The 70,752-nt window shown below is 43.0% G+C and overlaps 3 protein-coding genes and 2 long non-coding RNA genes across 6 annotated transcripts in view; 2 read left to right on the top strand and 3 right to left on the bottom strand.

Annotated features, from left to right (window-relative positions):
• Nucleotides 1–17,696, top strand: part of LOC116674105 (uncharacterized) — an 18,852-nt gene extending 1,156 nt beyond the window's left edge. Inside the window, exons 2-3 of the long non-coding RNA XR_004327977.1 lie at nucleotides 7,011–7,018; nucleotides 17,629–17,696. This is a non-coding gene — a long non-coding RNA (uncharacterized LOC116674105). The remainder of the gene's footprint in view (nucleotides 1–7,010; nucleotides 7,019–17,628) is intronic.
• stk11ip (serine/threonine kinase 11 interacting protein) overlaps nucleotides 1–23,509 on the bottom strand; it is a 29,911-nt gene extending 6,402 nt beyond the window's left edge. Inside the window, exons 1-22 of one of the 2 annotated variants that reach the window (XM_032506603.1) lie at nucleotides 23,291–23,509; nucleotides 22,966–23,033; nucleotides 22,132–22,334; nucleotides 21,609–21,683; nucleotides 21,385–21,480; nucleotides 21,175–21,282; nucleotides 21,006–21,077; nucleotides 20,777–20,906; nucleotides 20,240–20,343; nucleotides 20,047–20,136; nucleotides 19,555–19,596; nucleotides 19,058–19,225; nucleotides 18,793–18,874; nucleotides 18,120–18,632; nucleotides 17,180–17,400; nucleotides 16,318–16,428; nucleotides 15,147–15,384; nucleotides 12,558–12,706; nucleotides 12,187–12,439; nucleotides 10,327–10,436; nucleotides 8,731–8,828; nucleotides 7,761–7,942 (exon numbers count right to left, since the gene is read on the bottom strand). In XM_032506603.1, coding sequence (XP_032362494.1) covers nucleotides 7,761–7,942; nucleotides 8,731–8,828; nucleotides 10,327–10,436; nucleotides 12,187–12,439; nucleotides 12,558–12,706; nucleotides 15,147–15,384; nucleotides 16,318–16,428; nucleotides 17,180–17,400; nucleotides 18,120–18,632; nucleotides 18,793–18,874; nucleotides 19,058–19,225; nucleotides 19,555–19,596; nucleotides 20,047–20,136; nucleotides 20,240–20,343; nucleotides 20,777–20,906; nucleotides 21,006–21,077; nucleotides 21,175–21,282; nucleotides 21,385–21,480; nucleotides 21,609–21,683; nucleotides 22,132–22,334; nucleotides 22,966–23,032 — 3,112 coding nt within the window. In that variant the 5' untranslated portion in view covers nucleotide 23,033; nucleotides 23,291–23,509. The remainder of the gene's footprint in view (nucleotides 1–7,760; nucleotides 7,943–8,730; nucleotides 8,829–10,326; nucleotides 10,437–12,186; nucleotides 12,440–12,557; nucleotides 12,707–15,146; nucleotides 15,385–16,317; nucleotides 16,429–17,179; nucleotides 17,401–18,119; nucleotides 18,633–18,792; nucleotides 18,875–19,057; nucleotides 19,226–19,554; nucleotides 19,597–20,046; nucleotides 20,137–20,239; nucleotides 20,344–20,776; nucleotides 20,907–21,005; nucleotides 21,078–21,174; nucleotides 21,283–21,384; nucleotides 21,481–21,608; nucleotides 21,684–22,131; nucleotides 22,335–22,965; nucleotides 23,034–23,290) is intronic. The other variant, XM_032506604.1, reaches the window with a different exon arrangement.
• A 4,006-nt stretch (nucleotides 23,510–27,515) lies between these two features.
• igfbp2a (insulin-like growth factor binding protein 2a) lies at nucleotides 27,516–43,728 on the top strand. The gene is made up of 4 exons (XM_032506704.1): nucleotides 27,516–28,024; nucleotides 39,740–39,921; nucleotides 41,861–42,001; nucleotides 43,129–43,728. Exons 1-4 carry the CDS (start codon nucleotides 27,625–27,627, stop codon nucleotides 43,285–43,287), a joined length of 882 nt encoding a protein of 293 aa, XP_032362595.1. The 5' UTR covers nucleotides 27,516–27,624; the 3' UTR covers nucleotides 43,288–43,728.
• A 1,378-nt stretch (nucleotides 43,729–45,106) lies between these two features.
• Nucleotides 45,107–66,465, bottom strand: LOC116674167 (uncharacterized). Its single transcript, XR_004327997.1, has 3 exons — nucleotides 66,455–66,465; nucleotides 64,752–64,757; nucleotides 45,107–46,733 (listed from the first exon to the last, which is right to left on the bottom strand). It is a non-coding gene; the product is annotated as an uncharacterized LOC116674167 (long non-coding RNA).
• Nucleotides 45,133–53,629, bottom strand: igfbp5a (insulin-like growth factor binding protein 5a). Its single transcript, XM_032506697.1, has 4 exons — nucleotides 52,855–53,629; nucleotides 47,858–48,069; nucleotides 47,444–47,563; nucleotides 45,133–47,273 (listed from the first exon to the last, which is right to left on the bottom strand). The coding sequence occupies exons 1-4, from the start codon at nucleotides 53,189–53,191 to the stop codon at nucleotides 47,136–47,138; spliced, it is 807 nt and encodes a 268-aa protein (XP_032362588.1). The 5' UTR covers nucleotides 53,192–53,629; the 3' UTR covers nucleotides 45,133–47,135.
• Nucleotides 66,466–70,752: the final 4,287 nt, after the last annotated feature.

Raw genomic sequence — 70,752 nt, 5'->3', positions numbered from 1 at the left:
GTGGACAAACTATGCAACACCAACACTCATAACATGGTTGACCGTCCGTTTTGATTTTCTAAGTATTCATTATTCATTATAAATGATTCTGATGAATCATTTAAATATGATTTTGATGAATAAATATTTTAAAAATATATATTTATTGGCCATTATAAATGCAGATACCAATCGGGAAATGAGTGATATCGGCCCGCCGATATATCGGTCGGGCTCTACTGACAACCATACAGATGTTGGGGGTATGCATCCATCACCCTTAACAAATCTTCCAAAGCAGTTTGAGCAACAACAATGAAAACTGACAAATTCCTCTAAGTGAGAGGAAAAAACCATTTGAATATGGTTGCAGATCCCAGAGTTCTCGTGTTATCTCTCATGTTTCAATGAAGGTTTGTCAGACTCTGTAAGTTTCTGAGCTTCAGAAAACTGTCCCAGTCATAACCATATTCTCTCTTTCTCTTTCTCTCTCTCTCTCTCTGCGAGTCCTCCATCATTCCAGTTGTGGTTTTCATCTTTGTCCACATAACAGGAGCCAGCTTGGACAATAGTCAGAGTTTGTTATGGTTAAGCTTTTCTGTACTTCTTTGGACAGAAAACAGCTGTTTTAGGGTTAATCTGGCATTAGGAAAAGAGAGTTTGCCATCATAAGAACGGACTGATCTTTGTCTTCAAGGATCAAAGCAAACATAAACATCCTATACTTTATGTGTAGGTGGTTGGCATTTAAACATCTTTTTTTAGGATGCATCTGGAAGCAACTTGTCTGCTCTGTCTTGGACAAACGCTGTGGTCTCGCCGAAAGCAATCTGGAATCATTTTCCACCACAAAGAATACAATGAACTAAATGAGCTGTTTATGAATTAATACCGAAAGAAAAAAAGCTCTCAGAGGAAAGAGGGGAAGCAAGAGAAAGAGGGAGAGCGATAAGAAAAAAGAAAAAAAGTTTGTGTAGCAGGAAATGCATCTAAAATGTAACGCTGGTCAGTCAGAGGATCAAATGTGACTTTGGGGCATAAGTTAATGAAAAAAAAGCGGTTGTCTGTCATCATGACAGTTGTCTGGTGTTGGTATTTATTGCTGAGTTACATCAAGAAAAGATTAAACAAATTGAAACTTAAAAAAAAAAAAAATTACTGCACGAGATGGTAGAACAATATGTATGAAACAAGACTTTTTATATACTGCCAAAACTATTCTTGCTTGATTGTGTATGAGTGAAAGCTGGACAGAAACCCCATCAGACAGCAGCTGGAGGCAGAGAGTTGAGGAAAAAGTGGGACTGCTCTTCTAATCAGCATGTCTGTTTGCTCAATTAGATCTTTTGTTGTTGTTGCCTGTAGTATCTTGTACCCTGAAATTGGTAATATAAAACAGTAAGTAGGGGAAAATACCGTTGTACGTCACATTGTCTGTTACAAATTTCCCAAAAATGTAGAATTATGTGTACTGTGCCGCAATGCTTTTCCATAAGATGCTTTCTTGTTTTCTGCGCAGGTTTAGGGGCTGGACATTGTCAAATTCATTTTCCATATTTTTCCAGACATTCCAGGCCCGAGCAGGTGCCCCCGTCTAATAAAAGGTTTTCCTCTCAGCCGCTGGGTCTCCCTTGCAGACACGTTGGTCTGGGCAGGATGTACTCAGTGTGAGTGAACCCGATACCGAGGGGGGGGGGGGGGGCAGACATTTGCGTCACAAAGCACACATATGGTATAATATTAGTTTGTGAGGGGAGTAGGTTGGGTTTCTGTGGCCCAATGCTTGTGAGTGGAACATGCTGTTCTAATACCGGCCTCAGGGATTCAATAGTACTCTACAATTTATTTTTAATCTAAATTAGTGCACGGCTTATTTTGCTGCATCTTCCCTTGGAGCACCCTGAAGAAATTGCTGAAACCAGTAATTAGAGTAAAAGCAGGGTCACTGAGTTTCTCTCCTGGACTATATTCAAAAAATAAAACTTCCTTTTATACGTTTTTTTCCCGTTTTTTTTTTTTACACATAAACCATTTTTCCACTTTGCTTGTAATTGGCAGTGTTCTCATTCATAGCATTCGTTTCGATGTCTCACTATGGGATACGCCTCCCTGCGTATTCCTCAGAAGCATTTATCTCATTACGCCAACTGATTGGCTGGTGATCGAGTGTCCGCGGTCACGTGGGCCATCCCCTTAAATAGCTTACGCTACGACGCGGACACCATTCTAAAACCTCTTCTCGCTTCGAAGCATATTCAGTCGTGCAGGCTAGCTAGCTAAACTGTCACAGACGGAGCCATCCTAGCTAACTTCTCGTCGCCGGGCGCTAGCTGCCTTCGACACGACTCTTCGGTTTCTCACCACAGACTGGAGCGTTATCCGCCTAGCCGTTTCACGGTAAGGCTATTTCTGCGCGTTAGCACACCAGCTACTGCTCAGTATCTTCGCGTTTAGCACTCCTGCTAACGAAGAGTCTTCTGACGTCCCTCACACCAGAGGACACGAAGACTCAGGGGCTCGACTTTGCCATTGTGGTAACAAAATTTCGAGCAGGGACACACACCAGGTCTGCTCTTGTTGCCTCGGGCTGGAACACGCCCGCCTGGCCGTTGAAGCCCTGGTTCGTGCGGGCATGTGCCTGCTTTACCATGAAGAGCCTTCGCCGACGACTAGCGCGCCAAGCTAGCTTGTCGGGAAGGACCCATACCTGCCCAACACCAATTTGCCGGCGGCAATGAGGTGTTGGTGCGGATTGCCGTACCGTGCGCGGTCCCAGCTGGGGCTCACAGCTGGAGCTGGGGCCCGGCGGCCCCCCCTCGCGGAGGACGTACTCGAGCTGGACTACGAGGACGAGGACTCCTCGGAGCTCCTCATATCAGAGGATGACGAGGACGAGTTTGAAATGTTCATCCCCTCCGCCCAGGCTGTCAAGCCTGATGCTGTGTCTGCCTTCGGAGACGAGGACGGAAGTGTACCAGCTTCCCCCGCTCCCAGTATGGACATGCAGGACGTGTGTAAACGCGCTGCGTCCAGGCTGAACATCCCTTGGCCCGCGGTCGTGGTGGAGCCCACCAGATCACGCTATGAGGGGAAGAAATTGCCCCTGACCAAGAGGTCGGCAAAACAGCTACTTCCAGTTTTTCCTGAACTGCTGGAAGAGGTATCCTCTTCGTGGAAACACCTCCCTTTCAGCGGTAAGACCCCGATTCAGGGAGCTTCCTCCCTGGAGTTTGAGGGCATGGAGAAGCTTGGAATGTCCCGCATGCCCCCGATGGAGCCGTGGTTGCAGCCCACCTCCACCCGCGGGTGACTGCGGCAACCTCACGGACCCCCACACTGCCGTCGAAGGCGGACCGTTTCCAGTCTGCCTTGAACGAAGAGGGCGTATAAAGCGGCAGCTTTAGCGGTAAGAGCTCTGAATGTCTCTCCATGCTCACGCGTACCAAGCGGAGCTGTGTGAGGACATGGTCACCAAACCAGAGCCTGCTGTGTGGGAAGAGATAACTGTGATCACGGACATCTGCCTCCGCGTGCAGCGCTGTGCAGTCCAGGCCACAGGTAAATCTATGGGGCTAATGGTTCTACAGGAAAGGGCTAGATGGCTCAACTGACGAACCTGTCTGACAGGGAAAAAGAGGACATTTTGGACATGCCCGTCGTCCCTGACGGGGTCTTCGGCACCGCTCGGGCCCTCAATGCAGCAGAGGTGTGAGGCGAAGAAGAAGGAGGACGAAGCTCTTCAACTTGCCTCCTCGGAAAGCCGAGCCCCCCCCCTCCAGCCACGGCCAGTCTTTCTCTCAAGCTGTCTCGCGGTCTGCTCAGTTCAAAGTCCCCAAGCGGCCAGATCCCCAGCCCCCCAGCTGCCCCACCCAGCAGAAGGCGAGAGGGAGCTGGCCCAGAAAAGCTCCTGCGCAGACGACTGCCCCCCGGGACAGCCAGCCAGGCAGCTTTTCAGCAGGTAAAAAAGAGAAGAGGGCGGTTTGACAACCGAGCTCTCTCCACCTGCGTCGGGGCTGGAAGTTCCCCGTTCACCAAGCCCCACGTTTTCTGTTCGTAAGTGTGATGCCCCCACGCTCCCCTTGTGGCGCGCGCTGCCAGACGGGCGCGTCCCCTCCAAGGGAAGCGGAGACTTGTTGCGGCGATGGCAGGCCCTGCCCCCCACCCAAGTCACCTAAGCACACACTCACTCTGTTCAACAGAATTAAAGCATGTTTCACTGTCGCATCCAGACATAATGTCGAGGGCGCAGTTCGAAAAAATGAACAAAAAAGCAATAAGCGGCTCAAGTGGCTTCACCGCTCCAGAGAGGAGCCACGGCTCCTCTCGAGACGCGGGATGCCAACGACCCCGTCAGTGCACTAAACACTTCGCGCATGCGCCCTTGCCGACCACGGGTCGTCCCGAGTCCCGCCACTAGATGGCCTCATAGCTCAGTTAATGAGGGCACAGAGTGTAAGGGACACGTTGGGGGCTGCCACTCCTCTCTCTTATCAGAGAGAGAGATGGACAGCTATCACAAATTCAGCCTGGGTACTGAGAACAATATCTCGGGGCTACAGGCTTCAATTTGCTGTTTCCCCCCCTCGCTTCTCGGGCATACTCTGTACACAGGCGGGGGGAGTCAGCTCGCGTTTACAGGAGGAAATTATCTCGCTGTTAGAAAGGAGAGCGATATGTGTAGTGCACCCCGAGCTGAGTCGGAGCGGCTTTTACTCCAGTATTTTCTGGTCCCGAAACGGGGAGGGAACGGAATTCGCCTATCCTGGACCTGCGGGCTCTGAACAAAACCTCCGAAAATACAAATTCAGGATGCTCACTCATGCGTCTCTGCTTCGTCTGGTGCGCCAGGGCGACTGGTTCACATCTGTCGATCTGAAAGACGCGTATTTCCATATTGCGATCTATCCTCCGCACAGGAATATCTGAGGTTCGCTTTTCGGGGTGTCTGTTACGAGTACAGAGTGCTTCCCTTCGGTCTGGGCTCTGAGCCCGAGGGTGTTCGTGAGGTGTACCGAAGCAGCTGTAGCCCCGTTAAGGCGGCAGGGTCTCCGTCTGGCTACATATCTGGACGATTGGCTCCTTTTGGCACAGTCAGAGCAGGAGTCTGTGACGCAAACGCGCATCCTCATCCACCCTCTGACCAATCTGGGTTTATAATAAACACAGAGAGAGTGTGCTTTCCCAGTGCAAAATATAATATTTCTGGGGCTATCTCTGGACTCGGTGTCCTTCACAGCCCGCCTGTCGGCGGAGAGAGTGAGGGTTATCAGGGCTTGTCTCGCGCATTTCGACTACGCGGGTCCGTTGCTTTCAGGATATGTCTGAGGTTACTGGGGCTTATGGCGGCGGCTATTCTGGTGATCCCACTGGGCCGCCTGTTTATGAGGGATTTCCAGCGTTGGGTTACCTCCCTCAGGCTGGATCCTGTGCGTCATGGCGCACGGAGGGTAACGGTTACTGTGGAGTGCGGAATGGCGCTGCGCCGCTGGAGGCATCCGGCTTTCTTGGCGCAGGGAGTAGCCTTGGGCACGTCCTGGCTCGGAAGGTGGTCACCACGGACGCGAGCCTTTCGGGCTGGGGGGGAACACAGGAGGGCCGTTTTGTGAGAGGCGTTTGGAGCGGAGAGGGCTCCGGCGCTGTCACATAAATTACCCCGAGCTCCTGGCGGTGTTTCTCGCCCTGAGGCGTTTTCCTGCCGCTTCTCAACGGACACCATGTTCTGGTGAGAACGGACAACACGACAACGGTAGCCTATATAAACCGTCAGGGGGGCTTGCGTTCCCGTCAGTTACACACGCTGGCACGCAGACTGATACTGTGGGGCAGCAGGCACCTGCTGTCTCTGAGAGCGAAAACATGTCCCCGGGGCTCTGAACCACGGTGCAGATTTGCTGTCCAGGGGGCGCGCCGCTGTACGGCAACTGGACTCTGCACCCAGCCATTGTGGGGCAGGTGTGGACGCGCTATGGCCGGGCCGAAGGGACCTGTTTGCATCGAAAGACAATGCGCAGTGTCCGCTGTTTTTCTCAATACGCGATCCAGACGCGCCTCTCGGCGTGGACGCGCTCGCGCACGCGTGGCCGTCAGCTCTCTGTACGCTTTCCCTCCTCTGGCTCTGATACCCCCAACTCTATCCAGGGTGAGAGAGCACCAGTGCAGGATGATTCTTATAGCTCCACACTGGCCAGCGATGCACTGGCTGGCGGAGATTTATCTGCTCCTTTGCGGACAGCCGTGGCAACTCCCACTACGCAGGGACATGCTGTCCCAGGCGGGGGGGACAATCTTTCACCCGCACCCAGAGCGTCTGGCGCTATGGGCTTGGCCCGTGAGTGGTGCAATTTAAACACAGTCGGGCTCCCACAGAGCGTGATTAACACTATTCAGAGTGCCAGGGCTTCCTCCACCAGATCACTGTATGACTGTAAGTGGAGGGTGTTTGAGGAGTGGTGTCTCAGGGAGGGACATGTCTCTTTTCAGTGCCCTGTTGGCGCAATTTTGTCATTCTTGCAGGACTTGATTGACAAACATAAAGCCTTCTCCACCATAAAGGTGTACCTGGCTGCCATTGCAGCTTGTCATGTGGGGTTTGATGGTAAAACAGCTGGCCAACATCCTTTGGTTTGCCGTTTTATGAAGGGTGCACGACGGCTGCTCCCTGTTTCCAAGCCGTTGACTCCCACATGGGACCTGGCGGTGGTGTTGGATGGGCTTGCTAGCCCCCCTTTTGAACCACTGGGGGAGGTTGACCTGAAGCATCTGTCTTTGAAGACAGTGCTGCTGCTGGCCTTGGCGTCTGCAAAACGGGTTGGCGACATTCATGCGCTTTCTGTGCATCCGTCATGCACTCAGTTTGCCCCGGGGCGTGTCAGGGTGTTATTGAAACCTAATCCTGCCTTTGTGCCCAAGGTGGTTGGCTCATGCTCTCCCATTGACCTTTTGGCGCTCTGTTCCCCGCCTTTCTCTTCCTCAGAGGAATGGCGGTTGCACGCGCTGTGTCCAGTTCGTGCTCTGCACTTTTACATGGACAGGACTGCAGGTTTTCGACGGAGTGACCAGCTCTTTGTGTCCTGGGCTAGCCCCCACAGGGGAAAGCCTGTGACAAAGCAACGGCTGTCTCATTGGGTTGTGGAATCCATTGCTCTGGCTTACACGTGTCAGGGTGTGCTGGCCCCACAGGGCCTGCGTGCTCACTCAACTCGCGGCCTTGCTGCCTCCTGGGCCTTATTTAGAGGCGTTTCAATCCAGGACATTTGTGCAGCAGCATGCTGGTCTTCACCTCTCACTTTTGTTCGGTTTTATAGACTGGACGTCTCTGCGCCGAGCGTGGCACGTGCAGTACTGGGCACTGAGCCATCGCTGGAGCGGAGCATTGCTACCTGAGTGCCGGTGGTTTCTGAGATAAGCTTGTCTGGCAATACGGGAGTCTCCATATCCCATAGTGAGACATCGAAACGAATGCTATGAATGAGAACTTTAGGTTACTTGCGTAACCCCGGTTCTCAGAGTAGCATGAGTGAGATGTCTCACCAGACAACCCTTCTTGCTGGGGCGAAGCGAGAAGAGGTGCTTATTTGGAATGGTGTCCGCGTCGTAGCGTAAGCTATTTAAGGGGGATGGACCCACGTGACGCGGACACTCGATCACCAGCCAATCAGGATTGGCGTAATGAGATAAATGCTTCTGAGGAATACGCAGGGAGGCGTATCCCATAGTGAGACATCTCACTCATGCTACTCTGAGAACCGGGGTTACGCAAGTAACCTAAAGTTTCCTTTTACCTGTCAAGAGGCCAAAGAAGCGTTTGCAGCGTAAACTGTCCCTCACGAGGAGGGTGTAGGCCACTTCCCCGTCTCCAAATTCCATGTGGATGCTCTGAGAGCCCAGTCCCACCTCCAGGTAGCTGAGCTCCATGATTGGGTGGCTGTCCCTCTTCTGCAGCCAGTCAGAGAGCTGGCCTCTGCTGGGAGGGAAAAAAAAACATTTCGGAAAGTGCAGCAAATGTACTGTCAGACTGAGCTGCATTAACTAGTTTACTTGATCTCTGACACTTGCAGGTGTGACTGCCAGAACAACACTTTAAAATGGGTTGTGTAAGCCAAAGTTTACTCAGTACAATCATGGCAATGACTTATGTAATACCTCATTTTTCAAGGATTAAGATATGAGGTAGAAAACAGTTTGACTTCTTGCACAGTGCCAAGAACAAGTTAAGTCAGTTCCTGTGGTCAAAAATGACGGTGACACAGCATGGGCTCTCGTCTAAAGGGACAGATTTCTAGTTGGATGAGAGAAGGAAAGCTTTTCATGGGGGCGACGGAGGAGAGAAAAAAATACTAAAGACTCCACAGTCAGCAGACACTGCAAGGTCAATGTGTTCTCAAGATTTAACCCAAAAACCTGGACAGGTTATGCGATATACTCCACATCCTAAAAAAGGAGAGGGTGTGGAACTTAAAAGTCCTAATTGTTAACTGCAGTGGTGCCCTCGCTGTCCACACCACCAGGATTTGATTACTCTGTTGATGAATTTGAATGTGTTGTATGAATATCTCACTGACTTAGCCTTTCAAGCTAGCTTTAAGCATTCATATCCTTGTCATGCATACATACAGTATATAATACACTGCGTACAATATATAATACTGCAAGAATGCAAATAACTATGCAGTGTAACTAAGTATGTGTGTGCACTCTTGCAATTAAGAATTAGAAGAAGTCCTCTCTGTATGCGGTTATTGCTCTACTCACTGGGTTTCTGATGTCATTTCCAAGAAATAGATCCGCTGGTTTGACACCACCAACAGAGAGGGAACCTGCCCTGTCTCCCCGAATTTGACAGCTGACATCTGAAGGCACACAGAAAAAAAAGGGGGATACATGACATAAAGCAGTAAAATTCTCATTGTCTCTGCAGTGGACGCTTTCTCTAACTGATTTTACAAGTGCTGTGCTCACCTGTGAATACTGTCTTTTACAGCGTAATAATGAGCACCCCAGAGATACAAATCCAATACTGAACTATTAACCATATTCTCAGCAGTTTTTAGTTCTTCACAAGCTCTGCAGGGGTTTAAAATTAAACCGCTAGACCCGTTATGTCCTCTCGAACAACACGCAAGAAGGAGAAAGCACAAGTGAATCAGCGAGCAACCCCTGTCACTGGATAAATAAACATAACTAAGATGAATGGAGCGAGACCTCCTGTTTCCAGCTGTGGTTTGCGTGGTCCTGTTCCGCTCTTTGCTTCATGTCCAGGTGTCTGACAGAGAAAAGCAATGGCAATTTCAAGAGCTCCCAGGATGCAATACATATTAAAAGAGGTCTCCGAGAACACTGAGGGACAGCAGGGGAGCACACAACTATTTTAAAAAAGCCGCAAAGAAGAAGAGGATTGTGGGAGATTTACTGACTGCATTCATCTCGGCCGACTGAGATTAAAACTGCAGCTTGAGTGCTGCAGGTCTTAAAGCTGTCGCCACTCATTTAGCTGGAATCTTTTTAGCCATGATCAGATATGTTAGAGGACCTTTTAAAAACCGCGATCACAAAAGAAACAATAACAGCAACATAAAAACATTATACTGCTACATCTGAGCAATCAGTCACAGACCGTCATCCCTGGCAAAATTCTGCTAACACAGCAGAGTCTGGCAAGAATACGGTTTCTAGCCTTAACGTTAGCTCTATTAAAGATTTAAAGGCCCTAAAAAAAAACTATATTCTCAATCTGCTTCTCATTGTGAGCCATGGCGTCCGACATTATTTGCTGCCAAAGTAAGAAGAGTTTTGATTATTTCACATGAGCGATTTTTGAATTTCGAGTTTGTTGTGTAACAAAGGCTGGGCTTGTTTGGACAAAAACGTGATGTCACCTATTACCATGCAGCAATCAGAGTTTAGCAACACTTAAAACAAAATGTGATGACAGTTATCGGGGTTATGGCTGATGTTGCCAGCACTGTCAATCGAACCTGATCCAACAAAACACACACACACACACACACACACACACACACACACACACACACACACACACACACACACACACACACACACACACACACACACACACACACACACAACACACAGGAGATTTGAGAGTTTATAATATTCTAAGCCACTTTCATGTCAGTCCATTAAACATAAAGCTAGAGCCAACAAGCTGGTTAGCTTAGCATAAAGAGTGGACCCGCGAGGAGCTAGCCTGTCACAACAGCACATCAAAAGCAAACTAATAATTACATCTTGTTTGTTTAATCCGTACAAAAACTGTTGAGTAAAAAGGAGATTTTGTGGTTTCACGGGGGTTATGTGCCTGACTAAAGTTTTCAGGGGCTTACATACTTTGAGGAAAGAGTGAAGCTCTTCCTCCTCCTCGAAGACGTCCACATGCAGGAAAAGCTGCAGCCGATGGTCCACCGCCTCGTAGTCCTCAGACAGTAGGTCCAAATCATCTGCAGAGACATCAACAGTTGGTCAGCCTTAAAACTGTTGTCTAGCACAAAGATGGGGTTTGAGAGCAGTCAGCAGTTAAAGCAAACATCCATCCCTATTAATGCTTGCATTTTTTAGCACTTACTGAAACAAAACTCTCTGAATTAGGGCTGGAGTACACTTACTCAGAATTAATTAAGACTATTTGCCTACTTTATTTATTCCCCCAAATGATATCTTGCCCTAAGAGTTAAGCCACAGTTTCTGGCAGCTTACATATTTCTTGGCTTTTATAAAACATTCGGCCAATTTTTACTGCAGCCGACTGTAGCAATAGCCAATAGCCCTCACGCAGAAAAGGCATTTAAGAGCCATAAATTCACCAATGAATAGTAATGGAGTTTATTTGAACATTGATGAATGGTTACAGCGAATCAAAAAAAATCACAGGGCAGTGACCTGCAGAGGCCAGAACAAACCCAACGGCTTTCATTTGATGCAAACAGAGAGCAGATTAAGAAGGCTGACACACACGCACACACACACACACACACACGCACACACACACGGACACACCTTCTTCAGAAAGAAAACAAATGTAGGGCCTCTGTTCCACAACAATGGGTGCACTGTGTCACCAGAAAAAGTTACTCTATTCAGTGTCAGTCAGTGTTTTAGGATAAATACAGTGTCTCCAGTACTGAGGACAGATATCATGCTATTGGCACCGCAAACACAGAAAGCTATCATTACGACGCAGCCCTCCCTCTCTCAGGCTTTGATTCCTCTCCCATCACTTCCAGTAATGATTCCAATCTGTCTTGTTGCACAGTTACCATGTGGTTCATCTGCAAATGGCAGACAGATTTGGAGGAAATCGGATGCTGTAACAGAGATACAGAGCGCCTCAAAGGATTTGTGCACCACACATTCGCGGGATACAAAAGTTCCCATCTCTGTTCACTTTCAATTAAGATTTAAATGTATCTTCAGGAAAAGGCAATGGAGCTGACGTAAACAGTTTATACCGCATGCCACAGTTGACGCGTTTTACAACGACCATATGAACTGCAGAATTCAAATAAAGTAATACAATAGTATTTATATTTTACTGCTGTTTGGGCTTTCCTCCAATACGTAGTCTTGCCAAAATCGCAATGCTGTTTTGGATGTAAAAAAAAAAAAAAAATCTAATCCATAAACTGTTTCAGTTTGTCCCAGCTTTAAAAATGTGATCTTGAAGATGTGAGTCGGAGACTGTTCTGGTGATTTTTCCACTATTGTTTTGACATTTTCAAACATCAAACCAGTGGTTCCCAATTAGTGCAATTAAAAAAACAGATCTTTCAGTGTTCATAAAACTATAATTCGAAATGTAACACACTTTTAGAGTAGTGCTTTTAATTTGAAGTACCATTTCTTCCTAGCAAAAACAACTTTTCTTCTCTTTATCATTTCAGCTGTTTTGCACAAGTACTGCCCTATTTTGTATTAAGGCCTCTTCACATATTCAAAATATTAAAGTATGAGGGATGGAAAACCTGTAGGGACAATATAGCCAAGAATTATTAACAATTATACAACATTGTGTCTGTACTGGCAATAATATAATGAAAGTAATTCTTGTGACATGGACCCAGATGAGCGGCAGGGAAAGAATGAATGGATTAACCAAAAGTATGTTAAATATTTAAGAATTTTGTAAATGCAACACCTTCTACTGCCTCTTTTTAAGGAAACTTGAAGAAAAAAAAACTGAAAAAAACCCACCATTCTGGGCGGATCTTCCTGCAGGGAGGGCTTTGACTTCAGGTGGTGTGGCACCGGTAGCAATGTAATGGTAGCTCCCAGCCAGATCCTCTTTACTCTGGCCCTCTGATTTGTAGGAGAGACTGGACGTATCACCCTGACCATCCCCGATGAAGAAGGAGCTTCCCTGGGCAGTGACGAAGGTGGCGTCCTCTGTAGTGGTGGCGGCGCCGAGGATAGGACTACTGCTAATGCTGCCATCTGTGTAATCATCCTGTTGTGATAAAGATGAAAACATTTCATATGAGTTTCTGGTTGAACATTTTTTTGAATTACAAAAAATGAAAGAGAAAACAGACAGGAGGAGAATGGGTTCCACTGTTCTGAAAGACCTTATTTGCACTCTGGTCTATATCGAGATGATCGTCACCACTCTCCGGCCTTGGTGAGCGCTGGTTGGGCGTACTGCTGTAGGGAGATGATTGGCCAGCCAGCTGGACCACATGATCGCTACCACAGTCTGGACAAATGTTATTGTTTCCTAAAAAAAAAAGGAAAAAATAAAACCAATGGTTATTGCGATGACTAAACCTGAAACAGTGTGGTCTGTTGATGACTCCTAGTTTAAGGTATGAATGCAGAGAGCTTATACTTTCATTAAAAAATAAAACTAAATGTGGTTATGGCACAGTGGATATGACACATGCCTTTGGTGTGGGAGGTGAGGGTTCAATTCCCACTGCAATACATCAACCAATGTGTCCCTGAGCGAGACACTTAACCCATGCTGTAGGTGCTCCAGAGGGGTGTGGCCTATGACATATATATAGCAATTGTAAGTAGCTTTGGATAATATGACATGCAATGTTAGTACTATACTGTGTGAAACTAAATGAAAAACACAAGGGTTACATTTTAAAACTATATCATCGCTGTCTGTTGCTACTCAAGAACATGCCATGTTAATGATTCTGACAACCAAATGACTTATAATGCGAGAAAATAGACGTGCACGCCTTCATTCCAAACAAGTGAAGGAGACACGTTTTTCCTTTGTAGCTGCATGTATTTCTGTTACCCACAGGCAAACAAATGCCTAAGTTGAGACACGTGCAAATGAAAAAGGTTTTTATTGCCTGAAACACCAAAACTAATGCTTACAAAAAGGAGCACAGAGCCAAGAAATCCCCAAAACGTGTGGAACAAAGCCTGTGCGCAGTCTGTGCATGCCGGAGCAGGTCTTAATGTTAGGTTTGGCTGAAGCACTGGAGGTGTCTGCTGCAGCAAAGGGGTTTTATCTATCTGCTGCTAACTATAGGTTAGGTTAGTTAGAGGTGGGAACTCAGCATGAAAGAGGGAGATAACTCCTCACGGCCATCTGAAGACAAAAGTTTGTTTTGGGAAAAAAATATGCTGCCCTGTGCAGACTGATAATTGAGGAATAGGCACGAAGTGATTTGACGTCAGTTGATGATAAAACATTTCTTTTTTTTTTTTTGCATGAATGCGATAACGTTCCAGGTGTAACGTGTGACCTTCTTTTGTTTCTTTTCTGTCTTGTCTCCAATTTTTGAAGTTTGAAATCACGGATTTTAGTGAAAGGAAACTATAATGCACGTTAGTTGCTTTATTTTTTATGATGGTGTGTGAAGCCGAGCATGACTCAACCGGGACTGTGCGTGACTCAGTGTGAGGGATGAATCGGATAAAGGCTTTTCTGGCTGGTGTGTCATACAAAGGATGACAGATTCAGGTATAAAATAAAGCCAAACATCACATTGCTTCAGCAATTTCTTGACCTATGAGCTGTGTTTAAACATGGTTTCTGCACGTTTCACCAAGTCAAATTTAAGACTTTTTGAGACCATTATGAATGAAATTTAAAACCTATATCACGACACAAAAAAAAAACACACACAAAAAATATCTGATATCATAGTCTGGAAACATTGTTTGGAACAGTTACCCGATTTCCTCACTCGCACTATAGGACTGGTAGTCTCGCATTGCCAGACCTTCCTCCACAGTGCTGTATAGGAGGGTCTGGCTAGTCCACACAGCATTCCAGGATGGGAGAAAAACGTGCTCTGGTTAATTGGCATTTCTTTAAACCAATAACAATTGTCTTGGGCGGTGCTTAGTGCCGTACAGAGCAAGGGCCTCTCTGCAAACTAGCCTCGGGAAGGAACTTGTTTTAATGTAAAGTGTGTCCGTTAAAAAGTTGTTTTAGTTGTTCAACAGAAAACTCAGATTGGACAGATAGTCTAGCTCGCTGTCTGGATTTACCCTGCAGAGATCTGAGGAGCAGGTAACCATTACCTCAGAAATCCACTGTCACCAGGAGCACCTCTGTGGTTAGTGTCGGCACTGGTCCAAAAGTGACATGGAGGTCCCTTACGGGAGTCGCAAAGCTGCTGTGTGGCAGTGTGTGTAGTGTGTATTGTGGAGGTAGGGCTGGGGCCGGGGTCGGAGCTGCCCAATACTTGGGGGTACTGGCTGATGTCTGTCGTTTATTGGAGACCTTTCAAAGCAGTTATATGCTTCTCACGTTTTGCATGAGACTCCAGTGCCCGTACACTCAACTTTCCCACTTTAATTGCTTTCTTGCATTAGAAGCAGGAGGCTTCAAATACAGTATTAGCAACTGGCTTTAACCAAGCCCTCAATTTAATTTTTTTAAGCAAAGTATCGCTAAACTGGTACTGTTGTAGAATGAAATCTGTTTTAATGTCTGTGGTACAATCTGAAAGAGACTCAAACCAATTTCACTAAAGCTGATTAGCTGCAATAGAAGTAGCCTGTTGATGATTAATAGGTAAAAAAAACAACACAATAGTAAAACAAAGAAAGGAAATTGCAGGCAACTTCAACTAAATTGAAATGAAATGAGACAACAACAACAATGCAAGTATTTTAAAAAGAAAAACACAGAGCAATATTTGTGTCAAGGCTACTGTTAAATTGTCTTTCATCACTCTCACCTTTGCTGTCGTCATCAAACTCTGTAAACTCCTCCTGATCCAGCTCTTCCACACCCACTGGTAGCATGGCAGCCCCTCTCCTCCTCGCTCTCCCCCTGGCCAGCTCCTCGCTCCCTTCTCCCTTAAGCGTGAACTCTGACCTGCAGCGAAGGCACTGCAGGCGAACACAGCTGGGGCGGAGCACAGAGTCACGTCGCTGGTTTTCCTCAGCCACACTTGACAGCACGTCAGTCAGAGCCTAGTAAGCAAAAAAGTAATGTTTTAAGAGTTTGTTGACACCCTGAGCAGTTTATTAGTTGAAAAATGTCAGCGCAGAGAATGTGTTTGTCAGTTGAGAAAAGCTGGCCAGAGTAGACTTTTTTTTTGGCTGCCAACAGCTGTCTTATAGGCCAGCTTGCTGACATTTTGGCCATGAAAAAGGAATCTGTGTGGCAAGTACAAAATGCAAAGTAAGCTATGTTGATGTTCAAAACTTTGAGGAGGAACTGTAGGAGCTACATGAAGCTTCTTGAACGGCAAAACTAGAGCACAAGGAGAATTTGAGGAATTTATCTGGTACTGTAGGACACCATGTGTGTTTCTGCTCTGCCATGAGCGGCCAGGGTAGAGTCGAAGGTGTTTGTTGGGATTTTATACTTTTCACTTCAGCTATGTGTCTGTTTATAAAAAATAATCCAAAAAGTCCCTGACTGCTCACCACTAATCTGAAGTACTGGAATTGGTATCGGCCTTTTGTGTTAAAATAACTCCTGGCACAGATTTGATGTTGCACAATGTGAAAGGACACAAGTCATAAACAAAGTAGTAAACACGGTACAGAGTGTGCTGCTGGATGCTGACGTCCCATTTGGAAAACAAAGGTAACAGGGTTTGAGTGAAGGGCAGCCTGCGAACATGACCAGGCTGGTCCCAGAAGTCAGTGACTGGGTGTTGTTCTCATTTGCGAGGATGTGCATTGCTTCACTGCACAGTATGTACCCTGTTTGTATGTGGTGCACATCGTGCTTTTGGGTGGGTGTAGATTAACATCTCTGGGTTTAGTGTCTCCCTGTTATGCAGGAGTGTGCCATCTAACCAGATGATATAATTTGTCCAATTTCTCTTGAGAAAGGAATGGAATCAAAAAGGACTCAAGTGTGTGTGTAGGAATTTTAATTTGTGTGTTATTAACCTGCAATGCCTGCTGTGGCTCATCATCAAGCATGACGTAGCGCCTCCTCCTTTTCTCCCAGCTGATGTATTCAAACTGAAGCTCCACAGCAGGAAGCATCTCTTCTGTCTCCTGAGAAGGACAAAGAAAACTCAACTTGACTTTTTGAAAGTTAGACGGTTGAAATCTATATCACAATATACAAAGTTTGTTTAGCAAAGTTTTTTATGCAACCTAAGGCCCTGACACACCAACCCGGCGACGACTTGAGCGTACGTTCTGCACGAGACGTAATACGTTTCCATAACAACAGGCGGCGCTAATATCTGTATTGTTGCCCAGAAAATGAAAACCGGCAGCTGATTGGACGAACGCGTCACATTGGTCTGTCTTCTAAGAAATTTCAAAGTCAGACTGTCATGGCGGCTCCTTTGGAATACGATCTCCTACTTTGTGAAACTAATTTAATAATTTAAAATAACTTTCTGGAAACATTTTAAGCGAGAAATAGGCCGTGCAGTTGATAAATCTATCGTCATTTCAGATCGACAAAGTTTCAAAGATTTTCGGCAGATTTTGAGTGGGGTTTGTCTCGCACATCCCGCTCGTTATTTCCGGGTTAGCACTCCACCAATCAGATTGGTCATTGAGTCCGACTGGCCGCCTTCTGAGTCAACAAGTCAGGTCGGCCAAAATAAAAGCTGACGGCACCTCCGGCTGATGACGGCACAGAACACACCGAACAGACTCGAGTCCCTGACCTCGCCAGACTGTCCGACGGCTGATAACCGGGTTATCGGGTCAGCGCCTTTAAATCCCACAACATAACAAGTAATTTCCCATTGTTCCATCGCTTTCATTATTCCTCCCGTGCTCCTCTCACCCCTCGGGTCCAGGCAGCCTCTGTGGTCTCCACCCAAGCCAGGCTGCGTAGCTCCAGGCGGCATCTCTCCTGCCCGCTCTGCGTGTCCACCTCCAGCGCCAGGCCCTGTTTGATGCGCAGGAACACCTCTTTCCTTCTCCTCCTCTTCTCCCCCTGGCCTTCGCCATCTTCTTCCTCTTTGTCAGATAAGACACCCACAAGTAGGGGGTGACACAAGTCCACTAACAAACAAAAAAAAAAAAAAGAAGAGAGGAGAAAGGACATCAGGAGAAGCTTAAAAACCTTGTATAAACCTGATTTTGGGTTGTAAGGTATATTCTAATGAAACAATGTATGTAAGTAGGTTGATATGTAAGTATTTATGCATTGCCAGACCCTCCTTCACAGCGCTGCGGAGGAGGGTCAACGGTCAAAACAGCATTCCAAGATGGGAGAAAAATATCTTCTAGGCCAGAGGTGCCCAAATTCTTTCATATGAAGGGCTAAAATGTATCTGGATGGCAGGCAACGGGCCAAATAAATGTTAATGTTGAGGAATACCGTAATTCTTGCCATTCTCTGCAGACAAAACCTACATACAGTATGTAATTTAAATGGGACGTTTAACAGCCCTATGCTTTACGTTGACGTTAAACGTTAAAGATTATGTACTTTTTAATTGCACAAAATGTACGTTTCGTATTCATAACTTTTCAAATAAGAGGAAAATAGGCATGAGTATGTCAAATCCATGGCGGGCCAAAACAAAGAAAGCACAGGCAAAACTTGGCCCACGGACCCCAAATTGGACAGCCTTGCTATTGGAATTTCTATAAACCAATCACAATCGCCTTGGACACTCCCCCTAAATGAATGGTTGTTGATATAGACTAATATTTGATTAATGCTGGTCTCTTTGTACTGCATGATACAGAATATTTTGATGCAACTGATACTCTACCTCCCAGATCCTCCTCCTCTTCTTCCTCCTTGGTGTCTCCCCTCTCCTCTCTAGCTGAACCCTGGGACTCTGGACTTGCTCCTGGTAAGCTCACCACTCCCCGACTCGCCACCATGCCATCTACTGCGCTGTCCTCCAAGGTGGATTGTGAGCCCTGACCGGGCCACCGCAGGGTAGATTCCATTTCCAGGTCTGCATCCACGGATGTCTCTAATACTGGCTCGGACGGGAGCGACGATGGGGGGAGGACCTCTGGGACATCCAGGGACGATGGAGCCGCCTGCCACCCAGGATTGGTGGATGGACATGTGGTTGTGTTAGGGCCGTTGTGTAGGGGGAGGGGGAGGGGGAGTGCTTGGCGGTGAGGGGGCGGCGGGTTGGTGTTGACAGCGACGGTGATGGTAGAGAGGGAAGCTTCGTCTAGATGATGTTGGTATCTCAGCCAATCCTCACCCAGCTGGTCTCTGAAGCTGGACATGCGCTCAATCTCATGCTGGTGGGGGAGGACGATGCCTGGTGGAGGAAAAACATATTAACATTTATGGTTTCGATTTTTACAAAGCAGCTGAATAAGCTTTGATCTTAGCCAGCAACATTACACATAAAACTACAAGTGATAAAAGAAAAGCCAGGGAGACAGGGGGGTGAATTTAGATCCGCTTTGAAAACTCACTCTGTGAGGAGGAAAGCAGCCGGGGCTCATAGTCTGTATCGCTGGGCTCCGATATACTGGCCCTCCGCACTTTCACCTTACTCTGAAACACAAAATGGTGTTAAAATAAATAAATAAATAAATAAATAAATGTGGCACAGCATTTAGACAGATCAGTAAACAATACCCATCAAATCCTTTTAAAATTGAAGTGCCTCATGGAGAAGATTTAGTCATAATTTAGGACATATTTCGTGTCACAGAGAAAGACTACATAACTACTTACCCTGGATTTCTTCTTCCGAATGTGTGAGACTGCCACCTCTCCAACTGACTGGCTGTCACTAAGCTCCCCAGCACCACTAGACACGTCTTGGTTACTCCGTTCTGGTGGCATGGCAACTGGGGGGGCAGTCTGTACCTGGACGATCAGCCTGCCTGGTTTTGGAAGAACCTGCAGAAGAGAGTGGTCTAATATTGAACTATTAATTCAGAAAACAACAGGGGAGATATGTAACATGTATGTATTATCACTGCAACATCTGCCTGCAACATACTGTGCATGTAAAAAATATATTATATATATATATATATATATATATATATATAATATATATATATATATATGTTAGGGTATATTATACATTACTTTAATGCAACTGCACATCAGTTACTCATACAATTTACCATCCATTACATTTATTTACCTAGACATTTCTGCAAAGAGAAAACAACACACTAACAGTTTGCTACACTAAGAGGAGTATAGATTGAGAAACGTACTGATAACTCAGATGAGGACAGCGGGGTACCATCAAGTTTGAGCTGGAAAGAAACAAAAGAAAATGATGTGGTACAACGAAAGAATCATGAAGAGACACCTTTGAGTTCACAGTGGTCGACAGGAAGCTGTTTTGGAGCTGTTCTGCATGTTTAGAATGGCATCAGTGCTTTCAGATAAACAAGTCATACAGTATAATGGCTTTGTTGATACAAAGATGAGCCAACAGCTGCTATAACTGCAACAGTTGATTATCAGATCACAGCGCACTTTGGAAATTGAACACCACCAACTTGTGTTTTTGTTTTTTTCCATTCCGATTTTTTAGATCAGGACAAAATGTGATCTGCTTCTGTTTTAGCTGTGGTCTGGTACTATAAAGTGGGCTGCTGCCTTGATGTCCAAGACAAATTGTTATTTTTTTAGGGTGCTTCAGCATTCTTCAAGTTTGAAGAAAAAAATGGAATACATGTCTAGCTAGTGTCATTACTCACTCTAAGGTTTGCAGCCTTTGGGGAGAGATGTCGGACGGTGCAGGTGCGGTGGGTCTTCTGGAAGTACAGCGGGTTGCCCTCCAGGTTAAGCTAAAGGGAGATATTACATTTTGGCCTCACATGCGTTACAGGTTAAGCACGTATTTTGTTAAATGTGCCCACAAACTATAAACTTCCGCATGTGTTTTCTTACTGTGTTGAGGCAGTGCAGCAGGGAGAGAGGAGCCAGCTGGGAGTGCTCCAACAGGAGGTTGTAGGCCAGGTCTAATTCCTGGAGTGAAGACAACTGCTCCACACCTATTTAATCAGACAGCACAGCAATGCCGGAAAAACTCTTTTAGACATGATGTCAAGAACATAGAGTGCACACAACATACGCACACAAATTCATCAACATAAAAAAAACAACCTCAAATATAATTTGTTTACCATGCTGTTCCCCTTTCTCATCCAAACAGGCAGGTGTAATGTGATCTAATGCTTCACTGAGTGATGATAAACAATCTCCAAGACAAACAGAAGAGCTACCAAAACAGCTGGAGGTGGGGGTCACTGCACAGTGATCAGCTTCTTGTTTTTCCAGTTTTATAGATTTCATTGGCTCACTCCTCTTCGAGCTCTTTGATTTTATTGGCTGCCTACTCTGTCTGATCTGACCAGGGAGGGATTGTCTGTGTTTAAAGAACAGGATGAGAAACTCTGTGACTATATCTATATCAGTTGACTTTACCGTTAATAGTCTCCAGTTCATTGTTCCTGAGGATAAGTGTGAGGAGTTTGGCCCTGGCACTCAGGCCCAGCGTTGGCGCCCTCTGCAGGCAGTTGTAGCCTAGGTTTAAGTGCTCCAGTTCACTCAAGGGCTACAAAGAAGACAATGTGGACATAAAAGATCGCCAGAAGCAGAACAAGGTGTGGTGTTATGTATATTTTAGATTAAGTTAAATTATAATCAAACAAACCTTCATAAATTCAGCACACTCCTGAATCTTGTTATGGCTTAAATCCAAGAACTTCAGGACGTTCAGTAAACTCTATGAATGAGAAGAAAAGAGAAGGTTAAAGTCCGGTGAAGAGAACAACCAGCAAATAAGTCAGTGATGAATGATGCATCTGTGGTATTTTTCTCACTAGTGACTGGTCAAGGCAAACAATGGAGTTGTAGCTAAAGTTGAGTGTGTGCAGTTCCAGCCAAGGCAGTGCAGAGCTCAGGTCACCTCCACACAGGGAAAGCAGCTCCTAAAAAACAACAACCAGAAGATACACATGGATATCACTTTAGCTTTGACTGGGCAGACATGCCATTAACGCACTGACAAATGTGCTGCAAAGTGAGAGTACCTCCAGGGAGCTGAGGCTCTTTGAACATGTAAAGACCTCTAACTGGGAGTAAATTCCTTTAAGTCCCTCGAGACAGTGTGGAGGGATTCTCTTCAGCTGGTGAGGAAGAGACAGAGGGAATGGTTTAAGTGATGGAGAGATTGAGGAAGAGGCAGGGAATGCAATAAAAAAAAGACTGGGGTGAGGAAAGAAATCAAAGGAATGAATGAAGTCATGGTCCATACCTCCAAACACTTTAAAGACTTGAATGGGAAGATTTTCACCACAGACTGAAGTCTCACCCCTGATGGGTTGATGAGCTGCGTTTAAGAATCAAGACACACATCATGTCATAAATAAGAAATCCAGCAGCAGATATAACATGAGAATCACTCCTGTCCAAAAAACACACTTAAGACGACTCCCATGAAAGTTTATAACATAAATAAATGTCTTGATTAAGCCATGTTTGGATGCAAATGCTGTCAGTCACACAGTTAATGGTAAAACGAAATAGAATTTTTGGATGAAGCCTTTTCATATACATTGAGGCTTTTTCCATGTGAGAATCCTTGACCACATTTTGGGGGTCCTGACCCCATAGGAAGGCCTCTTAAATCACACAAAAAGGTTTCAGCTATTGTACAAATGTCCACTTGGGAAATTTGGGTAAGGGCCTTTCCCCATAGAACTGACATATAGATTTTAGACTTTTTTAAACGGCAGAAATAGGTCACGTGGAGACCAATTTCAGGGGCCCCAGCTCACTTTAAGGGAGATGGTTTTCTGCAGGACGTCAAACAGGAACTGCAGCTGTAGCAGGGAAGCAGTGTCGGCGGGGTGGGAGGGCAGCGCAAGGAACCCATGCTGCTGGCTCCTGGGCAACAAGTACTGTTCAAACAGCCTGATGAGCTGCTGCAAGCTGGCCGCCGGCAAGGTCAGAGTGCTGCTGCCGTCCAGCACCAAGTCACCTAGAGGTTGGGAGAGACAAGTCACCCAGTAAGGGATCCAATTTCAATCCACGGCAAATTATACTAAGTGTTCATGTTAAATAGCAAGATCAACTAAGTATCTAATTCACACCTGGTGGACAGGTGCATGGGGAAATGAAATAGTGTAAAGAAAAAGGTAATACGCAAACAACAGGTCACAGACGAACGATGTGGCTCTAATAAACTCTGTGGTCACAGTGTGGTGGAGTTGAAATTGTCAAAACACAACAAATACTAGCTTTGAGTTAAGAAAAAAGCTACGGCCACTGTGCAAAAATACCTTTGGAATATTATCCCTGTCCAATTTTGATGACACATTTCAGTTCAAGGTATAATAATAGTGTCACTTTGTTTTGAACTAAATGGAGACATTCACATCAAACCCACTCTGAATACATGTTACCCACCTACCAATTATACATATAAATCCATATCTGATCAGATATCTCTGAACACCATCCATATTTAATATAGAAAAACTGCCTTGCTGAGTGAATACACCCACTGACACAGAGCACCATGCTGTTGTTTTGTCTCCCAAACCCATACCCAATATTGGCTATTAATTGGGGTATAATAAGTATAATAAGTGTATCTCACTTTAACATACCATCGTTTCGGAGGAGTGTGGCCAAGCTGTGTACAAGGGAGGACTGACCCTTTTGAGGTGAAGCCATCCTGAAACGTTTCAAAGAGGCATAATGTTAGCATGACTATATCAACAGAAATTAAATACATTGTTCCTCTTAAGAAGCTAATACATAACCTCTACATAACCGTTTTAACGTGCTACCGTAGTCCGTGTAACTTTCAATGCATTTATAGCAACATTAGCATTAGCACTCTGCACTTACAGTTACTGGCTCAGCTAATGTGAACTAGCTAGCTAACGTTAAGCAATTTCCTGGTAGCCTAGCTAGCTAACAACGACATACCTGCGCAGGGACAGACCAAAAATGGATAGCTAATTTTACTTCGAGAGAGCAGTACTACAGTTTGCCCATGTTTATACATGAATAAAAGCGAAGTTTCAGTAGTAATGTGCTGGTTTCATAATACAGTGCACGGTGATGTTGACATATTTTCATCACATGACAACTTGCTTAAACCGTCTACGGTGGCCCCGATGTACCAAAAAGGATAGTCACTAAAAGGTCCATGGAACTGTCAAATAAAGGAAATACACAGTTTTTAGTTTGGTTTGTGTTGCCTATAATTAAAGATATATGTCCTACTGCTTGAAAGACACAAAGAGGAGACATAAAAAAGGAAACCTGAGTGTAAATTTCTTTTTTTTTTTAGCGTGTATTTGTATTTCCCCTCTTGCCTCAACAAAACTGCTTGACAAATGTATGGCTATAATATTTACATAATCTCAAAATCCCACTTAATTGTATTCATTCTAGGTTGACGGCGCTGCTCCTGATTAATTCCTGCAGAAGTGTCCACAAGGTGGCGCACTCCAGCAACGATCCCAGACTGCAGACATGATAACATGAGTGCAAATGAAAAACGTCAAATGAAGTCCTCACTATGACCAGCAAATACACTAAATCCATTCAACCAGTCACATATTAAATACAGAGCAGCTGCACCTGGCAAGAGTGGTTAACAGTGTGTTGTTCTGAAGCATATTGAGGTCTGTTTCAACCTTAAAGCCACACGGTATTTCAAATCATATGTATGGACTCAACAGAGGCCATTACTTGTCATTTTGTGCCCCCCCCAGCATTTAAAACCCTTCGTAGTGGCTGAGGTTTTAATAAATGCCAGCTGTCAAATTTACCAACCTGAGTCTAATACCACATCTGCATGTTGGCAGCTGCTGGTCAAACCTCATCCGAGACATGGCACCTATAAAAAACAGAGTGGGTAGCTGGTTGGCAAAGGAGTGTGAGAGATATGAATGCATACATTGCATAGCTGATAAAAGTCTACTGATTTCTGCAAGCTACACACAGTGGAAAGACAATTGCGTGACCTGAATTGCCTATTCGATGACATTGCTTTGGAAGGTATCAACTTTGTTAGAGGAAAAACAGTAATGTCAGTGAATAGTATAATGCTGACATCAGCATATAACCAGGCTGAGAGCTTTGACTTCTGGACTGTAAACCCATGCATTAACTCACGCACATTAGGAGAGCAGTTTTCAGCAGGTCTTTATTTTGTTTCATTGGGGAGTACGTAACGCTGTGGCTCCATAACAGATACTTCACAAAGATTTGCATTAGGAAATAAAGCAATAACTTTCCTAAATTGCAAATGCATCACTTGTTGCTAGGCAGCATAAACACACACACACACACACACACACACACACACACACACACACACACACACACACACACACACACACACACGTGCACACAAACGTGCGCACGCGCGCACACACAAACACACACACACACAAGCATGTTTCCATTTGGAACTTGTGATGCGAACTTTTCCATATAAGGATTTATGTACTGTAATTTGGTAAACATTTCCAGTCAGTGAGATGTTGCACATTGCACCAGTTGGTTAACTGTGCATGCATGAAGACAGTTTTCTCGCCCATATGAACTCTCGCAGTGTTGCGTTCAAATAAAAAAATGTCGTACAGCACAATTTTGAACATTTAACTTTAGGATATAAACACATACCCCAGCTGTTTAGTTGCTGGAAGTGTGACTTCATTTTATGCAGGCCCACTAATCAGATGATGAATTACTTTTCCAACCCCCTACTCATTGCCTCTACTTATCTAATCAGTAGTCCAAGCAAAGGGAGCCTTAATTAGGTATAATCAAAGCCAAACACTAAACAGTGCACTCAATCATTATCAAAAGGCTGAAAAATGAACGTGAGGATGTCTTTAGAGACCAATTTTAGTTGAAAAAAATCCAGTATAGAGCCAAAATTACAGTTATACTACCCTTAGTTTGCTTTAGGAATATGCATTTTGGATTTGAGAAAAGGGGTTAAACAGGTTTTTAGGACGCAATATTTGCAGCTTTCTCACTTTTACTTAAAATAAGCTGCTGCCATTGTTGCAGCCGTCTTCCAGAAGACCTGCTGTAAGGCTTGGCAGCTTCAAATTAGCCTGGATGAAGTGCAGTATACCAACATTAATTGCCTTGTTAGTATCAAAATGTCACCATTGAGTCAGATTAAAATATTAGATTTATTCTGAGAGGTTATACTGGATTGAGGCAGTATATCAATGTGTAAAGTGAAAGTTATTAAGGTGTCCAGATTAATATTTGGGATTCAATTAGTGTTTATAATAAGAAGCATCAGCCTGTGCAAATTACATCATACAAATATAAACACATTTATGCTGTGTATCAAATGCAATCAACTGATACTTTGTCTTAACCCTATTTACTATTAATGAGTAGCATATGAGCAACTAACACATGATTCATAACACATTTCAGTTAATGACAGTGTTTATTAATTATTTTTTAACAACAATAACTCATCATATGAAGCCTCCGTAACTGAGATATGAACAGAGAATGAATGCTTGACAACACAAAAGGCATAGTATAGTAAAATGTGTTGTGATGTAGAAAAGAGCAGGCAAATTTGGGGGATGTGCTGTACTCTAGTTAAGAAGATGACCTCGTTGACAAACCTCTCTCTGTATGTTTGCTGAGGCACAGCCCATCAGTAATCCCATACCTTTCTCTATCAATGTGGAGTTTATCCAGAGTATGTGTTTGCTCAACAGTTCCATGGGGAGGAATTTAAGTAACTGACCTTGGCGGGGATTACTTTGCACACATGGGCAGATACTGCGGCCTGTTAGGCCTATTAGCTAGTGGCCGTCCGGCTGCTTTTCCACCCATGGTTTCATAAAATGACATATGAGGTTCTATGTGCAAACAGCCCTCTGGGCATCCTCCGAACTCACACCCCTGAGATACAAGACAGCTTCAAATGTGCCCTTTCTCCCTCCTCACGCCCCCAAGGTGAGCTAGGATGCCGATCGTGAATGGGGCCAAATAGCATTAAATCAAGGGGGCACCCACAAAATAAAATTATCTGCATTTATATCTGCGGAGTAACGTTACACATGCCACTTCTATTTCTGGGTCCTTGGATAAACACCGATTAGTATACCGCTCTGGACAGGGTTAATAGGAGCTTGTTCGGTGGACAAGCACGACACCTCAAGGCTTGGCCTCCCCGATCGATAGGAAACATTGCTGAATACCTGCACAGTAGCATTACTGTACACAGACATATGAGTTGGTAGCAGCTGGCAAGTTTTAATTGAGTGTCAATGGACATGTCTGCCACGGTGGGAAGGTCTTTCCATGTAAGGAATGCTCTGCACATAGTCCTGTTGTTTGATTGTTTATTTATTTATGCATTCTGGGAGTTGGGGGGGGGGGGGGGGGACTGTGCTGATTGAAACAAACACACCACAGTATGTATAGCAATGCAGAGTCTTCCAGCCAGGGAGCTATAATTTACTGCCTTGTTTTTGATACTGGAGCACAAGCTCAAGTTTCACATCTACTCTGTGTTTCTGTTAAATCTGTTCGGCAAATTATTTATAAATCAAGGCGGTTCTTTATCCTATGCAGAGGTCAGAGGTCAGGGTCAGGAGAGGATGGCACCTAGAGGGAGAATAAATGATGCTGGGGATGAGAATGATTACACCTAAATTGAACAACCATGTACACACCGTAAAACATTTATGAGCTGGTAGGCTACACACACTGTTTTTTTAAAATAACATTTTACATATGCCTATATTTACAATAATGTAAGGTCAAAATGAAGACTTTTTACAGTGACATGAATCTGTGTCTGACCAAGAATGTGTTTGGTCTGTCAATGTGTCCCTATTACAGGCAGTATCAGAAATCAAAAAGCCTTCAACAGCTGGTTTACCTACAGGGGCTTGTAATTATGGCTAACTAAAACTACAAACTACTGCAACTAAAATGCATTCAATTTAGCCTTACACGTGTATATAGGACCTTTATTCTTTCTTCTTTCTTCTAGGCCATGTCAGGATAAAATAAGGAAACACGCTTTTATCAAAATAAGTGTAGTTTACTGACAACATTTCGGCAGAGTTAAAAAAAAAAAAAAGGCATTTGAACTAAATCCAGTGTTTCCCGATGTTCCCATATAAACACCCACATTTGGCCCCTAGAGCAAACCTGGGAATTTGTAGGACCCAGCAGACCTCCCAGCCCCCGGCTTCACCTGTTCGCATACACATTTCTTCCCCCTTTTTTCACTTGGGATTGCCTTCCATCGCCCCATGATAATGACCAAAACCCTCATGCCTTTAACAATGCTGTCGTACGCGGGCTGCAGCTTGCTGATCCTCTGTGCGTCTCTCGCTGGTGCCTCCCTGGCCGAGATGGTGTTCCGCTGTCCCGGCTGCACCGCGGAGCGCCAGGCGCTGTGCCCAAGGCTCACCGAGACTTGCGCAGAGATAGTGCGCGAACCGGGCTGCGGATGCTGCCCCGTGTGCGCCCGGCAAGAGGGCGAGATGTGCGGCGTGTACACCCCGAGGTGCTCCACCGGTCTGCGATGCTACCCGACGCCCGACTCGGAGCTTCCTCTGGAGCAACTGGTGCAGGGCCAGGGGCAATGCCGGCGCAAAGTGGACACCGAGACGACCACGTTCAGCCAGGAGCACCGGGAGCAGACGAGCGGTCAGTCAGTTTACTGGAAACCTGGTTTTCTTCTATCAATTTTTAATGACACTGTCTAGACTGCAGCCTGAGGCATAGTGTCGAAATGTTGCATTGTCATGAAAGCTGAACCCAAATCTGTGTAACCATTTTGCACTAGTGGGTGAAATTTCTCAGACATTTTCGTATGAAATTACATAGAGTTGTGCATTGAAGTCTGCAGGGCATCCTTTAAAGGATATACTTATTTTGCACCCTTTAAGAGTCCTATATGACCTTTTGCCATCAAAATTTAGCCTACCTACAGACTTGAAATAATCTTGGAAGTCATGTTGCATTACATTGCAACATTCATGTCCTTTACTATGCATTTGAGGTGTGACTTCTATTAGTCTATTTTGCTACATTCTTGCTGCATGATGTATTAAAGTATGTGTTGCATACATCTCTTTATAGTTTTATAGTGAATTATTCTAGTGTGCATTGGGGAGAGAGACACAAAAGGAACAGTTAACCTCAGTTATATGTTCCAAACAGCTGACCCTCCACTCTATCCAAAAATCCCCCCAAAAATCTGCCTTTAAAACACTGTAACAAAGAACAAGGTAGTGGCCTGCAAAATTCCCAGAAGTTGTACTGAAACATCATAGTATTGATGTTGACATTTCCACAGGGGAGTGGAGAGAAAGAAACAGAGGGAGACAGCAGGAGGAATGCCGCATTGATTGGAAAAGTGGACTTTAGGCTTTGACCAGAAATAGCTATAAAGTGATGTTGACAGTGACTACATTAACTTGGATGTCTACCTTGAGCTGGATACGTGCACGAGGATCACAGAGAAGCTTTTCGTACGGCCTGGGGCCAGCAAAGCTCACGTGGTTTGTCTTTCAAATCAGGGCAGGTCACAGTGTAGAAGAAAAGTTAACAGCTTTATTAATTGGCTGATTTTTGAAGCTACAAACACACACAGTCAATGAGTGTCCAGCGGAGCCAACCGTTGTGTGATTTCTACTCATTTCCAAATCCGTGCTTTGTCAAAGTTTACCTCCAGACTGACACGTGTTTGTTTTGGCACTGAACTCCTGGAACGTAGAGAAACTACGGCATTCAGAGTAAACTCTGGTCTCTGTAAGGACTCTCCGGCAGCACACTGACAAAAGGTCCTAAATGCCTCACGACACAACTGTGATGTAATAAGCAGCCATCATAATGACTTAATTCCACATTTATGTAATCAATGTTTTATTTCTGGAGCCCTCTTCAAAAACTAACAGGCGAACAGTAAAACAAGCATGAACTGCGCAGTTACATAAGAGCAAACAAGAGGAACAAAATGCATGGACACATCATGTAAGTGCTTGCTCGCAAGAAGGCAGTTTGTTCTGTCACTGATCGGGTTTGGGTCAGGCTTCGCTTTGCAGGGTGAAAGGTCTGAGATTTAGTTAAATGTGTCCAAAAAAAAGAGCAACAGCTTAGAACTAGGCTCTAAAGGCTAAAGTTGATATGGATAAGAGCCATGCTGCAGATGGTAGAGTTATTCCTGACAAAGACAGAGCGCGTGGTTGAAGTGAAGTGTACAGCTTTCTCGACGTCAAAAGGAAACTATTTTTTATCAAGAGGACGCACTGGACTCTCTTCTTCTTGGGTCTAACTGAAATTGAATTCAAGTAGAATTGCAGCCTTTGCCAATGAATCAGCTTCAAAATAAATGAGTTGCTCCATCCAATTCTTCTCTATTTATGGCATTTGATTTTCATACTATACTATAAATTGTTGGTTTTACAGATGCTAACTGTTAGTCTACTGCTTTTGTGGTTTGGCCCAGTTTGAGACTACACAGACTTGATTTCCTGTCATAAATTCTTCTCAGATACACAGCAAAAAGAGAAAGTATTGACATCCCGAGATTTCAGCTCACAGGGGCTGTTGGAAGACAAACTTGAACGTTCTGGCTACAATCCATTGCATCTCCTCTATTCCAGGCATTGACAGAAAAAAAAAGATGATTATAATGCAATAATTAAGTACGTAGTTGCATTGAGTTGAGCACGGGGAGCAGTGACTCCTGAGTGGGTTTGACATCCTGGGCAAAGAATCAAAGGATGAAATATTGCAGCTGCTTTATTTGGATGTTTATAAGCCTCAACATCCCAGCATCCTGTCTTCCTGCTTATTTTAATCCAATTGTATGGCACAGGGACAAATAACACAACCTAGAGCTATTGGACACAAGACACTGTAAGGACTATGTTACATTTCAAATCCGTATAATTAGGTTAAATCAGTTCCTGGAAGAATTCCAAAAATGACCAGATATTGCCCCTTTGACTACATCTTGTTAGAGGTGGGATTCATAGAGGTGTTAAGAGGGATTTATACTTCTGGGTTTAATCTTTGCCGTGGCTATGTACAGTACGTAGGTATGTGGAGGCACAGACTCTATACGTCGTAGCCTGACCTGTACCCATAAACAGTCAAATTAATGAACACAGCGATGCCGTAGACTTCGACGGAGACCATTGAAGTCCATTAGAAGCACTTTTCTGGTGATTGCCAAGCGTTACTGTGCAGCCTCAAACTGAGCTGAAGATGTAAGTCTTCTGGTAGCTGTGCCAAGAGGAATCTGTTCGTGGACCAATGTTCCTTCATGTGAATTCCCTTGCCACATACGAAGTATTTCCAATCCATCAAAACATGGCTGAATAATTTTGATCCAATGCTTTAATGGACTCTCTATGGGCCTCTCCCTTGACTGGATGCCTCCGCCTCCCCTCCGATTGCCTGCGAGCTTCCCAGTACGATAATTTGTCTATTGTGCAACAGAAAGTTGCATGGTTTAGCCTATTTCTACAAAAAAAACGCCTGCTACAGGGCCATAACGTGGGATACAAGGTAATGGCTAAATAGAGTCTTGAAATACTTCAGATGTAAAGTTATTCGCTGTCAAAGTGATGCCCAAATGAATGGCAGTCAATGGAATGCTAGTGGCAGGCAGGTGATGGCTTGTTAGCCTTAGAAACTCCCCACATGAGGTACGCTTTCTGGGTGCGCTGGATCGCTTACCCCCATGCGTGCTCCTCTCGAAAAATGTAACTACACGTCGCGGCGACGCATGTTGCTCGGCCGTGGCGTGGTTGCGTTGGATTTTTTTCCCTGACTCATTTCCTTGTTCTCTTTCTCCATAAACATGACATCATAAGAGGGTTAACTTTCCCTGCTACGGATTTCCCAACCGTGGTCAGAAAACCCCAAATTTCTCCCACCACGCCTCTAGAATCAAAGCTAATTGGCGTCACTCTCTCACTCGCTCTACACCCACTGCCCACGCACACACACACCCATGCCGACCACGCTGTTCTTTTAAAGAGATTGACGCACGCACCAAAAGCACAAGTATAAACTTCAGGCCACTTACGTAGGCTCGCAGGCTACGGCGGACGCCTCCGCAGAAGCATAAATCACACTTTACAGCAATTAATAAGAATTGATCTCACGGTCTTATCCATCGCAGCTTACAATGACAGCAGTAAAATCCCTGTAAACTCCTGGATCAGCACTACAAACAACTAAAGAGCTCAAAGGTCAGAGCCAATAGTCTTTCGGCTCCAGAACGATCACGGGAGCTAAAAGACCTGGGGAAAGTAAGAGAGGTGGAAATCAGTCAGAGGAGAGGGAATGGGAGATTACAAATGTGCGGAAGATACAAATTCATTTTTTTGTTATTTGAGTTCAACCCAAAAGACTTGATTAGGCTCATGTAATGTAACATATGAAAAAGCATCAGTGGATTTCTTGTATAAATAGCTGCAATAACACTGATCTGAACACCTGCTGGACACAATACCAAGTAGGAAAAGAACTTGTCAGTCAGGTTTTTGTTTGTGATAATGGAACTGATTGGAGGATATGTACTGGCTGATTTTCTTCTCTGGTCCTTAAGGCCACATGCGATTTTTGTTCCCTGTTTTAAATGATCAAAGCAACTGATTACCGCATATTAGTAATTCAGTAACAGCATTTCAAAATGCAGTTATGTCTTGTTTAACTCAGCAGGAAGTTTATTAGGCCACACTGAAAGTTCACTTATGATAGACTCACATTTCAATTTGCTATATCAAACGTAAAGTCTTTGAAAGCGCATACGATTTTTTATGCATTATAAGTAGATGCAGACGGGACATTACTCCTAATTCAGCAAATAGCCTGTAATGTTTCTGGGTCCATGAGACCGCACAAACACGGTTATCTACCAGAATGTCTGAATTGTAAAAAGCAGCTGCAAAAATGGAAAATATGATTTTGCTCTTGGTTAAAAGACCAAAACCTATCCCAGTATGCCGGAATGGACTTCTCTGTGATGTGGTGAAAACAGGAGGATTAAATAAGATTCTCCTGGGCTGGAAGATTTATCAAAAATGTATCAACATAGAAATTCTGAAGCTGTTATCAAAGTATTTTTCCCATGACTATGATTTCAATAATAGATTCCTGTTGATAGGCCTTCTTTCTCCTTAAAAACATTCTACTGCGTGTTTAGTCACGTCCATTGTCTGAAAAAATGTTGGCTTCAGAAAAGATGATTTAGAACAACGTGATTAATTGTCGTTCATTTATTGAGGTAAAATAAAAAATGTGCAATTAATGGTGATTTTGATTTTAGTTCATATTGTGCAGCCCGAAGATACTTCCTTAGGATCCGAGAAACTGATTTAAATGGGTCATTTGAAAAACATTAAGTAGATTTTATATTTCAATTTCATTCATTTTGAGCTGTAATGTCTCCCCATTCCAAACTAACACCCACAACTTCCCCACAACATTCTCCGTTAATGCCCAGTATCACTTGATATTCTGTTCCCCCAGAAACCTGGCCCCGATAAAGGTTCCTTTAACCTGACTGGAGGGGCGTTTAGGGTAGTTGTTTTGGCTGGGATCAAACCATACGTGGCCTTGATAGAGAACAGGTTGATTAACAAATCCCAAACAGAGTCCATAGTCGGCTGCTTAAATTTCCCACAAATTAGAAAAAGTGAAGCTGCCCATTCATCTTCAAAATAATAATAATAATAGTTTGTGCGTTCATTTTGCCCTTGTCAGTTTTACATGTTGACAATGAAAAGTCATTTGTATCAATACTGTTGTAAAAGTCGAAACGAAGAGCAAAAATGAGGTGGAAAGAAAAGTGGAAAACTCCCGTGCCATCTGGTCGCTGAACTAACATTGTTAGCTAACAAGGGGCATTCCTGTGTACCTGCGGGGACATCCAGACAGAGCCCACAGGACTGAAATAGCTCAGAGATAATCCCACCCCACACCTCCACCCTTAGACTTCTCCAAAAACAGGGGCATGTGTGCCATCTCCCCCCCAGGCGTCCACTTCACGTCTACCCGTGCCAAGAATCTCCTCATGCCTATTGAGATCCAGAATAACTTCCCACCCTCCTTTTTTTGGTCAAGGGTGATTTAAGACAAAACATACAGTGTCTGAAATGCTACTGACACTGGAGTGGAAGGGGATGTAGGGCGTTGCATAAAAAGGGGATAATTTCTTAACTTGTTTTAATGGTTTACTGGGCGAGATAAAGGAAATGAATGGGAAAGACCCCTTCCATCATGTAGAGTTGCACTTGACTTGTAATAGCTTGCAGAGCAGGACATGTGTGTGTTTGTCTGCAAAATCTTTGTTTACATGCACAGGAACATGATTGTGGTCTTATCAATTATTCCCTTATCTTCCTCCTAACAATGGCCATGAGGGTGGAGTCTGCTGCAGTGTCTTCAGAGCCTCCATGCACCCTCTTAATTCTCACTTTTGTGCATGGTGGACAGCTAGAGGGAAAACTCAGGGGATCCTCAAAGTTATTAGGATTCATCCGCTGGGCAGCATGAATAACTGTACCAAATATCAAAGCAACCCATATAATAGTTGTTGAGATATTTCACTAAAAAACAAACATGGCAACCTCAATGTGGAGCTAGTATTGACATTTTGGGACCATCAAAGTCAATAGAACACATCCTTAAATGTCATGACATCATTTCAATGTTCTCTACATGGTTGACAAAGATGTTGGCTGTACACATTGATGAATTTGCAGAATGCACAATGTGCAAAATGTGCCAATATGCATTGTTCCCCACCAAAATAGGCTTTAAGAGCAGATGCTCTAGTGCTCTAGTTTAGTAGCTGCTCACATTATGGGAAAATAGGACCTTTTTTCTTCACTGATGTGCAATCGTAGTCTCTGAATGCTTCTTTTGTTCAGTGGTTTTCAAAGGCTAGTGATTAAATGAAAATAGGACTTTAGATAGATAGATAGATAGATAGATATTTATTGATCCCTAGAAAAATGGGAAATTGCGGTGTTACAGCAGCACACGTAAATCAGTCGCACAACACAGAATATAAATATAAATGAGATACTAGGAAAAATATACATACAAAACATATACATGAAATAATAATAATAGGAATAAAATAAAATAAAAACAATATTTGAATATGTACAGGATGGGAAAACCAAAATGTGCAATGCTTAAATAATATGCTATATGTAAATAAACCAATTGTGCAGGTTGCACTTAGTGCAGTGGTGTGGTGTCTAATAAGTCTTATCTAGCAACCAGTGATGACATGTTAAAAAGTGTTATAGTGTTATATTTTGTCCTTGCGGTATTAGTCTAATTTGTTGGTTAAAAAGACATTTCTAAGAAAAAAGAAGTTGGAATTGTTGATGGCTGATCTAATTATCATGTCGTTCTTAATTTTGTATGCAATCTCAATTTTTCTGCTCAAACTTTAGTTGCAGGATGAAGTAGTCCACTACGCGTTGATGTTATCTGTGAGATAACCCCGAGCAGTTTAGCCCTCTCTGTCTACTCCCATCCCACATATCTCTCCAACAGTGGTTGAGAATGACTGTCGGTGGTAGCTGAATGTGATCCCCTACTGTGCTAGTCCGATGTGTTCCAGCTTGCCTCAGTTCGTGTCCTAGTTTAGGACCCGTACAGTCGCCCCGAGAGTTCACCCAGCGGTGCCGGTGGAGAGCGAGATGCCTGGCCTTGGATGCCGCAGTGTGTACATACGTGCCAGGGCCTGTCCAAAGCCTGCTTTTAGATGACTGTTTCGGGCCAGAAAGCCTGGAAGGTAAACATATCTGCACTTTGCTGAGTTTGTGTTTCTAGGGAAACAGTCCCACTCGACCTTGCCATGGATGATAGACTACAGCTACTCTTCGCATTGCCTTTCATCAACTTCTTAAGTGGCGTACAACCTATTTCACACCTCGTGGCTGCGTTAAAAGCCATATTGAGAGAGAAGACTTTTTATTTCCACATTCTGACATTTAAAGGGATAGTTCAGTTTTGGGTGATTTATATTCCTATTCAGATTCAGATTGGTGCTTTCCTGATGTATTTATGTGCATATTGAGTACCTATTTGCACCGGTACAGTATAAGGACTGGTGACATGGATGTCAATGGAATCAAGTAGCAGCTCAACTTAACCCTCATGTTGTCCTCGGGTCAAATTTGACCACGAGCAAGTTTCTTTTTCACAATAAATGGGCCGAGAAATAAGCGCTGAAAATATCAACATTAGAAATATCAAATAACTTTGGAAAAAACATTAAAAAAAACACCCACAACGTTGGAAAAAGCGAGAAAAATGTCAGAAAAAGCAATATTAATGTTTCATGGTTGACGAGAAGACAACACAAGGGTTAAGACAGCATACATCTGTTGATCTCCAGGGGGAATTTCCTTAGAATAACTGCTCCATTTAAACCCAAGTAAATATTCAAAATATTTATTTGTTATGTAAAACTCTATATTTGTTATGAATTGTATCCTTGCCTATCCTCTCTACGAAATTATATGAAACTACGCTACCCGTTGAATATAAGGGTTTTTCTACCTTTGGGAGAAGCTGCTTCATGATCCCATTGACGTCCACTAACTTTGGTGAGCTAAGCTACCCAGTCATCATCACAAGACATTACATCCATGAGTTTGTCGTATGATAAAACACAGCGCTATTTTGTATCTATGGAAATAAGATGGCGCGAGAATGCTGATGTGGTCGGATCTTTCCCTTTTCAACCTTTCCATTCTCCACCACCCCGGCCAAGTCTGCCATTTGCTCAGTTGACCAGAATCTAGACAATCAGATATGACACTTCTGGCCTTCGTGCCATCTGGGAATTTGACATGAATCAGATATAGAAAGGAAGCATCTCGGGCCATTGTGTGGGGATTAACTCAAGCAGTAGACTGGACAGTAGGCCTGCAGCTGCTCTGTTGATACTGCTGATCCCAAGCCCACCACTGTGGAACGGCTTGGACTGCAGAGGCCTAGCGCCTAGTGTGTGTGTGTGTGTGTGTGTGTGTACATTGGACAGGGAGATCGCTGATTACGCTGCGTACAAATTGCGCGCTCATGTGTGTATCTATATGCGATTTGACCGTGTGTTTGAGTGAACATCTCAGGTTTCCTTAGAATAGAGAAAATGATGGTGTTGCACGTGGATAATGTGGGGATTATATAAGACAGCAAAGAAGAAAAAAAACACCCCAGCCGCCAATGTTTTGTGTTGGGTGTTTATCTGCGCCACTTGTGTATGCACACACCTGATTTCAGTTGACTTTTGACCATTTTTGGAAAGAAACTCAGCCTTCAAAGAAAAGCCCAGTGTAGCGTCATAAGGGCAACTGAAGTCCAACAACACCAGATCTATCTGATGGCAATAGGCGCCAGCACCTTGTTATTGCTTCGTTTGGAATTTCCTTTCTCCCGTTCTCTCTTAGGCCTTTTGTAATCATATTCTACAACCGGATGGCAAATTTACCTCTTGCAGCGCGCAGAGAATGCGTCTCCAGTCCACCACCACCACCAAGAACACACACTCACTTTCATTCTCTCTGTGCGCCTTTCTACAAGTCTGCACTTTACAGCTTTTGCCCTTGCATAACTGTAAACTATCCACTTACTGGCCCACTATTTGACCTTCTCTACTGTCTGTCTGCTTATTTCCCCTTCTTTCCTTCGGGTGTCAAGCGAGGTCCTGCGTACATGAAATACACGCTCCACTGAAAATCTGTAAAAACAAACACTTGTCTGACATGTACTGTATATTCACATACTCTGGCTAGCTAAGCTGAGCTGAGATGTGATCATGGTGCTTTCTGAGGCATCATGAAACATTTTCTTTTGGTCTAAAATCAGCTGTTTTGGAATGACACTCCTTTTCCACTCCCTCCCTGTCAAGCCTCAACCCCTAAGTATGCTCTGTTGTCAGAAACAACATGTTGGGTTGGACCTGATGGCCTCTCACATTGTTTGCTCCATCTGTTGGAAGAGATGGGTTTTTTTTTTTTTTTTTAAGGTTGATGTTTAACAAGACTCCAAGGAGAGAGGAGACAGTCAAACTGAATGAAAACCGCCTGGAGGAATGACTGGATGGCCACAGGGACTCTACTGTTGTGACATGCAATGCATTGTTTGTAGGTAAAGGGCAGTGGGAAGTTTGCTATGTGACTAAATAAGAATTCCTTGTTCTTTAAGTGTATTTTTTTTATTTTATTGTTGTACAGTGATGGCATTTGTTGTTTTTTTGCATTCAGGACACTGTAAGTTGTCTATTTATTGTCATTTAGGTCTGGACCACTGATGTGAAATGCTTGAACTTAAATGGGTTTAAACTAATACATTATGTAATTTGGGCCATCACAGTACTGAAGGTTCACTTTTTAACATCCTTTAAATTTAGCATTTAGGCCAGAGGTTCACATATATGAAATTCTAAACCATTTTGGTCATTTTCCTCTGCACCACAATTCACACTGTGACATTTCTGTGATGAGTGTGATGCATAAGATGAACAGAGGTGATAGCTAAGAGTCTTAAGTATTAGATGTATTGATACCCAATCATTTTGATCTGGCCCGATTGAGATCAGGTCTGTGATAGTCTCATTTTAGGTGGAATTCATCAAGTGGTCTTCTAAATACACACTTTTTTTGGAAAAAATCCCTGGTGATTTTCTTCATTTATATCACCACTTTTAACATCTGCTCATGAAATTAAATCACACCAGTTAGGAAAAAAAGCAACCATGGAAACCTAACTGTGACTAAAGTTCAGCAGTGGCCAACTTCTTCTCAGCCCACAGGCTTGTTAACAGAGCTGCATGTGGTTGCTCCGCTCTACGAGAAAGGAATGGATCGTAGTGACTCATTGATTGTGCTGATGCATTTTTAGAGCACTTTAACAGGACTTTGGACTTGTCAGAGCCCCCCAACATTATCTTTATGGAAAATGTCTGTTGTGACGATTGAGTGAAACAAATGTCACAAACACAAGGAATTTAATTGTACAAAATTTGAAAATAGAGCAAATAAACAACAGGGAGAGGAAATTAGCAATGGCAGCAATGAGAGCAAAGCGTGGATGGGAGCTATTTGCTGTAGAGGCCTTGAATTGTGCCTAAATGAAAAGAGAAAAACGCAGAGTGACTGCCGGCTGAAGAGAAAGTTCAGCTCATGGGCTAGCTGTTATATACAGGAGGGTGCAGGTGAGCCACACCAAGTTTTATTTATGTAATTATCATCGGACACAGTGGGAGGGACGTCAGAAAAATCCAAAAATTGTGTTTGATATTTCACTCCCAAACCCTCTCATCTTCACGACTCCTCAAGGAAAGGCAAAACTATTTTGTATATTATTTGTTTTTATTTTCAGCATGTAAAAGTCATCATAAAAAAGACAACAGTTTTTTTTGTTGTTGAAAAAACACCCAACTAGATAGAAAAAAAAGTTTAAATAGAGAAGGAGACAACATTTCACATATCAAATATCTGTATGCGCGAAAAGGAGTAGGAAGAAGTATAAACTTATTTAATCCTACCCCTTAGAAATGAAATCATTATTTACCAAAAACATTGTTTGACATACATGGCACTTATCACAACCATAGTTACCTAAATACAGTTAAATACAGTAAATAATTAGACGGCTATTTACATAGGATCTATGCAATTTACAGCTTTCAGCTCACTTCCAGCCGCTAAAAGGTTCAATCCATTGCCAATATGGGAGCAGGAGGGCAACAGGGTGGCTTAGTGCACGTGAGAGACAGTCCTGATAGTCCCAGGTTTAACGCTTTCAGCAGTCAATATGTCTATTAAAGTGTCCTTGAGCAAGACATCACATCCTGTCTGTCTATAGTGTGTCATATTTTTTCGATCAATGAATGGATCCATCCATACATCCATCTTCAGCCGCTTATCCGGTATCGGGTCGCGGGGCCAGCAGCTCTAGCAGGGGACCCCAAACTTCCCTTTCCAGAGCCACATTAACCAGCTCCGACTGGGGGATCCCTAGGCGTTCCCAGGCCAGGTTGGAGATATAAGCTCTCCACCTAGTCCTGGGTCTTTCCTGAGGCCTCCTCCAGCTGGACGTGCCTGGAACACCTCCCTAGGGAGGCTCCCAGGAGGCATCCTTACCAGATTCACAAACCACCTCAACTGGCTCCTTTTGACGCAAAGGAGCAGCGGCTCTACACCGAGCTCCTCTTGCATGACTGTGCTTCTCACCCTATCTCTAAGGGAGACGCCAGCCACCCTCCTGAGGAAACCCATTTCGGCCGCTTGTACCCTGTACCCAATGGATCGATGCAGTAGAAATTTGGGATCCTTTACGTTTCATAGAATTTTTCTTGTGTCTCCACAACTGCAGGCGAGGCTGTGGAGGCGCTGCCTGAGCAGGGTGTGAGTGAGATCCCGGCCATCCGAAAGCCCAGCAAAGAGACCACCTGGCTGGGACCCAAAGAGAGCGCTGTGCGCCAGCACAGACAGGAGATGAAGACCAAGATGAAGACCAACAAGGTGGAGGAGGTGAAACCTGCACGGCCCAAACAAGTAAGGCGAGAACTTTTTCTTTTTCTTTTTTTTGATTCTTGGTAGTCTAGATCCACAACGTTCCACTTCTGGGATTGCTTCGTTGCCAACGGAAAATTCCGCTAGATTTTGCTCATTTAGGCCGGATATTTGTTGCCTTTGGCTTCCTTTGTCTTGGCCTTTTAAACTCCAGTGGATTTCTGAGGACTATGGTTGACCTTTCCTCAGATCTCTGCAGGGTAAATCCAGACCGCTAGCTAGACTATCTGTCCTATCTGAGTTTTCTGTTGCACCACTAAAACAACTTTTGAACATACACATTTTGCAACACACGTTCTAATGTGCACACGTTCGCCTAGCTGCTAGTGTGACACACCCTCAAACCAAGCTAGTAAGAGCGGAGGCTCGAAGAGTTCAGATAGTTGTATCACCATTCCCAGGAGACAGAATCAAAACATTATGTATGAAAGACTAATTTGTTAACATTTAAATAACATACCACTCTGAAACATCGTGCTCTCGTCTAGGTTGTGTGGCTGAGCCAAAGCCATAGCCTATCGGCCGATGTGGGTTTGTTTTGGATCACACTAGCTTGCTCGCCGGGACGCGCCTTACTCTCCCTCTGACTGGCTAGTAGTCCTTACCTAGGCACTGTGCATGTGTGACTCCCAACAAATGGAGAGCTCAACACACAGGGTGAGACGAGGAGCTTCAGCATTGTGCAGTATGACAAAAAAACATGGTGTTTTTTGAAAATGAAACAGTATTGAGTGATGGATTGCATCTGAAACCGATCAATTACATGCAATCAGTATCAGCATGGATAAATGGGATCATCACAAGAATAAAATATTAGAAAGAACAAAGCAATGTGTGGGTTTTATTGTCAGAAAAAAAATATCTGCAACACATACAGTACATGTCATAATGTGGATAGTCAATAACTACTAAATAACTAAAGATAGGAATGTGTAGGTAATGCAGGTCTTTTTTGGAAACATCCCTTAGATCTGTTAGTGTAGAAAAGACTACACTACACTAACTCCTCACACTACTGAGGGAAGAAAAAAAAAGGAGTGCAGTGCCGCCTCCTTCTGGAACGCAGGTGGTGATGTTTGGATGCTGCATCGAAGTGTTTTATTGCCATATTTTAATATCATTCCGTGCAGTTAATGCTTGATCATAAGCACTTAGAATTCATTTCAAAGCCTGAGAAGGAAATACAGTAAACACCAAACAACTTTAAAGGGTTAAAAACAGTCATGGCACAAAGACAAGGCTTTCATTTTTCTTCCAGTCAACAATCCCACAAAACGAATGCCCTTTATTCAAAAGGCAGATATTTACTGACCTTAAATACACCTGACCCGCTCTGTGGGTCAGCATTTCTAACCGGCATCATGGTATTTTCCATCCGCCATAAAAATCATTTCATAAGGTTATTGCTCTACCAGAAACTTGTAACTGTCTAAACAATATATTTGGCTCAGCGGAATTGTGAGGTAAACCTGAGGTCACTGGCAAGACTTGTTATTCATTACTGGCAAGAAAACACGATTAATTTGCTCGTTACAGAAAACTCCTTAGCTTTATTATGGGTTCTTTTTATGTATATGAGATTTTATGTAGTAAAAATGTATTGAAAACAACTTTTCTGCTGTGTGCATGGAACTTTGTTTTTTAAAACCATTTAAAAAAAAAATCTGATTTCTGATTCTTTTTAAATATAAACAAAACATGACATAAAAAAATCATAAAAGTCAGATCTTAGTTAATCTTGAAAAAATAATTGGAAAAAAAGTGATTTTTGTGCACAAAAGTTAGAATGAGTGGAATAATTTGCACTGAGCATATTTATCATATTTTACCTATCTATAACAGAAACCTGATGACTCTTAATGCCACTATAGGGGCCTGTGAACATGACTGGTGTTGTTGTTTTGGCTGTTTTTTTTTCAAGACTCAGTGTCAGCAGGAGCTCGACCAGATCCTGGAGAGGATATCCAAGATGCCCTTCAGAGATAACCGAGGTCCCCTGGAAGACCTGTACGCCCTGCACATCCCCAACTGCGACAAGAGGGGGCAGTATAATCTCAAACAGGTGACTCCAGGCCTTTTGGGGTAGAGGGTGGTAAGCTGAGAGGGAATAGCCACCTGATTGTCTGCAAGTATTTAGAGGAAAAAAAGGTGGGCAAAGTATCATAACCACCAATTTGGACAAAATTGTGTTAGATTTTCACTGGAAAATAAAAACGGAGTCATACAGTTTCCCACATTCATCAAACTAGTGTATTTATATTGTTTTAGCTTACACTACATCCTTAACATAGTGTTACGACCCTATAAATCAAAGTTACCTTACCAAGGAAGGATGGGAGGCCCTTGTAACAAAATTCCCAGTACAGTGTATTATAAAAAGTAACAGAAATGTGCAAAGCTGCTCCACAGCAGCAGAGGACAAGAGCAACCAAAGGCGAGGTTGCATCAGTAAATGATCAACCGAAACCTAAACTACTAACAAAACCCAAGATACAAGATAAACAACTCTGCTTTTTTGAGGAAAACTGAGTTAAACATCCTTACATGTGCTCTGGACAGCAGTGTCTGCTGCCAGCCAGCACAACAAAACATTGTGAGCAGTGGAAGGGCAGAAGTGGTAGGGGGTCCTCTCCTTTATCCAGGTAGCTGAACACAGGTGTGCTCACTAGGCAATGTCCAACCTGGGAAAGAAAGGGAGTAGGGAGTGCCTTGAAAGCTCAGTTGGTAGAGCGAGTACCCATATATAGAATATATAGAGGTTTACTCCTCGATGCAGTGGCCCTGGGTTTGGCCCTGGTTTCGACTCTGGCCTGCGGCCCTTTGCTGCATGTCATTCTTCCCTTTTACTCCTTAAGCTGTCCTCTCATCAAAAGCTTAAAATGCCCAAAAAATAATCCTAAAAGAAAGGGAGTAGGCACACACACACACCAAAAAGACAATCCTGACATAACAATAGGAAGCATTATTTTTGGTAAAAGTATTACAATAATGATTTTCAATGATGCTTAATAGAGCAAATTCCAAATACGTGTATTTGAATACAGCAATGTATAGAAAAGAAAGGGAATCTAAATAAGGCATGTTCTCTGTAAAACTGATGAACTTTCGAGGCATATTTGGGGTTGTCACGAGTATCTAAAATGACGTGAAAACACGCAGGAATGAACAACACTGCATTTTGTGTTTCAGTGCAAGATGTCTCTCCACGGTCAGAGGGGCGAGTGTTGGTGCGTCAACCCTCACACCGGCCGACCTATCCCATCAGCCCCCATTGTGAGGGGCGACCCCAACTGCAGCCTGTATCTCACAGAGCTGGAGCTAGAGCTTCCTGACATGGCCCAGATATGATGCGGCATGACACAAAAAACTGTTAAGTACTTGGGAACAAAGAACATCTGAGTAAGCTATATATTATCTGTCTGTGTGTATGTGTCTCTAGTTCATTTGATGAACTCTTAACCACCAAAAAGGATTAAATGATAGAATCCAGCTTGCTGAGGGTGAAACTGCAGATTATTAGGTGAAGTAAAAATCAGGCTCCCTTTTTCCTCGTAGATATTCAGTAGACGTCAACTGGAGTGCCGGTGACTTTGCTTTACTAATTGTGACTTTGCTCAGATTTGCTCCATTATCAGTGTTTTGTACCGTACTGTATGTGTTGAAAAAGGAAAAGCCTTCAACATATTTGTTTGTTTTTTTTAGGTGTGTTTTCCTGTCCTAGCTTGCAGACTACTGGTACGGCTAACAGAATATTAACAGATAATGCTAATAAAATGGTAATACATTCAATTTGTGCCTGCCTGCGTTTTAATTTGTAGACGTACTTTGAATTTGGTGCATTAATGATGGGGTTTTATTTGAGAAAAGGAAAGGAAAACTCATGAGGCAAAATTTTGGAAGATGAAAAGTGGACTTGGAAATTCATCAATCAGTCTCAGATTTTTGCACTTTTGCACAAGCATTTTTAAATCCTGGAAGAAAGTCTTACAATGGGGATTTATGATACTAGTTCACCTGTTTATTGCATAATTAAACTTCATGATTTGCCAGTTTTGCCAGACTCAAACGAGACTAAAAGTCTTTACAATCATGCTTGTTGCTACGTTTGAGGCTGTACTAAGGCAAGGCTATTTTTTTTTTAATTCTAATGTCAACATGCTAACATGCTCACAATGACAAAGTTAACAAAGTGATGTTTAATGCGTGATTTCTATTTGTTTACATCATAGTGTAGCATACTAGCATGGTCACATTTGCTAATTTGAAGTCCAGGTGAGGCTAAGCGGAACATGACTTCTGCTGGTTTTATTATTATTGTTATTTTTTTTAAAAGGATCCCCATTAGCTGTCACCAAAGTGGGACGAGCTAATCTAAAAGAAATCACTTGACAATGACAACCTAAAAGCAGTAAAATACTAGAAACATCATTAGAAACATCATGAAATTATTCAGAATAAGTTATTGCAGCATTACATTCATTATCACCTTCATACAGTAAATATGTCCATTCCCTACTCACAATTTTATATTCCCACCAGATGCTACTTTCTGTATTTGGTCGTTAACCAAATACTGGACAAATTACAATTTGGACCTGATGATGGCACCAGATGAAAAGTCAAGGGTTTACCAAATTTAGTAAAGTTCATCCTGAAGGGGACATGGATGTCTGTAGCATAATTTCATGACAATCCAATGAATAGTTATTGAGGCATTTCGGTCAAAAACACATGTGTCAGCATCATGGCGCTAGAGGAAAAAGTCAGGGGGTTACCAATGTCAGTAAGACACATCATCTGGGGATAATGAATGTCTGAATCCATCCATTTAGGGCTGATACAATTTGTAATAATCCCAGTTTGTATGGGCTGTGTACAGCTAATGTGACGAAGACGATGCGGATTGCAAAATGGAGGAAGAGATAAATAAAACAAGGGGCGGATCCCATATTTCGGGATTATTTCAAGCTGAAACAAAAAGGAAAAACTCTCTGTGTCTATTGTTAAATCTATCTTACCACAGTAGCTCGACGTCAGTGCTCCGGGATGCAGTTTCAGCGGATGGAAACCACCTGCATGGAGTAGCACATGTCATTAACAGTGTCAAGATTACAGAGATAGCAGTCATGAAAAACACAGCGCACTGACTCAACAAGAGTTCCCCCTATTGAAGACCAATGTGCATACGCGGCATTTTGTGAGTACATGAACTTTATTTAAATAGTGATCTGTCATTACAAAATAAACGGAGTACATCAATTACACGCCTGATAAATATTTCACCATAATGTTCACATTAATCTGAGATTCTGAAATGTTACAAAGAATGGGCTGACGAGCCTCTGTCAACGCTCTGATTAAAAAATGTCTGACATTACAAAGTCATTAAATGAACTACAAGATTATAACAAAACAAAAACAAAAAAGGGATTTTAAGCAAATTTGGAACCATAGAAGAAAAGTTCTCTGTCATTGTACGTTCAGCAGCGCTTGACTGGCAGATCATGATAATCTTTGTCAGCAACCAACGGAAAAAAAATAAATCAAACAAAAACAAAAAAAACAAAAATAAAATCTAGTCTACATCCGCAACCAAAATTGTTTTGCTCCTTGTGTTCAGGGGTTCCCTGTTCAACCCCAAAAATGGGCTAAATGCCCAAAAGAAAAATTCCCAAAGTGGTGTGGGGAGGAAGGGACTTTAATTTACAAGGGAAAATCGCGGGCCTTGGCCCTTTGAGGGACAAAGGACCAAAATAAAAAACCCCGAGAGCAAGGGGCAAAGACCCGATTTGCCTGTTTGGGGGGGGCCCCAAAACCCATGGAAAAAAAATAAAATGCAGGGCCTTTGCATACGATTTGTTGCGGAGGGGGAAATGCACAGAACCCCCGTTTGGCGGAAAAATAGCTGGGGTGGGAAACTAAAAAGAGCTTCTTGTAGTGAGAACTAGAGGGCATGGCACAAACGTACGGGAAAATTTCACCACAAAAAACACACCCCACAAAACACACACACCACACCCCCCCCCCCTTAGGGGCACCACAGCACAACAAACGGAATTTAATTTTCAAAAGTGGACCATGTTAGCCTTTAAAAAGGCCTTTAAAAAAAAAAGACAAATTTGAAATACAAGTGTCAAATATCTAACCTTTAAGTTTTTTTATGAGTGTGGGCCCGGGGGAAGCATGCATCCCCTGTGATGTGGGAAAAAGATCATCTCTTTTCTGGGGGAGAACATGCATTTTGCCCGAAAAGGGGAAATAAATTTTAAAGGATGTCCTTTAGGGGTTTTGAGCATAGGTTTTCATTTCTTGGCTCTGAGCGTTTGCCAGGCAACGAGCCAAGACTCCAAAAAAGTTTTAAATTTAAATTAAAAAAAACTCAGAGCCCCAAAAAATAGGGCCCGAACCCCAAAAACCCCCCAAAAAAAACCCAAAAATATGTTTTTAAGTTTTTTTTTTTAAATATTTTTAAATCACGACTAATTTTAACGTGTTAATTGGACAGCTTTAAAGGGGTTGCTTGGTGGATTTTGAACTACACTCCTAAAATGCCAAACTATTCCTTTAAGTGTGGCTTCTTTTAACTCTAGGTCTATAGATATGGCTCCAATTAGTGAAAACAGGCCAATGACTTTTCTGATTCCATGCTGAACAAACAATGAAAATTTTGAAAAGTGCTGGATTAAATGGCCATTATTCAATATATTAAAAAATGCCTCTCACGTTAGGATGTCATTCCTTTGATTAACAATAAGTAAAACATTGCTACTAAAGACGAGAACTAACTCCCTCTTCTTGATCACCACTATGACAAAAAGAAAAACAAATTATGTGTTTTAGCCATATTGAAAATATGTCCTGTCTCAGAATTTCGCAATTTTCTTTTAGCAATACACTTTAATACACAACATATTGTCACTATCATACATACATATATATATATATATATATAATCCTCTATAATATATGGGTATAAAGAGGTAAGATTAACCTCAAACATCGTACACGATGAGCAGGGAACAGTTCCGCTCCCCTTTGAAAGAAAAAAAAAAAACCAGTCCATCACACTCGACCATATATGTAAGCATTTGTGCCATATTTTCCTGATTGGCAGTCACGAAGTGTGTTAGCTTGATTGGCAGGATTTTTAAGGTTTTTAAGAGGAACAGGGCTCAACGAGAACAACCGGCGCGCTCTCATTCGTTGCTGTTGCTGCTGCTGTCGAGATCTTGGCACTGGAGGTCTCCTCCGGCGTAGTTGCTGCCGGGGATCTTTGCACCAAACCGGTCCACGCACCAGCAGATGCCCCTCCTCCGACCACGGGATGGCTTACACTGCAAGCACAGAGTTAACGGAAAAGGGTTGAGATGCTTGTGTGTGATGCAATTCCTGCTTTATTGGACAGTTATTGTCCCAAAGCCAAGCTGCTGTAGTTGCAGTACAAAGCAGATAGCATGCAACCCACGTCTGATAAATTACATGGCATAAAAATACATTTCCGCACCTGTTTGCGTTTGAAGAAGCCCTTCTTGTCACAGTTGGGGATGTACAGAGTGAGAGCAAAGATCCTAGAAGTGTCCTTCATGCTTTGAATGAGATTGTCCAGTTTTCTTCTGCAGGGGCCCTAAACGCACAGACAGACGGAGACAAGTGTCAGTGTTGGCATGGTCACAATATGTGTTGCAATTTTTTTTAAAGCTTCTGAAAGTTTGTGAAATGCCCCAGAAATGAACACAGCATGCAGGTGGGAAATACCTCCACTAATGAGTACTTTAGTAATGTAGCATTTCACTCTGTTCACACCATGTTGTTTGCTGTGAAAGTGGCCCAGCGGGGCATCTTGGCTCATTTGTCCAAACTGCTTTTTCATATCTACTTCCCTCTAAGCTGAATCGGTGTTTCACTATTTTTCACTCACCAACGCAGGCTCCAGTTTATCCACGCTGAGCGGGGGGAAATTCAGATTGCTTGCGGGTCCCGGCCTGGCCAACTGCTTCTTGCGGTCCTTGGCCTGCTTCATGGCCTGGGCCTTGAGACTGCTGATGTGTTCTCCTCCATATATGGGCACCTTGGTTTGGGGCAGCATTGACTCTGGGATGCGTAACATGGCGCCATCATGAGATTCTCCGTCTGATAACGAGACAAAAGACAGATGAGGTTCCTCATCATTATGATGCGTGTTTGAGCTTTATTAAAAACTAACAGTATTACAAACAGTAAGTTATATTTACATTGGGCATTGCTCATCAAAATATGCTGTGTGTATCCTTGAGGACTGATAAACGTGCTGACCCTTTCTCACAAATAATTTGCAAAGCTGATTTTGAAGCAGTTTTTTTCTTCTCTGCCTTTTTCTGTAGCTTTCCTATATTTCTTGCCATGTCACCACCAACAACCATCACCAGGCAAAGGTGCACTCTGAGTTCCTGCATGGTCACGTCCCAAGTAAATGTCCAACAAAACAGGGCAATGGCTAACTAACATGTCATTGCTAACTAACTGTCACTAAACCCCACCCCCTCATCCCACCCCAACCATCTTGTCGGTGATTGGTTTGTTGTATTTTTGGTGCACAGGCTGTGCCTGTAGTGTTTGTGTGCCGTTTCCGACCCCTGTGTTGTCTCTCTAGACCGGGCTTTTTCACGGTGTGTTCAGGGGGCCGGCAGCTAGCGGATCAAGGAGAGATTCCTACGATTTGAGACCAAACTGAAACCGTGCAGGAACTCATAGTGCACCTTTAAATAGCATTAAACAAAGCAACATCATGTATCCCTTAGCATTAGAAAGGAAATCATAAAAACATTGCTCCATAGCGTTACTGCTGGTAAACAATGCCTTTAATTCTCACTCCCATTGCACTTGAAGTCCCTGCCAAACATGTGTTTTCATTTTTGAAACATTTTATAATTAAAGACTCTTCCTCTCAGTTCTGCTGTTGCATTTATGACACAGCATTTTTTTTTTCTTAATTGGAGAATCCGTTGCGCTACTGCATAGCTGAATATAAGCATGGGATGACAGAATACAAACACAACTACAAAAGCAAGACCAGAAGTCCAGCCGCAGTTAGCTGAAGCTTGATTCACGCAGGATTACTATTATCAGAGCCGAACTGTCTTCAGCACAGTAATTCACAACTGGAACCTTTTTTAAATAACAGACACACAGGATTAAAATAACCAGTGATACTAATTATTAAAAACAACTTAATGTCCACTGGTCTAATAACAGCCCTGTGCAAAACACTTGCTTCAAAGCATTTTTCTGCTGCTTTAAAGAGACTGTTTGAAGAAGGGTCAAAATCAACAGCACTGGGATGGCTCCGACCAGGTAATGTCCCTATTTGAGTGGCCAAAATGAAAAAGTAAAGCTAAAACTCATGAGGGGACAGGACAGGAGTGTCAAATTTGGTTAACGTCACAACACAACGTGATAATTTTACTGCACCAGCTGAATGCTTATTGAGCACAGTTAATGGCTCCTGGCCAGTTTCAGAATGGAAGTGTTGACATATAGGACAATATAGCCTACATTTATGGCAAGTTAGGTTGCCAGTTTGGGGTATATGTAGACCAGGGGTTTTAAAACTGTTATAGCCGTTGACCTAAATGAGATATTTAGTCTCACCCTGGCACCCAGGCCCATGAAAACATGCTATTACACTTGTCATGTGGCGAGCCACCAGAAACAGCCGCAGCCCATTTTGGGTCCCAAACCCCCACAGAAGCCCTCATGTACATGCATCTTTCATCTGTGCAAAAATACAACTCTTTGCTACATTTTGGGGAGTCGCACATGGTCGCACAAACCTCAGCGCTTGCCCCTCTCCTCGTCCCACCCTCTATTCATGTGACCACGACGACTGTGTCAAGGCCGGAATGAGCGGTTGTGGCTTTCTTTCCCAAAAGCACTTTAAACTGATATTTGACTTCATTTATAGCTTTAAACATGCATTAGCCTTGTGTATGTGTTCTGTGAGCCACAGCTGGCCCATTTCCACTGCTGTGTCACGCACTTGTTTCCATTTCATTTGGTCAGATTGCAAATTCTGCACATAAACCCCTCCGTTTGTGCACTGGCGTGATCGCTAAGCTACTAAGCTAACTGGGCGGTGAAACAAGGTCATTGCCACGCCGCAAATGACGCTTAAAACCTCCTGAGCCCCTCCACCCCCAGCGATGATACTGAAGATCACGATGATGTCATCCATCCCCATAGTGACAGGTTCTTGGAACAAGGCGGAGAGATTCCCCATCCTTCGGGTTTCCTGCTGACACCGTTTTTCTTTCTCCAGAGAAAACGGAGGCAGATCAGCAGCCAGTGTAAACCCAATCAAGTCCTCACTTGCTAATCCTCGAGTTTGTCTAATCTGACCTGTGCTGACGGATCACGTCTTTCAATTCGTCTTTCTTCCTCTCCCTTTTCCTCGTGTTTGAATTGAGAGACACGGTGATCCCGGAGAGCCGGATGCGTAGGTTAGTGACAGAAAACTCATCTAGCATCTTTCCTAATAATGACTTTTCTTCCTTTCTTGATCTGGAAAATCAACTTAAAAACTGTTAAGGTGATGTAGCTGAGAAGTAAACTGAGTTTCATGTCGGGCACTTGCAAAAATATAAAAAGGCAACTTAAAAACTGCTGTTTTTAGCTTTTTATCCAGGTGTGAATGACAGCTTGTGTAATTTCTGTTTGATCTTTGACACTTGATAAATGTGCAAAATGCTCAAAATGCACACATGCATGGTGGTGCATTAATGTAGCATGTACATGTACATATGTAGACATATAACCTTGTTGGCAACTCATACTACATTTTATGGATTTACAGTGTGCATACACCTTTTGCAGCTCATTTTGTAGATCTTCTCAAGTGGTTATAAAATGTAATTTAGGCACGAGGTGTGTATATTTATTAGTGCGTATGGGTTTTGTTTAATTTATGCGTTGAGAGAGTGCCCAGCAGGAGATGGGGAGTTAATGGAGAAGCTGGCTGACGGGCAGACAGATGGGGGATCAGTAACCCACGCTCAGCCTGCATTCTGCTGAATCACTGCACAGCCTGGGCCTGCCTGCAGCGCCGAGACGGAGGCAGGGAGGGGGGGAGGGAGGGAGACAGGCAGACAGATGAAGAGACCAGGGTGGGACTAACAAAGAGTGGTGGGAGGGAACTCAGGATAGTGTGGGAAAGCTAGGAAAAAGGAAGGGGAGATGAATAGAAGATTGGAGTTTCTTTTGCATTATTATGCAACAATTTCTCAGCTGCAGAGCTGCTCTAAAGGATCTCGAGTGCAGCCAAAGATCTTTTTAAGTGCAAATTGACTAACTGCAAACTGTACTGGTAAAACAAATGCAATGGGATGTACATATAGGGAACAAGTTTATCTTGTATAAGGCTAATTTGAATCTGACACTGATTTGTATTGCAGTATTTCAATGCTTCACCCCTTTCTTATCGTCTGCCTTTTCTTACTGGACGTCACTCATAACATTACTTAGCCAGAAAAAGAGAGCTATGGTTCTATGGCTCAGCTCGGTGAGGTTTAACACAACCTATGTTTCCAGAGTTTACTTCTATACTAAAACGCCAATCTCCAGAAAAGTGAGGCAAAACACAGAATGAAAAGGGTGAAAATGGGGATGTGGGGGGAGGAAAGAATAGGGTTGAAAAGATGAAGAGGGACCGTAGCCAGGGAGGGAAAGAGGAGAAGAGACAGTGTGATGGGAGAGAATAGAGAGACAGAGACAAAAAGGTGGGTTAGGTGTGGTAAAAGGCACAGGTAGATGAAGAAACGTAGAAGTGTTAAAGGGGAGCTGACAGAAGAAAGGCTACGAGACAACAAAAGGGGGAAAAAAAAGAAAAGAAACCGTAGAGGAAGGGAAAATGGCAAAACATGATTTCACAGCTTAAAAATAGAGTGCAAAGGCCACAAGCCAACATTCACCACAAAGCGCTCCCCAGCAGACACTGTGACTGTCCCCGAACTGCCATTCAAAGGGGCCAATAACGAGCCTCGCGGAGCACCACCTGTAATCTTCTCTCTTGTTTTATGTCGGCTTGGGGCCCCCGAGGCGATGGGCCACTCACACGAAATCTGATTTACAGCTCGCAGCCCCACAGAGCCTTTTCAAATTGAGATGACAGGTTGATCGACGCTCAGCACCAAGTGATGACAGAGTTCACAGGGTCAAGGGTGTCAGCCCGTCTGAAAGAGGGCTGTGAGCTGACTCCCATCAGCCTCACTGGCTCCCAAAGAGACAGAGGAGGTCAATGAAACTCACTTTACCCGGTTCTTCTTCTTATTTTTAAATGTGGATGCCTGTATGGTTGTGTCTCCTGTGTATTTTTTAGCATTAATATGTATGCAGTAGCATTCTTTATTTATGCATCTATTACCTCATGGATTTCTGGCACTTGACAAGGACTGTGATTCATTTTGTTGTATCTGTTACAATGACAAATAAAGATATAATCTATTCTATTCACTGACTGACTGTGTGTATGTGTCACTTGAGGGCTTTATAAAATGCCTGCCCAAATTCCTTGACAAGGGAGAAGAAACATCTCCATCCAGCTATTTCTTTTGCACCAGAGCCCTGTAACACCATTCCCAAATGTAATAGAAAAACTATCAGAGCTGAAATCAAAATCATAATGTAGGCTATACTAATTATTGCTTAACTAAGGAGACCACTGCACATTACGTGCTGTAATTTGACTTTAATGTGATATAGTGGAAAGTAATGGATGGGAGGAAGATACAAAAAGGTTTACCATAATTATAATGAATGTAAGATGAAGCTGCCATCAATTAATGACTCCATCCATTCAGTTAATGAGTGTTCCTTTAAAGCGAGTGACCTTATTCGGTCTAATTACTGTGATGACCTGAATCCGTCATCTCTCCACAAGCCTACCTTTGGACGAATGCAGCAGTTTGTACAACTTCTCGTTCCTGCACAACCCCCGTCCGTGCAGGAGCGCGTGCAGCGGCTTCTCCTCGCCGTTCTTGGGTAGGCAGCGAAGCCCGCGCGTGCACGGCCCGGTGTACACGCCGCACGGCTGGCCCTCTTCGAGCGCGCACGTCAGGCAGCAGCCGCAGCCGGGCTCCTTCACCAGCTGACAGCCCACCGGCACCGGCGGACACATGGACAGGGCCTTTTGATCGCACGGCTGGCACGGCACGTACGACGAGCCGCAGCCGGTTATGCTCAGCAGCACGGGAACCACCAGGACGGAAACACTCCACAGCATGGCGCGCTTCTTGTCTTAACTGCAGGCTGTTTGATCGAAACCGCGACGATTGGCAATTCTATCTTGTGGTGAATCCCTTCTTTGCAAACGATTTGAGTCCAAACACCAGAGAGGTTGTTGCATCCACAGGTGCCTTGCGCGCTTAAGTCCCAAATGTCACCGATGCTCGCAATCCAAAAAAAGGCAGTCACTCTGCTCCCCTGGCGTTGTCCTTCAACCCCGCAGTCACAAATAAAATTAAAAAAAAAGAAGAAAGAAAAGTATCCCGACACCTCGGATCTCTCCCTTTAGTGATGCCCGGTGCCGTTTACGCGCAAGCTGTTCGTCTCCAAATGAGAGCTAAAAAAGGCTGATTCCCGCTGTTGTACTCTCTGCAGGTTATTTTACCAGCACGGGTTGTAAGCAAAATGTCTAATCTGTGGCTTTGAGCTTGCCTTTTAAAAAAGAAACTGCCAGGGGCGAAGCCTTCAACGATGCGTATGTCAAACAACGTTTGGAGGTGGAGGCGCACTTGTCAACTCGTGCGCTGGATGCTGATATCACAGGGCGGGTGCTGGCATGCCTCCAGATCCGCCAGATCCCAAACGATGCTCCTGAATAAGACTCTCTTACTGCAGAGTGGCCATTTAGTATTCCCAGGCATTTGTGGAATCACTTGAGATGCTCGTGCTTCAGAATAAGGCAGACCACTTCTTACAGGATCTCTTCAGCCAAGGATATTCTGGAAACATTTAATAAATTGCTGACTAGGTTGTTTGAAAGATATGAACTTCCAATCCATGCTGCTGGATTAAGAAGTATTTTTATTAAAGGGGAATTAAAAGTAGTTTTAGTGTTTACAGACATATAGAAATGGTGTCATTGCTGCAAGCAAGGCAGAAACAACTTGGGAAAATAAGAAGAAAACGTGACCTAATGCAACAGAATTCATGTCAAACGTCTATTTAGGGTCAACAAAGAAGTTATAATGATTATTTCTTCACAGTGTGACTCCCAAGACATATGAGAGGTGTTTTAGAGAGTAAAATGGCTTAGGTTTTACTCATCTGTCTGTGATATCAATACATATCTGAAAGATTCATGTTCCGTTTTATTTATTTATTTGTCTTTGAGGTCCTAAGACCATTTTTAACAATCAAGTGACCTCACTGCAACCCAAATATTCTAATAACCCAATTTTTCCTGAAAAAAAATGATGTTCATATCTTGACTGTAGACAACAGGGTTGATGTTTTACAAGCTTTTTTAGAAAATAAATCCAGACAGGCAATGAACTGTAAAAATGGCCTTAGGGTTCAGCGTTGTTAATTTTAAAATCCTGGATCAGAATGCTCCTATGTTACCTGAGATACACACTGGATATGTGACGTGGAGAGATTGACGTGTTTCTTTTTTTTTTTAAAAAGGGCTTCGTTCCTGTTCCGCCACTAACACAGACCCAAAAAAACATGAACTCCCTGCTCAGATTGACACTTTCCACAGCGTTCATCCACATAAGGAGAATGGTTTTGTGTCACAGTAATGTGTATCTGCCACAAGACACAAGCCGACTTCTCCACTTTGCTGTGTACAAACATACAACACTTAAATTCCCGGTGTGACTACTTGACCACAGGAACATGGTGTTTAGATGTGACATTGGTCTTGTTTGCTACAAGTTTCACTAGAAATCCCAGATCTTCCTCAAAGTTCTTATTCGATATAACCTCCTTGGAAAAAACACAAGACACTTATGTTGACCGTGACAATGGTTTTTACTGACTGTTCCCCTGGGGAGCAGCCAGATGGAGACATTAGACCCCACTGCACCCTATAGCTTAACATGTGTCATTTTCATCTTTCTTTGTCTACATCAGAAACCTTTTGTTGCTGTTTGACCGCAGACTGCAACAGCACCAAATCACAAACGTCCGATTTTTAAAGTTAAGGGTGGGTTCCTGCTTGTGAAACAAGAACGCTTTTATAATTCCCCTTAGATATCTTTGGGTTTCTCTCTTTTGCGAAAGTACTGCGGCTTTAAATATTTGTGCGATGCTGTCTCAATCATAACAAATGTATTCTCCAAAGACGTTGGCTGCAAAAAAGGGTCCAGATCAGGGCAACACACACTTGGGCTGACCTTCTTTTATGACTCAGCGACGTCATTGTCCATTGAGATAAGCGGACAGCTCTCATGGAGTGTTACTTAGTACAAAACACTCATAATTCACTTGATGTTTTGGCAGATGCAAATATATGTCTGAGAATTTTTGTTTTCTTAGTATACAGAGTTCCTGCAGAGTCCAACTTGAGTTCATTTAATGCTCTTGACCCTGCATGTCCATGTGCTTGGAACAGACTTTTATTGCTGTGTCATTTCTTCATTATTTGGTTTTATCAACCCCTTAGTTTACATCCTGTTTATTCCTCATTTTTCACTTTAAGAGGAGTTTTAGTGTCCCATGCTGGGGTAAATGTCAGTCAGTACTGAAACTGACCTTAAAAAATCCACATGGAGGAAAGCTTTTATCTCTTTGCTGCGTTGAGTTTTCCTTCCTCTTTCACCCTTGGCCCCGTTTGTGAAACTTTGTCGGCGAACTCTTTTCAGATCACCCGTCCCCCGGTTTGCCCTTGACCTTTGTGCCGGATCAGGTGTCAGATTCCGTCACGGGTGGTGGAAGGTCAGCTCAGCATTGCCCACGCACTCCTTTCATTTCCTTTCCCCTACCTGTCCAGATTTGAAGAAAGAGCGCCATTCACATTGCAAACCTGTGCGACACATCTGTCTTTCACTGGTTCCAACAAAAAACTTCCCTCTCAAAGATTGTCCTGAGATTCTCCTATGCGTTTATGGTTCATAAATTGACAATTTATTATCCAGAAGCATAAGGGTAATGCTGATGTTTTACAATTCGTTCTGTTCTGTCCAGATGTGCGACATGGAGAAACTATGGTCCAAGGGCTGCCAAGGTTTGTAAACCCTGTCGCTACTGCCGTTAAAGTTGGGCTTCCTGTGTAGTTTGGGTCTGAGCCACTTGGTGTATATGGGCCATATGATGCACAGATGGTGGATGGAGCTGCTTTGGATAGTGGTAAATAGTTTGAGATGTCCCTTGAAATTAAGCCCAAGGCTAAATATGTGCCCACGTATTAAGTCTGTGGAAGGGTTTAATGCTTTAGGTGTCCATATAAGCAATGTCTATTAAGTTCCTTAGCTGTTAAGGGTGTAATGGTACACACAATTCATGCTTCAGTGCATAACTTGGCTTTGAATTCACGGGTTAGTATCTTCAACTTCGGCTCAGTAATGTTGAAACACAGTTTTGGTCCGGTCAACCACACTTGGCCCAGTGTTGCTGTAACTTACTGGGAAACCAAAACATCCCAAAAGACTATTCTAGCTGTAGTTTTGCTAAGAATAGAGTATGATTAACGAATGAGGAATGAATGACGAACGAATGGTCAGTTAATGAGTAAACTGACTGACTGTGATTCAAGCATTAATGGGTAGTTACTGTTAAATGAATGAGGAATGAATGAGGAACTACTTGGTTAGTTAATGATTAGTTACTGATTGACCGGGACTCAATGTGTAGTTACTGATAAACATACTGTGTGTGTTACTGTATTAACGACTCATCAGGAAATCAGTTACTCTAAAGAAAAGACGTGATACAGGATGATTCTCATTCTACATTTTAATAATGCTATTTACAAAACATTTACAGTGACAAACAAGATGCTTTCTGCAGCATTTGTATTGTTGAAGGCTTAAAACCAAACGTGTGCTGCTGCAGGGCATGCTTTAATCCTGCCACCCCGGGTTGTGTGTGCTGTTGAGCAGCAGTGGAAGGATTGATCCTTAGTTAGCTGCTACTTATTAACGAATGATTACCTATTAGCATTAATTAGCATTACTGAAGCAACATGCATATTTGGAGATAAATTGTCACTAATGAATGATCATTAATGAATGATTAATTAAGCATTCACTACCATTGGTACTTTATTTTACTTAACTAATCATTTATTAATGATTAACCCCCACTATGATATATCAATTTATCTCCAAGTATGCACAATGCTTCAGTTATGCTAATTAATGGTAGAATATACCTTGTTTGTCAATGTGAATGTTTTGTGAATAGCATTATTAATATGTAGTTTGAAAATCATCCCGTATCACGTCTATTCTGTTTATGACTACGAATCCCATGAACCGAGTAACTGATTTCCTAATGAGTCATTAAAGGCGCTCTGAGCGATGGTTGGGTGATGTTACTTCTTGTTGACGTTCAAAGTCAACAAGAGCTATTTTTAAAGAAAACGAGGTTAGCTCGCCCTTCCCTCCTCCTCATTCCGTCCCCTCCCCCTCCCCTCCCCCTCCCTTCTGTTCTTCTGCGCACCAACCCCCCCTGACCCCACCTCAAGATCCTTCTCAGAGGCAGTTCTACATTGAACTACACCCCGGGTGAGTGCCCGTGATCCCCCCCCCCCCCCTGCAGAATTACTGTATTATAGTGTATATTTATTTCATGTTCTGATAACTTATGTCATATTTTGTGAAGAATTGGGTTCATTGTCTTTTGAAAATGAAAAAGGGTGTTTCCTGTTGTAATAGTTAACTAGCTGGATTCTCTTAAGTGTGTTATTTGTTGTTCTACGTTCTAATGAAGGATTTGTACAATTGAGAAATACAATTTTATATATATATATAAATATATATATAAATATGTATATATAAATGCACCAAAAATATGTAACCAGAGCAGAGAGAAACAGTAATACATTAAGATTAAGAATAATATACAAATAAAATGTTGAATAAATATTCTAAATAGCACAAATCCTTCAGCACAAAAATGTGAAAACAAATTATTACACTATAGCACTAAGAACAGAAAACACAAACTAAAACCTGACCTTTCTGGCCTTCCTTGATTCAAAATCATCAATGATGTCATCGTATGAAATCTGCTTCTCTATTGAGTGATTGATGCTAATGAAGGTAAGACCAGTGAGCCGTTCCTGGGACATGGTTGACCTCAGGTAGGACTTGATCAGCTCTAGTTTGGAAAAGCTCCTCTCTTCTCGAGCCACAGTGACTGGCAGAGCAGTGCAGTGCAATCCTGAAAGCAAACGTTGATCTCTGATGGATCCTTATCATGCATAAAAGTGAAGCTCAAGGAGGCCCATGGTCCCCCGTTCTCCTCTTGTCTGGACCGTTCTTTTTGGGAGACCCAGCAACTAAAGGTCCGATTTATGTTTGTCTCCCTTTAAAAAAAAAAAAGTAGTCAAAAATGTTTGCATTTCAAAACCTTAGGAAATGGACAGTAGCCGACACGAACACACACCGATTACCTTGATAATAGAAGTGTAAATAAGGCTATCCTTCAACTCAGGACAGCGCCACTTCTCACAAATACAGATACAATTGGAGATGTAACGATCAGCTTGCTTCGCCGCCCGCTTCGCCCGTGCCAAAAACCGCTACTGTTTCTTCTTGCTGGTGATTGGCTGGAACGCTGGAACACTGTTTGTGTGTGTATCGTGGTGCAGGTTGGCACAGGTTGTTTTTGTTGCCGTTTGAAGACTCTGGGCTGTCTACAGAGACCGCGTGTGGTCAGGGGGACGGGCAGCTCGCGGATAGCGACGAGATGTTTGCTGTATGTGACAACAAATGTTGTAGCCTAAAAAACGTGTGACATCACTTAGAGCACCTTTTAATGGTAACACACACAGTCTGTTTATCAGTAACTAATAATTAGGGCTTGAGCTCCAGTCATTCAGTAACTAATAATTTACTAACCAGTAGCTCCTCATTCGTTCCTTATTCATTTAACAGTACCTACCAGTCTGTTTAACACTAACTCATCATTAGTGCTTGAATCACAGTCTATCACTACTACTGCTCATTAACTAACCATTCATCCTTGTTAATTCCATCATAAACTACCTATTTTTTTATGTACCTTATTGTAAAATGTCACACTAGTTCTTCCTTTTCACACCAGACGATACTCGCTATACGAGCAGTGCGTTTAGGGGATAAACGGAGTAGCATGTTTAATGGTTCTTTTAAGGTCAAAAGTAAGGTCAAAAACTTTTAAGCCAACATGGATAAGATGTTCGTTAAAGAGCACCCAAATGTCAGTGGGACTACATCTCGTATCGCAGTGCAGGTTCAGGTCCCAGTCCACAGGTTCCGTGACCTTGTGTTTCGGGACACTGGTACTTAAACTGCATCAGCTCCAGTAATGCTGACCTTTGACCCCCCGTGGGAAAACAAGTCAATAGTAAAGCCCTTTTCTCTCTCTCTCTCTGTTTCCCTGACCCTTAACCTTTGCCTGTGTTTTCTTTTGTGAGTGGAGCTGTAGTGCCAAGTGCAAGTCAATAAAACATTGAGAAAAAGTGATGCATGCTTTGACAATATAAGAAAGCTGGCCTGAAAGCAAGAACATTCTGAAAGATATTTAAGTCTCTATCTAAGACGAGAGGTTTCCCTGTGGTTTGAGAACTATTTTGTTTCCTCCACCATCGTTCGTGTGCTTCCGTCTGCAGCTTTGCTTTCATATCCTGACCTACTTTATCTGCACTTGTTCTGGAAGAGATAATGGAGCTTGAGTCAACTTGATCGATGTCTCGAACGAGAAAATGATCAAAAGCGGAGAAAAGGAGCAACCTCAGCACAAAATGGTTGGGCGCTGTGATACAATCTATGGGAAACAGCGCTCCAGTGTCGTATTTCTCTTCAGCCCCGGGACCTCAGGCTAACGTGCCGCATTACAGGCGTCTTGAGAGGAAAAAGTTTGTCAGACAATGAAGTAATCCTTGTTAAAGTGATACCTTGAAAGCCTGTGCTGCAAGTAATTTTTTTTAATGTCAGGTGTCAAATCATCATCAACCAATTAACATTAACATTTATTATTTTTTAGATAGTTTGTATCTGATTATTTTCTTTGGTATTTTTCATCCCAAACCCTTCTTACTGCCAACCTTAAAAATTAATACAGTCTTAGATAGCTGACGTTCCAAATATAATGTTTCAGTACTAGCCATTTCATTCATATTTATCAATTGTTTGCCATTCAAAAACCTGCTACTTTTACAGCTCAAAGCCTGCATTTGCATCGCTATGAGGGCATAGTGGCTCTAACCCAAGCACCCTTTAGGCCTACTTAAAGTGGCTATATGTAAGTTTCAGTTTGTTGATTCTTGAAAAAAAATACAAAAATTGTAGTTTCTTTACCACACCTGCTCTTTACGGTGCATTATTGCCCACTGTAGACGAGTTAGAGGTCATGTAGTCCTGATGAATATTTTGCTCAGGCAGAAAATCATGTACAATCAGAGAACATGTTACAGATGCATCGTTGCATTTCAAGTGTTGCATGTGGTAACTTTGGATGTCTCATGAGCTAAATGGGGTATCACGGTCACTGTGTCACGAGCATTAAGAGATTGTTGTAGCAAGCAATGGACGCTTTACACAAGTACAGGGGAGCAAGGGAAAAGGAAATAGTAGGTCAACATGAACCAACACAGAGTAAAAGGAATAAAACGTCCGTGCTAAAGGAAGGGGGAAGTCATTTAATGTTGACCACAGCAGATGTTACAAAGACATCTCCTGCTACCGTTTACCTGCATACTCACAAACACTTAGTGCTTTTCCGGTGTTCAGCTAAAATCTGTGACCCATCAAAATGTGTTACTGTAGCTCCATCTACCTGCTGTGAATTGTTTTGTGACTTTGCGGGAAAAATCGGACCGGGGAAAGACGTTAATAAAAACTATATAAAACTACTTTTTTTTTCACTGTTAGTCTTGTTTGCTGTTACAGGTCATTTATGATCATCAGATGATACAATACACACTTTCAGTTTTTAAATGTTACTCATAGTCACTTTAGAAAGGCCACAGGTATTGGTGGTGATCAAAACGTTTGGCTTCATTTGACTGTAAAACTGAATGAAGGTTAATGAAAAAGCACATGATCGAGAATTAGATTGACAGGTGGACTGGAGCAACATCCTTTTGGTGCAAGTGGTTTGGTATTGATTTTCCAGTCAGGTGTCGGCTTTCGGACATCAGAAGCAGGTTGAAAAGTTGAGCCAGTATCTGATCAGAGTTCCTGCTGGACATGGAAGTATTTTGATCAGGTTTGACTGTACGGACACCCGCAAGCAGACCTCAATCATGCCGGAGTGACTACATCTGCCACTGCACCACGTCTGCGGCCAGAAAGAAGAGGGCTGACCTGAAGTTTCTGCTGCTAGTTATCATACCAACTGCGTACAGCTTGATGTGGATCAGCAGATGACACAGTCAGAGCTTACTGTAAGCGACAAAGCTGACTAAACCGCTGGAAATGTGCTGAGGCAGCATTGTGCCCTCCCCCTCTCACACAGAGTTAGAGTCAGTTCCCAGATCACTGTAAACGCTTGATTTTCAGAAACAATTAGTGGAGTCCACGCTGGATAAACTGGGACTTAAACTTGAAGCAATAAATGGGCCTGTATTTATTATCAAGTACAGGTGGATATTAACCTCCTTATGATTGCCACAAGGCATTCTGGGAAGAAAATTACTGAGAAAGACTAATGAATAAGATATACTGCATTTCTTAAGCATGCCTAATGACTGTTTGACACTTGTGTTGTCTTCCTGTGAAAAACTCCCAGTTTTGATCACTTTTCCAACACAATTCTCGTTTTTTTCTGACATTTTTTGTTACTTTTTCAATGTTGTAGGTGCTTTTTTGATGTTTTTGCCAAAGATTTTTGATATTTTTAATGTTGACATTTTCAGCGCTTATTTCGAAGCCCCATTTTTTGTGCAAAAAAAATAAAATAAAATGAAAACGGGTCACAAACTGACATTTTAGAATAAATAATTGTCCCATGCTGCACAGGAAGTGATGTATTTCATGTTTCTGGCATCATCAGCAGTGTTTGTTTGGAATAAACAAAAGCATGAGCAGTGATCAAGCAGAGCGTCACCAACAGAAAGTCAAGTTTAATAAAGGGAAAGTCCTAGGGAAAAACACATGTCAGAGTCATGGCCACACTGTCAGATTCCTACTTTATATGTGGGAAGTGAAGTGCAACCATACCACATCAACGGCTGCTCAACATCCATGACGGTATCTGGATCGAGCAACAGAAAAACAACCGCGTCATGTGTTGTGTACCGGCTGCAGCAAAGAAAACACATCTTGTGCCAATCAATATTTTGTCCCGCCCCCCCTAAAAAAATTGCCATTTACTGTGTCTTGCTGCGGTTGCTCTGTTTCACAAACTTGTTAAGATGACAGCACACTTTTTATTTCCATGACACAGCAACTGCAGTCACCCACACGAAATTACACATCGGGCGTCGCATGTTTGGGAAATGTGAACCGCAAATCAGCAGGGTGCTGTGATCAGCATGCAAAACTCTAGCGTTAGAAAACAGGCAGAAGTCAGGCGTTTAAATCGCTCTAAACGCTGGAGGGTTTGGTGAAGAAGGAGGAGGATTATAGGAAGCAGTACGTGAGATGGCAGATTGGCTAAAACCGTGTCAGCACATCTGTGTGGGCCTGGCAACTGTGGATTGGACAAAGGCAGATCATTGGATCCAGATGTTGGAAAAGCTTTGGTGCGTCTGTGCCATGGAGATTCTATTCATAGACTAGTGCTTTTTGTCTTTGAATTCGTGGAACCTGAATGTTCAAATCTGTCGACAAATCATCTGTCTTTGGCAAATTGAGCCGTGTTTAAATGACCTGCAGTGAAGGCAAATTGGCTCCTCTCAGAGGTATCTCAGATTTGATCTTTAACAAGTATACTGACATGCGATAAGGACCCATACATCAACCTTTAACTCTCTGTGGAAATTCCTGTATTTCCAATATTTCGCGTTCAAAAAACACAGTCTTATTTTTACTTAACACATGCATAGACTATTCTATTACCGACTGTTGCACAGAAACCCCGCTGCTGCACCTGCAAAGCAAAAAAGTCTGAAACTAGCAAAACATTTCTTGGGAAACAGGAATTTGGCATCCTTGTTACTGTCATCAGTTCCATGAATATGCTTTCTCAGAATTTGGAGTTTCTACTCGTCTGCAGAGTGGCATGCAGAACATCTCCCAAGAAAATAGAGACGAATTTGGCCAGAGGAGGCTCTCCTGAGGAATCGGTTTGATTTACTGCTCCCCGGCTTCGGCATTGTTGTGGGACTGAACAGTTTGAATTTGTGGTCACGCTGTCCTCCGCTTTGTTGCGTTCCCACTGGCGTCTGTGCACAACGCAATGAGTAATGGTTAGTTTTTTTTTTTTTTTTTGTCTTTTCCCAGAATAAGTTTCACTGTGGTTTTTCGGGGTCATTGTGATTTGGAGAGGGTAAACTAAGTCATCTTGGCTTCGCTCGTGTATCATTTGTGTGAGCGTGTCTACACCTGAAGTGCCAGAGAAGTGTTTCCTCTTTTTAAGACACAGAAACAACTGGACGCACACAGCCACTGACAGAGAATATGGATAAACCCAGTCATCCATAAGGCATGAAACAGACACAACATTCAATCTCTGCTCCTCCCGGTGACCTTTGTGTGTTTGTGTACAAGTTGTGGTGCAACCTTAAGAAGCTATGCGCTGGGATTGTCTTATTCATTTGGTTTCCTAATGCTTAAAAACTGGCAGATGAAAAAAAAATTGCAATGTGGATTTTAATCATTTCTAGCACAATCTGGTTTGGGATTAGATTAGATTAGATTCAACTTTATTGTCATTACATATGTTCAGGTACAAGGCAACGAAATGCAGTTTGGGTCTAACCAGAAGTGCAATAGCAGTAAGTGCAGGATATACAATTGTTCCCTAAGTGCATAAGTGAATAAATATAGAAATTAATACTATTCTAAACATAATTTTACAGATGGGCTTGTCCTATGAATATAAAATATAGGTAACAAGTATTGTGAGCAAGATTTACAGCTGGATATGTACTGGATATAATATACCGGTGGATATTACTATAAGTAGAAATTTTACAGATGTGTACAATGAACATAATACACTAATGGTTTACAGAGTTTACAGGTGAGTATGTTCCATGAATATATATACAGGCGGCTATTATTATAGACAGAATTTTTACAGATAGATATAATAAGTTAGGCTAAAATGAGCAGTATAACAATGATTTAAGGTGTGTCGCTCCAAAAACACCAAAACATGGTGACACTGTGGCCTGTGCTCTGTTTTATTTCTTATGCTGCTCATCAAACAAGCCTTTGTCTGAGCATCGCAGAACAACTTCCTCCTTTTAAAGTGATTAGAAGATGATCCTCAGATGTTTAGGGGAGAGGTACTAACCTGCAATGAACAACGCGGCGGGGCGGTGGGGATGTTTTCTTCAAAATAACCCGTGCCAAGTATGCGATTTCTCAGCCTAGCTCATTTTTAAAGAAGACCTTGTTTATTGAAAATGGCGACGCAATGACCGATGTGTTCTTGGAGCAGAAAACAAATCAACCGGGATCCGATAAACAATAAACCTCCTCACAGCCTCGATCCTTGCATCAATCCCAACCACAAATAACCAGAGGCTGTGTCTTCACAATGTAAGACTTTGTGTCTTCCACTCAGCACAATAAAGCAACTGTGTGATCGGGTTAATCAGGTTGGTTCCTGTCTCGATTAAGCCAGAGTAATTTGGTTCGAAATAGTTGAATCATTCATTGAAATTTTGCTGACGAGGGAATGCTTGCACACCTCACTGCAACCTTTAATCAAGTAGTAAATGTGTCAGGTCTGAATTCTCATAAAGCAACACCCCTAATTTAATCTTGTTTGACTATAGAATGGCATTTTATAGAGGGCACGTCCTTCAGCTTGACTCAAAGAAAAGAATGTGCCTCGAACTGTAAAGCATGCTTTGGGGCAGATGCAAAATTAAGCTTTTTTTACCCTGACACACTCATGTCCACACTTAACCCTTACACACACTTTGTTCCTTCATACATATGCATGCTTCTCCAAAGTCAGCATCTCAAAAAAAAACCTTTTTTGGTTCATAATTGAATCTGTAAAGTGTTCCAGTGAGAACATTTGAATTAGTTTTGAATGCAAGTCAGCTTTGTGTTTCCAGATACAGATAGGTAAATGAAGTATTTTTACAGTATTGGCTAGTTTTTTCATTATTTCAGGAAAGTAAAGTTACCAGAACTCTGTTTTATGCTGGGTTCTCAAAGGCAGCGGTTACCCGCAGCCACAGCAGGATACCGACGGTGTGTGCTTTTTGCTAACATTCATTGTGGGTTTTTTGGTGGTGTTGATACGTTTCTACGAGTTTCTGTCTGGCCTATTACAAACTATTTGGTAAGTTTTCCACTCTGCAGCAGTTACACACTTTGCTTCTTAAAAAGTTGTGTTTGGTTCCAACATGTATTGTTACTAACTAGCTGGTTCTCATCACTACAATGCTACTTCTGAAATTAAAATATACACTGAATATACTCACAAGGAATACCAAGCATCTGGGCAACCTTCTGTAAGCTAGTTTTTTTTTGTATTAACATCCCTGTAGATGTACATAGATAGGTATCATAAAGTAGGCCATAGGTTAATCACAATCTTTTAATCTGCAAAGAATTTTAAATATAGCATTTGTACAGGAGACTATACATTGCTGTGCAAAAGTTGACTCAGAGTCAACCGTGGATGTATAACACCAGATCCTAAAATGGCACCAACTCGTGGTCTTTTGGCATCCGGGCATGCTCATAGGGAATGAATTGAATCGCTGCGCTCTGCCGTTATTCAAGCTGCCTTTGAAAACCCAGACTTAGACAGAAATGACTCCTTGATAGGATCGAGACTTTATGCAGTGCTCAAAACTCAGAAATGTTGCATCCACTCTCCTGTGGGTGTGGGCTTGTATAAACAGTGGTACGCTGTGGTTTAACACTCTCAGAGGTTAATTATCTTTAACTATTTTGCCCGGTGTGTGCTGATGTGTCAGTATGTGAGGAATCTGCGGCGGGAGTACAATTCCGGGCTTTATATCATGATGCTGGCACAGTTTGCATCAGATAAGTGTCCTTGGGGATCTTGCATATCATGGCAATGTGAGAGGCCAAGGAGATCAGCATGATGAGGGGATGAGAGAGAAAAAAAATTGTTTTCCATGAGCGTTGCAGATTCCTATCAGTGGTGCTGAGCTTGTCAGTTCCACATTTTTGGATGCTGAGATACTGAGAGATTGCACACTGATGAGAACAATGGAAACGTGCGTGATGAACACTGTCTCCTGCAAGAAAAAAAAACACACACACAAAGAACTACCTGTCTCTTCTCTTACTGGTGTGAGTTATCAGTGTCCCTCCCACTCAAAATCTGTCAAGTATCAGATACGTGCAGTGCTTCCAAGAGTCAGCTGGATTGAAGCTCCTGTTTTCATGTTAGGTGATCTGTGAGCCGCTGCCAGAGCAGTGTCCCCTTGCAAGACATGGGAAACCATAACAGGAGGGCATTGTCAGACTGGACTGAGTCAGAGGGTGTTGTGTTTTGTTCTCTTCAACAGCTAGTGAGTGCACATATTCGCTGGTGAATACAACATACACTGTCTTCTTGTGTTTTATGAGCTTAGCTGCAGACGTTTGAAGAAAGGGAGACTTTGGGGTAAAGTTGGAGAAGTTGGAGAATACAATGTTTGGAATAGAAAGTTGACTTAAAAATGTGGTATATACACTTATGATGTAAGTAACTAGTGAGCTTTAGAGGAGCAGTCTCAATTGTCTCATGTAAATATGAAGCTACAGCGAGGAGACAGTTAGCTTAGCATTAAAAACTCAGGAAAACACCTAGCCTGGCCCAGCTACCTCAATCGTACAATTGGGATTTCCATTGCATCAGAATACTGTCACTTGGCTGCCTGTTCGGCCGATCTTCCCAGCCCTTGTCACATGACCAATTAATGTATCCATGACGACTATCCAAATTCTGATATCATGGAACGGGCACTGAAATATTTTTTTCTGAAAAGTGGTAGATTGAGTTTATAGAAAATGTGTATTGTATTTGGATATACAATGAAAACAAATGAATGAATGTGATGTTTTGTTTAGCAGAATTACATTGTGCTGGTCTATCCTATCCAATATGTCCTACATTTCTAAGCAGATTTTCTATGCTGTATTCTGATGCCCCCCCACCCCCCCAACCCCGTGCCACCCCCCCAACCCCGTGCCACCCCACTGAAAAATCCTGGAATCTCCCCTGCTACCAACACCCCTAAAGTGTTATTCTTTATCTGAATCCCATTAGCTTAGTGTTAATGCTAAGCTAAGCTAACTATCTACTGGCTGTAGCTTCATATCTAGAGTACAGCACAGACATGAGAGGCCTCGATCTTCTCATCTAACTCTCAGCAAGTAAGTGGATACGCATATTTCCCAAATTGTCAAACTGTTGCTTTTAAGAAGGAGCCAGACAATGTGATTGCAACACTGAATTGATTTTTTGGGAAGTTTAATTAAAACACCCCACCTCCACATTTTATAGCCTACAACACCTGCAACCTTTAAGGCCTAATTTCTCAACTATTTTATTTTCTAGACCCGTCGAGAGCTGAACTACAACAGCTGTCAAACATCTGAAAAGAAAAACAACACGAAACAAACCTTTCACTAAGCTGTCACTGACACGTCTTAATACCCACTACAGTCTTGATTTAATGACATGTCAGAAGTGCGGCCTGAGTCACTCTTCTTGGCGGAGATGAGCCTCTTCCAATCACGCTGGGGAGTTGATGGAAATCTGTCAGAGGGATGCACCTCTTTCCTCACTACACACACAGAGGCTCTCTTGTTTTTTGCCAGAGTCGGATGTGTGTCGTGTGCAGTTTGACGTTTTGGCCATTGCGTGAAGGGCTTATACTTTAAATAGGTTCAAGTGGATTTCTTCCTCTTGCTAAATACGGGGGTTACAACGAGATCTGCGTGTCTGTTGGTCTTCCAAATATACGTGAGACGTCTGCGTTCAGGCCTCAACTAATATTTTAAGAGAGCTTTTTGTTGTAGTGTATTCTTGAAGCCTTCCAGGATTATGGCTTTAAACAGGGGCATTTCTCAAGGATTATGCTGCATGTACTGCTTGTACTCATCTTGATGCCAATTCACGTAGAGCTCAAGTTAATGAACCTGCTGACATCAGACAAGGTAGGAGATGGAAGTAAAAGAGGCAATTTAACATCACACCTTTCAGGCTTTACTAATATTAACATTGTTTGAAGAGTATCTTTTTGTAGATGCATCACGTTGCGTTAATGCGTTTGTCAGACACATGACATCTCCAGGTCTCAAATTGGGACTTTTACTTTGCATCTCCAGTCTAAAAGACTCTAAGTAGCTGCAGGAATGTGGAAACCTTCTATAGTAAAGGAGTTGGTTTTTTAAAGGATTACTGGAAACATAGTTCAAGACATTCTACTTCATTCCTTTTCTGCAGCTGAGTGAGATGGCTGCATTAGGTCTTTTGCACAACCACTTCAGCAGGACAGATCCTCACTGCCGCAGGGGCCTGAACCTGAATTCTCGCAGCCTAGGGACGCTCCCCCTCCCCCCCCCCTGCCTCCGTCCAGCTGATCCAACTCAACCACGGCAGGCAAGGAAGCGAAGTTTCCTTCTCTCTGTGTTTGCAAACCAGCTTCCTTTCCCAGCCAAAATACAAAACAGGCTGCTATTAATTACAAAGAAATATTATCCTCTTGCGGGAGGTTCGCAGCAACACCAGTATCCAAAGCAAACAGATACGTTGTGCTTGGAAGCTTGGTGCCTTGTACAGCTGCCATGCCAAATCCAGGCCCACAGATCCCCTTACAGCAGATCAGAGAGAGAGAGAGAGAGAGAGAGAGAGGGAGGAGGGGAGGTTTGTTATCATGCATGCTGCAGCATCATAGTTCCCTTTTCATCTTCACTCCTCAACTACAAAACTGATAGCGGCATGCAAAAGGGATTTTATTGTATCCCCTCCTGTAGTTTTTTTACTTTCACAATCTGCAACAAGAAAGGTTGCAGGAGCAGAGGACTCTGATTGCACGAGTGTGTGATAAATACTTTCCAACACACGGCGTGATAGCAGATGGTTGTGTGGGAGGATGTGAGTTTTTAAACATGCATAACACCATATCACCCCTGCAAAACAGCGCTAGAGGATGAGGGTGGATTGCATTCATTACAGTCAAGTTGTTACATTTTGCTAAAGGAAGCCCTTCCAAGGTCAAAAACCTACTGAGCCGTGATGATCAAACTTGATTTTCCCTTCAGGTGGTCCTTTGCTAATGCCATTCATTGTACTTATATATGTTCTTATATACATATAATATATTTTGACATACTAAAGCTTTTTTGAAGGTAGAATCCATCAAAATGCAAGCCAGTCACCCTCATTTGCTGTAGAAAGGGTTGTAGTGAAGCTCTTCCAAACCGGTGATTTACTCTATGAACCTCTAAAGCTAGGGGCCCCCCAACAACCTCCCGCAGTACTGTGCATAAAGACATCGTAAATAGCCGTTTATCCTTTGACATTACCTGCCAACTGTGAGGAGAAGACATCCTGTGCATTCAGAGGGAGAACACTCAGTGTCAGAATGATGGATGAGGCTAGACCGTGTTGTTTTCATGGAAAAGATGTGGAGGGAGATCTGCCTGTGGAGGTGTGGGAGAGAGATGATACCCAGTGGGCTGTTTGAGTGACGGCAGAGGTGCAGCGCACCGCTGCTGGATTTTGTGCGAACAGCGAATTTGTGCGTCCCAGAAGTGTTTCAGGGTCGTCCCTGAGTGGGGAAACTCTTAAAGCTAAACGTGCTGGACATGATGACAGTTCCAGACATTTAGGTTATTGTCTGCAGGAAGCTGAAGGTACTTTGCTATTACACGGAACATTTCAAACTGTTAAACTTGGAAACACTTCATTTTACAGGCCCCATTATATTCTAATGATTTTCCAATAAATAACCTGGAAAGAGGTATCTAATATGGAACTGATTGCAGGGGAAGTCAGGCAGTGTTCAGTTGTGTCCAATAGATAACTTTGAATTAAAGTATTTTACACAGAGCACACCTAAACAAATCCCTGAGCCTACGGTTTCAGAAATATTGAGCACGCAATATTTAAATCAACTTTTGAGTGGCTTTGAATTTCCAGTTGACACAACATGATATTGGCATTACATGGGGTGCTATATGAATCAGTTGCAAAATGGACAAATGGTCTGGGCTATGGGACAGTTGGCGGTGACGTGCAGTGCAACTGTTGCACGAAGCTGCTCCAAGTCGCTATACAGAAGACGCAGCAGAGCAGGGACAGGAGTGCAAGGATTTTATTGATTGTGCATTTTGCATTTTAAAGACTGGAACGGTCATCTAAAGAATGTTTTAGTCAAATACACTTCAGCAGGATACATTCACTGCTGTGCACATGAAACCTCGGCCCTTCCATTGAACTATTGAGCTAGAAAGGCCAATTACTCTTAAAACTGCCAATTTCAACCCGCCGCCACTACAGCGTAAGGACGTGCAAATATGGCATTTCTTGAAGCAC

Source organism: Etheostoma spectabile, chromosome 24, assembly GCF_008692095.1.
Source record: "Etheostoma spectabile isolate EspeVRDwgs_2016 chromosome 24, UIUC_Espe_1.0, whole genome shotgun sequence".
Taxonomy (NCBI): domain Eukaryota; kingdom Metazoa; phylum Chordata; class Actinopteri; order Perciformes; family Percidae; genus Etheostoma; species Etheostoma spectabile.
The sequence above is the reverse complement of the archived record's forward strand: the minus strand, read 5'-3'. Positions and strand labels throughout refer to the sequence as shown.

Excerpts from the sequence above, each read along its gene's own strand:
- igfbp2a (XM_032506704.1), top strand. The coding sequence starts at position 27,625 with ATGATAATGACCAAAACCCTCATGCCTTTAACAATGCTGTCGTACGCG. Across the intron at positions 39,922-41,860 it reads AACCTGCACGGCCCAAACAA|ACTCAGTGTCAGCAGGAGCT; the intron begins GTAAGGCGAGAA and ends TTTTTTTTCAAG. Across the intron at positions 42,002-43,128 it reads GGCAGTATAATCTCAAACAG|TGCAAGATGTCTCTCCACGG; the intron begins GTGACTCCAGGC and ends TTTGTGTTTCAG.
- igfbp5a (XM_032506697.1), bottom strand. The coding sequence starts at position 53,191 with ATGCTGTGGAGTGTTTCCGTCCTGGTGGTTCCCGTGCTGCTGAGCATA. Across the intron at positions 47,564-47,857 it reads ATAAACTGGAGCCTGCGTTG|GGCCCCTGCAGAAGAAAACT; the intron begins GTGAGTGAAAAA and ends CTGTGCGTTTAG. Across the intron at positions 47,274-47,443 it reads GCTTCTTCAAACGCAAACAG|TGTAAGCCATCCCGTGGTCG; the intron begins GTGCGGAAATGT and ends CTGTGCTTGCAG.